At 42.3% G+C, this 71,532-nt stretch overlaps 3 protein-coding genes across 4 annotated transcripts in view; 1 reads left to right on the top strand and 2 right to left on the bottom strand.

Annotated features, from left to right (window-relative positions):
- The window catches only part of CACNB3 (calcium voltage-gated channel auxiliary subunit beta 3), a 50,347-nt gene extending 34,045 nt beyond the window's left edge, over nt 1-16,302 (top strand). For both annotated transcript variants that reach the window (XM_070937862.1, XM_070937861.1), the window contains 4 exons: nt 5,279-5,430; nt 7,138-7,233; nt 10,175-10,333; nt 12,038-16,302. In XM_070937862.1, coding sequence (XP_070793963.1) covers nt 5,279-5,430; nt 7,138-7,233; nt 10,175-10,333; nt 12,038-12,352 — 722 coding nt within the window. In that variant the 3' untranslated portion in view covers nt 12,353-16,302. The remainder of the gene's footprint in view (nt 1-5,278; nt 5,431-7,137; nt 7,234-10,174; nt 10,334-12,037) is intronic.
- Nucleotides 16,303-16,637: 335 nt separating this feature from the next.
- On the bottom strand, nt 16,638-32,270 carry DDX23 (DEAD-box helicase 23). Its single transcript, XM_070937860.1, has 17 exons — nt 32,183-32,270; nt 29,592-29,800; nt 29,039-29,143; nt 27,840-27,936; nt 27,141-27,206; nt 26,700-26,838; nt 26,450-26,583; nt 25,581-25,693; nt 24,376-24,519; nt 23,238-23,463; nt 22,802-22,947; nt 21,748-21,925; nt 21,232-21,474; nt 20,670-20,821; nt 19,023-19,131; nt 18,384-18,558; nt 16,638-17,601 (listed from the first exon to the last, which is right to left on the bottom strand). The coding sequence occupies exons 2-17, from the start codon at nt 29,798-29,800 to the stop codon at nt 17,378-17,380; spliced, it is 2,460 nt and encodes an 819-aa protein (XP_070793961.1). The 5' UTR covers nt 32,183-32,270; the 3' UTR covers nt 16,638-17,377.
- Nucleotides 32,271-40,301: 8,031 nt separating this feature from the next.
- On the bottom strand, nt 40,302-47,136 carry RND1 (Rho family GTPase 1). Its single transcript, XM_070934894.1, has 5 exons — nt 47,002-47,136; nt 46,214-46,301; nt 43,882-43,991; nt 42,337-42,471; nt 40,302-41,154 (listed from the first exon to the last, which is right to left on the bottom strand). Exons 1-5 carry the CDS (start codon nt 47,119-47,121, stop codon nt 40,906-40,908), a joined length of 702 nt encoding a protein of 233 aa, XP_070790995.1. The 5' UTR covers nt 47,122-47,136; the 3' UTR covers nt 40,302-40,905.
- Between the last annotated feature and the right edge of the window lie 24,396 nt (nt 47,137-71,532).

Below are 71,532 nucleotides of genomic sequence, written 5' to 3'. Positions count from 1 at the left end.
CTGACCATAAGACGCATCTAGGTTTAGAGGAGGAAAAAAGAAAAAAATATGAATGTGGAGCGCAGTCTCACTGTGAATATGGAGCGCCGAATAATGAGCCGTAGTGTATGAGGGCAGGAGGCGGAGCCTGAGAGGACCACAGATAGGTGTCCTCTCATGTGCCAGCTCTGCCTATTGACTCCTGCACTGTGGAAAAGAGACACAAGAGGCGGGGTTCAGCACTGTGAAAGGACCCTGCTGCCATGGCCAGACTACTATTCACCATATTCGCTCCATAAGATGCACAGACATTTCCACCCACTTTTTTGGGGGGAGGGAAGTGTGTCTTATAGAGCAAAAAATACAGTAACTCTGAAATACGCACAAAACCAACCTCTGGAAATATCCAATGACATCCCTTAAGCCAGGTGCTGAAAGTTTATGAGTTGTTTCAGCACCTTGCCTTGTTGAGTTGCTTGCTAACACTGGGACAAAATAACCTGCCAATGTATGAATATTCTGCATTCAAAAAGTTTCAGCATGTTTGTTTTGCTGTAAGCTTGCAATCACTGTATTATATGGGCCACCATTTATAGTACTGTAATACTAATATCCAAATTGCAAATTAGTTGCTTATGAAAAATTGGTTGGTTACCTCTTGCTACTTTACCACTTTTGGAAAAATTAATAAATAGAAAGTTTTTAGATGGGTGTAATAGATTCCAAGAATTACTTAAAAGATAAGCCTATTTTTAGAATCAACAAATGATATTGTTTTCAGGCAGTGGTTCTCAAAGTGCAGATCCTTTCAGGGAGTCCACAAAGTTAAATCAATAAATATTTTAAACTTTCTCAATTTTAATTTCTGAAAATTAAATATTGATCAGTAAATATTGATAAATATAACCCACATAAATCAAAGTTCTTTAGGGTCCTCAATAAGTTTTAAGAATGGAAAGGGTTCCTGTGACCAAAATATTTGAGAAACCCTGTTGTAACATTAGCCTTGGTAGATGGCAACATCTGGTTGACCTTTCTTGAGAACTGGTAGCAGAAATTTTGAGTAGTTCGGAGAACCGGCAAATACCACCTCTGGCTGGTCCCAGAGTGGGGTGGGAATGGAGATTTTGCAATATCCTTCCCCTGGAGGGGGATGGGAATGGAGATTTTGCAGTATTCTTCCCCTGGAGGGGGGTGGGAATGGAGATTTTGCAGTATCCTTCCCCTTCCACACCCACCAAGCCACGCCCACCAAGCCACATCGACAGAACCAGTAGTAAAAATATATGGATTTCACCACTGGTTGAGCTTCACCTGACAGCATCTTTTTAATGTAGACTGAAAGCACTTCCTACACAACCACTCTTCCCTGCTGCTGTATTCTGTATCATTGTGTGAACATTCCCTTGCCTGCTTTCTGGGAAAGGGAAATGGCTTTTCCTGTTGACCAATAAAGAAAAGGGGGGGGCGGAAAGAAAGGGACCAATAAAGAAAAGAAGGGGAAAGGACTGCCTTCTACCGCATCGCTCCCAACGACCAGTAAGATCCCACAGAGTTGGTCTCCTCCGGGTCCCGTCAGCTAAGCAATGTCGGCTGGCGGGCCCGTGGGGGAGGGCCTTCTCTGTGGCTGCCCTGGCTCTCTGGAACCAATTACCTCCTGAGGTCCAGAGCGCCCCCACCCTATTGGCCTTCCGGAAAGCGGTGAAGACCTGGCTTTTCCGGCAGGCCTGGGGCCATTGATCTCGCTGCTGCAATCTTGCGAGACCCGGCCATGAATGGAGTGTATGGGTTTTTAATGTTTTTTTTAAAACAACTTTTATTGTATATTGTTCACATTATTTTTTGTTGTAAGCCGCCCAGAGTCCCCAGGGAGTTGGGCGGCATAGAAATGCGACAAATAAATAAATAAAAAATAAAAAATACTGGTATTCCATCCAATGCCCAATCTCCTCAGTTCGTTCCCCCCCTCCCTCCTGTGAGGAGAAAATGCAGGGAAACAACAAAGTCACTTTTCCAAGCATTCTTGAAAGGGGTCAGAAGGAGAAACCACGATTCCTTTCAGATGAATGGAGGCAAATCTCGGGAGACAGAATGAAAAAGGAAGGAACTTTCCTTCAGAGCTCAGGAGAAGATACTGCAAAATGTTTCTCGAAGCATTTCCCCTGGAGAAAGAGGCAAACAAGTTCAGCCTCTGAAGCGCCCCCACCCCCATCCCAGAAGCCCTATGGAGATGCAGTGAGTTGGCACCAGGATCTCCAATTGGCACTTCCTCAGTGTGTGGAAATGGCTCAAGATAAAATTAAACTCATTGATCAGTTGTGAACTATTTTAGGAAAGCATCAATTCTATAACTAAATTCAGCTCTCTGAATAAAATATATGTTTGTTGTAATGTCCTTAATTTCACTTGGGTTAGTTCTCAAGAATCAGAGAGGGCAAAACCTTGTCTGTCACTTGAAATGGCTCTTTCATTCCTTGAGCTTTTCTCTTGAAAGTTAACTCAATTTTCTGCTTAAATCTTCCTTCTGATTGAGAACGAGGAGGCAAGTCAAGACATCATTGTTACCTTTCCTGAAAGTGACTTCTGCTGACTCTTTGCCCAAAAGTTCTTCTGAGGAACCACCTCCAGAAAACTTCTTTCTGGGGTAACTCTTGCAGCTTTTACTCTGGGAGATCACAGTTAGTTTTCAGCCTTTTCCTATACTTTGTTAAATACTATCTCTGCAGACATGCTACTCCATGTGTAAACCCAGAATGGTTTCAAGTTATTCCTTTTAAAACAGGTAGTCCTTGACCTACAACCACAATTGAGCCCAAAAGCTAAGCAAAAGTTTTATTTTCTTGTCCGAGTTGATAAGTGAGTTCTGCGCTGTCAAGTTAGAAATAGGATTGTTGAGTGAATTTGGCTTCCCCATTGACTTTGCTTGTCAGAAGGTTGCAAAAAATGGATATGTGACTTCGGGGACCCTGCAATTGTCATAAATACATGCCAGTTGCCAAGTGTCTAGATTTTGACCATGGGGATGCTGCAATGGTCATTAGTGTGAAAAATGGTCATACGTCACATTTTTCAGCGCCGTTGTAACTTCGAACGGTCACTAAATGAATGGTTGTAAGTCATATAAGTGCTACCTGCACTATACTTGATAGGCTACTTCTCCACGAAGGGACATGAAAACTGGATTTGTTAAACATGAATTATTGAATAAATAAATTATTCAATAAATAAAATACATTCAATGCACTAAGCAATTAACAGTACCCGGATTTAGATACCACATTACGCCTAGCCCAAACAAACTACATTATAACTTAGTCTGATGTGTGAACTCACTCACTCATAGTTTTATAATTTCTGCCTGTTCAGTGAGTGGCCTCTGTCTTGGAACCAGTTCAAGTTGATTGTAAATTCTTAACTGATTTGTTTAACCAGGAATTTTGATTGGGTTTAATTTATAACCTTTAAAGATGCAATTTTGAGTTACTAGGAAGCAGCAGCACCAGTAATGGAATTTGGCAAATGGTCAGCAACAGGCCTGTATCATAAAGTGTCTTATTGGTAATCCTATCTGCCTTTCCCAGATAATATTATCATATTAGTCAAAATAAATTTATGAGCCATGTAATCAGCTTTTACTTCAGAATCGGTAAGTGATTAAAAATTCCTATTATGTGCCTTTAACCTTTCCTTGTGACTCAGAGATATTCATTAGATTCATCTGATATTAGATTTAAATGGGAATTTAAGCTCCTGACAATCCTTACCGTAAAATCAATTTTTCACAAAAGGAGAAAAGAAAAAAAAAAAAAGATGGGAAGGGTGGAACAGAAAAGAAAGCAAACTTGAACACAAATTCTTAGCCATAAGGTTCTTATTCTGACCAGGTGGATCCAAACGGCTTAAGAGCCATGGGCAGGGGTGAGCTTCAAAAACTTTAGCAAGGGGTTCTCTGCCCAGTTGCTGGGTGGGCATGGCCATGGTGGGCGTGGCCTAGTCAGCATCCTGCACCATGGGGGGGAGGCGTTTTTGCCCTCTCTGGACTCTGGAGGCTTTCCTCGAGTCTCCAGGAGGGTGAAAACGGCCTCCCCAGGCTCTAGAGGCCTTCCCAAACTTCCGGTAGGCCCGTTTTTTGCCCTCCCTGAGCCTCCGCGCGCACCCTGCACTTACCTGCATCCAAAACGGGCCGCATGGGAACTCCTGGGAGGGGAGGGGAGGGGTGGGTAGGGCCAGCCAGGAATGGGATTTGGGAGTTCTCCGAACTGCACAGAATCTTAGCTAGAGGTTCTCCCGAACTCCTGCAAACCCCCAGCAGCCCATCCCTGCCCATGGGAGCCAATTTGGTGCACACCAGGGAGGGAGGGGATGGTTAATGAACAAGCAGGGAGCAAAGCCTGATGGGCTGGTTTCCCATTAAAGCCAAGGGAAGAGGCTTCTGCTATATGTTACCTCAGCATGGCAGCTTTTGTGATTGCAAGTGGGTGTCCCTCTTCGGGACTTCTCCTGGGGATGATGGTTTCCCAGTGTGTAGTAAAAGCCTTGTCTTTTACTACAGAAGAGGAAGACGAAGAGGAATATTGGAGGTGAGAAACGCAAGAGATACAAGTAGTCCTCAACTTACAACCATTTGTTTACCGTGGGTTCAACATTAACAACAGCACTCAAAATAGTGACTTATAATCAATCCTTACATTTACGATTATTGCAGCTTCTCCATGATTAAAATTTGGATGCTTGGCAACTGGCATGTATTTACAATGGTTGCGGCAGGGGTGAAATTCAACAGGTTCTGACAGGTTCTGGAGAACTGGTAGCGGAAATTTTGAGTAGTTCAGAAAACCGGCAAATACCACCTCTGGCTGGCCCCAGAGTGGGGTGGGAATGGAGATTTTGCAGTATCCTTCCCCTGCCATGCCCACCAAGCCACGCCCAGAGAACCAATAGGGAAAAATTTTGAATTTCAGCCCTGGGTTGCGGGGTCACATGATCACCATTTGCAACCTTCCCAGCTGGCTTCCGACAAGCAGAGTCAGTGGGAGAAGCCGAATTCATTGAACAACCCTGACATTCACTTAACAACTGCAGTGATTTGCTTAACACCCATGGGGAAAAAATTGCAAAATTGGCAAGACTCACTCATAACAATGGTGTTGCCGAGTAATGGAAATTCAAGCCCCAATTGTAAGTTATAAGTCAAGGATTAACTGTATCTGAGACGTACAGAGGGAAGGAAGCTGAGAAAATGGCATTTCCTCTTGGAGAGAAGGATGTCCAATTCACAGTCCTTCTGTTGCTTTTACAGCTGAAGTCCAGAGCGAGATTGAGCGGATCTTTGAATTGGCCAAGACCTTGCAACTGGTAGTGCTGGATGCAGACACCATCAACCACCCAGCCCAGCTGGCCAAAACCTCTCTGGCTCCCATCGTTGTCTATGTCAAAGTTTCTTCCCCAAAGGTGAGCTGGGAATAAGGGGGTTATGCCCAACCGGCAGCTTTGCTCCCATCCCAGAGGTGCTTTCCTGCTGCCTCCTTGTGGTGTTCCCTGGTGATGCTCCTGAGCTTACAAAACTCTAAGCCTTATTTATCTTTACAACAGGCCTCACAACAGGGAAACAAACAGTTGCCATCCAAATAAAGTTAGCAAGTCAGAACAATCTTTGAATACCACAGAGAGAGTCTCCTCCTCCTTCCTTCTCTGAATTTTGCCTTCCACTTCCATTCTCTGCTTTAAAAAAGACAAGACTCCAGGTGCATGTTCAATAGCAGATGGTGATGGAAAAATACTTAGTGCAGTCTTCAGGATTTTATGCTAAAGCTGCTTGTAACAGGGTGACCCGGATTGCCCTGCCGTTTTCTTTTTAAGGAAATTTGATGGGAAATGGTTGTTTTCCATGACCAGAGAAGAGGCAGAGCAATGCCAGCCTTGATCTCTGAGTGAATAGCCTGATAGCAATAGCAATTAGATTTATATACCGCTTCACAGTGCTTTACAGCCCTCTCTAAGCGGTTTACAGAGTCAGCATATTGCCCTCAACATTCTGGGTCCTCATTTTACCCACCTCGGAAGGATGGAAGGATGAGTCAACCTGGAGCCTGGTGAGATTTGAACTGCCAAATTGCAGGTAGCCGGCAGTCAGCAGAAGTAGCCTGCAGTACTGCACTCTTAACTACTGCACTACTGTAGTTCATAGTCCCAAAGGTGTTTTGTTTTTTTATAGGAAATCCAGTTGCCTTTTGGAAAAAACGCCTTTGGGATTACTAGTCTCTACATTTTGTAAAAAACACCTTTGTCACTATGATGACTTGGATGATTGAGAATCTCCATAGATATAGGGCCTGATAGGAGGGTGGGCTACTCTCATAACTAGTTGGTCTTCAAAGCTACCATATCAGAAGAAGAAGCCACATCATTCAAGAGAACACCCCTCTCTTCCTTAGGAAGTCCATATTCATTTCCAATGAGGCCAATCAACCTTTGGGTGACTATGGGCTATCTGTCGTAATTAGGAGCAGTTGTATCTACAATACACGAGGGAATGATTCAAAGGGGTCTGGACAAGAATTTTGCTTGAGGAACAAACTTTGGAGATGTGTCTTTGTTTTTCAAGTTATTTTAGCCAAATCATATCGGCTGCGTAACTGTTTTCACATGTCTCCTGCCTCAGAATAGCTGAAAACTGTAACACCAATATTGCATATATTTGTAGAGGGATATTTGACCTTCTGTGGACCAAGGAAAAGGGGCTAAGGGCCACATATGAGTTAGGCTGTAGCAGCATAGCTCAGCAGATCTGTAATTTTCTCAGTTGGCCAAGGCTGAGAAAAGGAACTGAATGTTTTTGAATGAATGTTCCTAGCCAGAAAGCCAAATTCATTCCTCGGCCACTGTCTTACTTATGTACAGCAATAGCTCTAGATCAGCTCTTCCCAATGGCTGTAGATCAGCTCCTCCCAACAACCTGCCAGATGTTGGGGTTAAGGAAACCCAAGGTAAGCAAGCCAAGACCGTTCTTGAGAGTTAATTAATCCACTTTCTTAAATTTGGGTAAGGGTGTTCTAGATGTATTCTAATTCTTAACCCAAATCTGTTGCTATAGTAGCTCTAGATTTCATGTGGCTACTTTGAACTCTTTGCCTGTATCTTCTCCTTTTTCTGTCGAAGGTGTTGCAACGCCTTATTAAATCCAGAGGGAAATCACAGGTGAAGCATCTCAACGTGCAAATGATGGCTGCTGACAAGCTTGTCCAGTGTCCTCCGGTGAGTCTTTTATGCGTAATGTTTTTGATTCATCTCCCATCTCCTCCTTGTCCTGGCTCTGCTTGTGTCCACTTTGGTGGCATGAGTAAAATAAATTTCTCTGGCTGCCCTTCTCTACTGATACCCTGCCCCTTTCTTAAAGAGACTGATAAAAAGTTACATTTTAGAATCAGTTTGTTTTTGGAGATACACAAATGGTTTTCCCACAAACCCCAACCAACACTAGTCTGATTTTCTATACAGGTAGCCCTCGACATACAACAGTTCATTTAGTGACCATTCAAAGTTACATCACTGACAAGTGACTTATGACCATTTTTCACACATACGACCATTGCAGTATCCCCATGGTCATATGATCAAAATTCAGACAGTTGGCGACCAAATCATATTTATGATGGTTGCTGTGTCCTGGGCAGGGGTGAAATGTAAAATTCATTACTACCGGTTCTGTGGGCGTGGCTTGGTGGGGGGGGGGGGGTAATGTGACTGGGTGGGCATGACCAACTTTTTTTTTTTTTTAACTTTTCAAAGCATTTTTTCTAATGCTTTGAAAAGCCTCTGCCAATCAGGAAACTCAGCTGGGATCGTCAGAGAGGCTTTTTTAAAAAATATCTCTCTGCCGATCAGGAAACTCAGCTGGGATTGTCAGAGACTTTTCAAAGCATTTTTTTTACCACCTCTTCGGCCAAAAGGTTGCAGAAAAAAATGCTTTGAAAAGCCTCTGACTATCCCAGCTGAGCCGCACGATCATCAGAGGCTTTTTTTTTTACTTTTAAAAGCATTTTTTTCTGGAATGGAGAAGATTGACTATATACAAAACAAATGTGGGACTAAAAAGTTGCAAATAGCTTATGAATGAAATATTTAGATGATTTTTCTTTTTACTTTGATATTTTGGTACCTATGGGGGAGTTAAAGGGGGAGTTAAGAGCTTATAGTTAGTTTGTTTATGTTAGATTATGTTTGTTAAATGCAATACCCTGTATTTTGCTCTGGGAAGTCGGGGGCGGGGGGAGAGGGAGAAGGGAATGGATGGGGGGAGGAGGGGGGGAATAAAAGCATTTTTTCATCGGAAGAGGTTGTAGAAAAAATGCTTTTAAAAGTAAAAAAAAAAAAAAGCCTCTGATGATCCTGCAGCTCAGCTGGGCATGGTGGGGGGGGCAGGGATTTTTGCTACCGGTTCTCCAAACCACCCGCTGGCATCGCTACCGGATCAAGCGATCTGGTCCGAACCGGGAGCATTTCACCCCTGGTCCAGGGGTCATGTGATCCCCTTTTGTGACCTTCTGACAAGCAAAGTCAGTGGGGAAGCCAGATTCATTTAACAACCGTGTGACTAACTTAACGACCGCAGTGATTCCGTGATAACAACTGTGGCAAGAAAGGTCATCAAATGGGGCAAAAACTCACTAAATCAATGTCTCACGTAGCAGCAGAAATTTTGGGCTCAATTGTGATCATAAGTCGAGGATTACCTGTACTTTGCAATGTCTAGCATCCATACAGGGAACATACGCAAGTTCTCAATTGATAGGTTTATTTATTCAGAAATCCAGGCTGTCCATGAAATTTGGGAAACCATTGAAGCATTAAATTTACAATGATAGTTCTGTACCTGTTTTAAGAGAGATGTCATTTTCCAGTACTTAATCATGCTCACTACTGAACACTGAATACTGAATACTGGATGTGGTGGCTCAGTGGCTAAGACGCTGAGCTTGTTGATCGAAAGGTTGGCAGTTCAGCATTTCGAATCCCTAGTGCCGCGTAATGGGGTGAGCTCCCGTTACTTGTCCCAGCTTCTGCCAACCTAGTAGTTTGAAAGCAGGTAAAAAATACAAGTAGAAAAATAGGGACCACCTTTGGTGGGAAGGTAACAGCGTTCCGTGCGCCTTTGGCATTTAGTCATGCCGGCCACATGACCACGGAGACGTCTTCGGACAGCGCTGGCTCTTCAGCTTTGAAACGGAGATGAGCACCACCCTCTAGAGTCGGGAACAATTAGTACATGTGTGTGCGAGCGGAACCTTTATCTTTATCTTACTGAACACTTGTATGATGCCTCAGCAGCTGTTGTCTCTGTTCCAGGCCTCCTTTGCCTGCCCCCTTAAAGATGCGTTGGACCAGAATTCCGATTCTTCCCCTGACATTGTTGTTCAGAGTTTGGGATGATGGGAACAGGAATACACAATGCAGGTTGTCTTCGACTTAGGACAGTAAATGGAGACTGTCTATTATCAATAAAGGAGAATATTTGTAGCTCAGGGTTGAAATGAGGGGTCCTTGATGCTCTCTGAGCTTGTGTGTTTTCTTACAGACTAGCTTGTTTTTTTGCAGTGACTAGCACTGAAGAAGTTCCCTTGTTAGGGTAATGAAACATCTGCAACAAAACAAGCAAACTCAGAGAGCACCAAGGACCCCTCCATGTCTATTATGATTGTAATAATGGTCATAAAGTAGGTTATTATGTGACGTCCTACAACCACTGTTACTTTACAGCGGTCGTGAAGCAAATCACCATATTCGTTAGGTAAATCTGCAGTTGTAAAGCAAAAGCTATAGTTGCTAAACGAATCCATTGTTCGCTCTGACCTGCTTTTGCTGAAAACTAGAAGTAAACGCTGGGTTTTGGCAAAAACCTAAAATTGCAGTCATATGACTACAGGATGCCGCAAACAGCTGTAAATGCAGGCCAATTGCCTGAAATGCGGTCATGTGACCGCAGGGGAGTGCAGCCATGAGAACTTCACCACCGGGTTGTAAGTACCTTTTGCAGGGAGGGGTGTGTATCTGTTGTAACTTTGAACAGTTGCCAAGTGACTGGTCTTAAGTTGAGGGCTAGCTGTACAAAGGCGGCAGCAAGGGCACATTGCCGTGCAGTTTATAGGTCTTACTCCTTCCTCTTCCTTATTATCTTTGCTGTTTGTTTTCCCCCAAGGAACTCTTTGATGTGATCTTAGATGAGAACCAGCTGGAGGATGCTTGTGAACATCTGGCTGAGTATTTGGAGGTATACTGGCGAGCAACCCACCACCCTGCACAAGGCCTTGGGAGCCAAAACCTCCTGACTCCTTCCACTGCCATTTCTGGCCTGCAGGTACGACAAATTGCCTTCTTGCCCCAACTGAAAAGGCTCTCTAGTACAACATCCAGTTTCTAGCAGTGACTGTGACAGATGTTTTGCAGTTCATTGGGGGACTCCAAAGGTAATAGGCTACCTTTGTTATCTCCAACCATTAGGAATTGCTATTATGCTATTATACTACATTCAGTTTTGGTCGTCACAATGTAAAAAAAAGATGTGGAGACTCTAGAAAGAGTGCAGAGAAGAACAAAAAAGGTGATTAGGGGACTGGAGGCTAAAACATATGAAGAATGGTTGCAGGAACTGGATATGTCTAGTTTAATGAAAAGAAGGACTAGGGGAGACATGATAGCAGTGTTCCAAAATCTCAGGGGCTGCCACAAAGAAGAGGGAGTCAAGCTATTCTCCAAAGCACCTGAGGGTAGCAATGGGTGGAAACTAATCAAGAAGAGAAGAAACCTAGAACTAAGGAGAAATTTCCTGACACTTAGAACAAGTAATCCATGGAACAACTTGCCTCCAGAAGTTGTGAATTCTACAACACTGGAAGTTTTTAAGAAGATGTTGGATAACCATTTACCTGAAGTGGTGTAGGGTTTCCTGTCTAAGCAGGGGATTGGACTAGAAGACTTCCAAGGTCCCTTCCAACTCTGTTATTCTATTCTATGTTGCCCCCAAACTAACCCTCAAATGGGGCAGTGAACCTTGGCCCCACCAGATATTGGACTTCAGATGCCATTAGCCATTTCCAGCATTGCCGGTGGTCATTCTTTGTGTCCAAAAATATTTTGACTGGCAGAGGTTTTCCGTTTTTGAGTTATTCTCTTAGAGAATCTTCAACCAGCTGCACCTCATTCCAAAAAGCTAACTTTGGGTGAAGATGAAGAGACCAGTATACAGGGTGTTCTGGACTTATGAGCGCATTTCGGACCAAAACTTCTGTTGCTAAACAAGGCGATTGTTAAATGATCATGTGACCAATTTTGATCATGGAGACACTGTAATGGTTGTAAGTGTGAGGATCAGTTGTAAGTCACTTTTTTAGCCCAATGGTAACTATGTAGTCACTAAATGAATGGTTGTAAATCAAGGACTACCTAAACAACTAAAAAAATCCAACAACATACAGCCTTATTTAACCCATGAAGAAATATAAGCAAATTTATTGTTTCTCCTAGCTGATTGATTTGATTAAAATGTTTGTCGGGAGATTAATTAGTACTGAAGCAAAGAATCAGTCCTAATCCAATTGAAATTTCTTGATCATAAATACTGTAATTGGAAACAGAATGTATGAACCGTAATCCTATCTGGTGCAAATCAATAAATTGCAGGGCACGGGTAGAACTTATTTCTGGTCCATTTCCAAGGTTTCAATATTTTTGGTGAAAGTATAAGTGCAATGAACAGTGCTGTAGATCAGGGGTGTGGAACGATGGCTCCTTTACGACCTGTGGACTTTGACTCCCAGAATTCCTGAGCCAGCATGGAATTCAGGAATTCTGAGTGTCGAAGTCCACAGGTCGTAAAGGGACCATCGTTCCCCACCCCTGCTGTAGATGAATTGGGGATCCTGAATCTACAGTAGTCATATGGAAGCTCTTGGATGGAGCAAATTAAAGGCTGAATTCCAACCCAGCTCTGGCTGTCATGTTGGGAGAGCCCCAGGCAGCGGAAGACTTGCTAACAACTTCCTCCTGCCCTTCCTTCCCGCAGAGCCAGGCCCCGATGGGCGAACAAGAGAGTGAGCGCTCCCCGGTGGAGCACGACAGCTTGATGCAATCTGACGAAGTGAGTGACGCCTCGCGCAAGACATGGACGGCGTCCTCTCAGCGCAGCTCTCGGCACCTGGAGGATGAATACTCCGACGCCTACACTGACCTGTACCAGCCTCACCGCAACCACAACAGTGGCCTCCGCAGCACCAACGGCCATGACTCGCAGGACCGTCTTCTGGAGCGCGACTCTGAGCACAATCACAATGACAGGAACTGGCAACGCAACCGGCCCTGGGCCAAAGATAGTTATTGAAACTTCTTGGCCAGGCCTCCAGGGACACAAGACACGGCTGCTACTGTCTTTGCCATCTCCCAAACTGAGTTAATTGCCTGATCTCAAGCCTTTGTCTCTTTCCCTTTGTAGCTGAGCCCCACAGAGTGCAGGTCCTGCCCCAGTACACAGGTGCTATCTAAGGAAGCCCAGACATAGCCATGGCTGCCTAAAAGAGGTTGGATGATTTGTCTGGCCCTCCTTCACTTTAGATTATGTAGGCCATCTTTGCAGGGTAAACTTCACATCCCAGTTCCGTTTTGGGAGGGGTGGGGAGGCTAGGAGCTGGATTGGGCTTCTGCATCTCAGAGGAAGAAAATTTTTCCAAGAGAGAAGCTGGTTGTAGCTCCATTTTTAACTGAGCAGATCAGAGCTGAAGATTACAAGGGAGAAAGTAAGCCAGGCATGTAGAGACCTTAGGATGAGTTTACTTCTTCCAAGCGGGAGACCCAGAGCCTCACTTTTTGCCTTGCTGTAAGGTTAGACCTGTGTGCACATGTCCCAAGATCTGTCCGGAAATTGAGATTGGTGTAGATAACCAAGATTGCTAATTATAAGAGTGATGCACTCTAGAAATTGATATGAACAGCCAATACTGATTCAATTACAGGGCGTGATCTTCACGGCATTGGCAGCCATTTTGTGCAAATGCTTTGGTGAATCATGTGCAATAAGCAGCAGGTGACACTGAGACACAATATTTCAGCCTGCACAGAAAAAATAATACATCAGGAAAAAAGGTAGAACTAAAATGCTCCCTGACATTGAATGTTCTGCATTCGGGGGATTTAGTTTCATTTAAAGTCGAGATGATGAAAGATCATTCAACTATGGCAGGATGATCTAAGAGATTATCGATAAATTATCTGCTGCTAATTTGGATATAATCCAAATATCATAAGGCCAAAAGATATCTATGTAGCGGTGGCTTTTCTACAAGAATATATAAATGTTCATGACTATCACTGAGAGGGCTACATAGCTTCCATCATCTGTTGCCCTTGCAATTATTGATTAGATGGGTAGGGCCAGATACAAAAGAAAAAAAAATTGCTTCAGATTTACCCAAGATTTTCTTAGTTTTCATATTCTTTTATGTAATTCCCATGACCTTGAAGCGAGTTATTGATTCTAAGGAAGCTGAGATGCAAACTGTACTGTGCACTACTAGCACATGTAAAGCAAAGCCTCAAGGATCATTTGGTAGAGTAGCAGCAGGAGAGAGGTTTAACCCTTTCCATCCTAGCTCCAAAGTATTCTGTGTCCAACATATCCCAGCCAACTGGCTGCCTTTTCTAGATGGAGTTGTAGATTCAAAAGTGGGGGGGGGGAGTCTTCAGCAGAGAAAGTTATTTTGCACAAAAAATAGCCGGTGGAGAAAGGTTTAATTAGGCCTTTCCTGACTCTTGCTGGCCGTCTATTCCAAATCTATTTCATCCCCAATAGAGTGAAAGCCTTGAAACCCTTATTTCCTTGGAACCCCACAACCCCAACGCTCAGTCTTGTTCCTCTTGTCCTGCTAGGTCATCCTCCTGCACAGTCACTTCTGTTAGAGGACTAGTGGGAAGACATTTTTTAAAGCCACAGTATGAGATGCTTGAGTCTGTATCCTCCTCACTTGCTCCAAAATTCCTTGCTAATTGCATGCAACCTTGATCTTCCACATTCCACTTGTGTTGCGGGAAGTGGGAGGAAGATGAAGTGCCGAGTAATCGGTGCGTCCTGCTCTTTCATGGTGACTCCTACCCTCAGCACTTTGGGGCTTCCATCTTGTGGAAGTGGCCCAGGGCTATAGACATCCTACTTCCTGCTTTTTCTAATGCGCAAACCCTGCTCTTCCATTCTCCCTCTTCCATTCTCGGGGCAGTGGGTGGCAGTCCCTTCTTTTCAAAAGCACGTACAGCTACCAGAAATCAGCCTGTAAATATTGCCCACTAGCATTGGGAGTTGTGTTGAGTGTCTGTTGTATCCCTGGATGGTCCAGAGCCGAAGGGGAAATGCTCTTCCCCAATTTTGTGGCTTAGGTGGCTTGAGGACAGGGAAATGTTTCTATCCCTGCGGTAGTGGTTGTTTGATGGGCTGCTGCAACAGCTTTGTTACTCTTCTTTTGTAGAGAGCACTTATTTCCCCCAAAACTTGTAAGCCTGTTTGAAACAACAAGCATTTGCTATTTATAACATGTGGCTGAGTGGTTGTTATTTTGAGTACAGCTGCGAGGACATTGGAATGGAGGGTTTGAAGGACAGAATTCAAGATGGTGTTTTTGGCTGGTGTTCATAACACTCTTCCCTGATGCAACACTAAATCCAGCGTGATTCTTGAGCCAAAGATTGGGATGAAGAGATATCCCATGACCTGACTGTTCAGAATTGATCTATCACAATTTTCAATTGGTTCTAGAGCTACTCTCTTCTGAGGTAGGAGTAAAGCTTAGACTCCTCTAATTTGTAGGACCTTAGGCTACAGTTGCCAGAGTTCCTTGGGGAAAATATATGGCAATTATATGGGATACATAAGCCACACATTAGCAGTATAATTAATTGTCTCAAGAGTTCAGGCACAAGCAGCTTTCATGTTAAAGCGGCAAAGGTTCAAATACAGTAGCCAGAATAAACAAGGCCCTCTTAGTTCAAATGGCATTTGTGCAAAGGAAAGTAAAAAGCAGGGAGGTCAATGAATGGGTTGCAATCAAGTTCTTGATTGATTTACCCATCAATTGCATTCAACCTAGGAAAGGTGCGGATTGAGTGGCATCTAACCTTCCTCAGATAATAACCGAAACACTGAAATTGCCTTTTAATTAAAATGTCAGAAGTCTGCCTATTAACCGATACTCACGTAAATGCACGTTAACACACCATTTAAGTAGCATTTCTGCTTGCTCCCTATCCATCAATTCTGACTTTCAGATATATTAGAACAAACCTAGCCTAGCATCAATCTTTCCCTAGCTGTCCATCAGAGGGCTTCTCATACCCATTCACAAAATGCATTTTGATGATTCTCACTTTGAAAATTATTGTTTTGAGGAGTGGGTACCTATAGAATGGCTCACTGTTTCTGGCTTTCAAGAAATGTTTAAAAAAGGCTATGGTCTGGAAATCTATCTTGTCCCAATACAAGTTAAGTCTGTAAAGCCATACTTTTGCAGAAATTTCAAATTTGGTTAAAATTTGTGTGTGTGTGTATGAATTGCCTTTAAAGTACAAACCTAAACAACAGTATTTAGTAGAACCCATCAGTTGCAACAAGCTCATTTTAGACTGTACTGTTGCTTAACAAATATCTCCTCTTTGCCATCATCCTATTCTAGTTCTAGTCCTGCCATAGCCATGGAAGCCAATTGGGTGATCTTGGGACAGTCATTGTCTCTCAACCCAACCCACCTCACAGGGTTGTTGTTGTGGGGAAAATAGGAGGAAGGTGTGTTGAAGATGTTTGCCGTCTTTGAGTTATTTGTAAAAATAATAAAGATGGGATATAACCAACTAAATCAATAATATTGGGGATGAAAATTGAGAACAATCACGTTCATAAGCATAGACGTTTATGTTATCAGGTTTTGCAATTTTGCATAGTTTGAGATTCGGTGCCAGCTTTTTCCAGACGTTTCTCAAGCTTGTGCTATTGAGTTCATGAACAGCCAGGAATATCACCTTAAGAGCATGAAAGTGTATATAAACAGGGGGCTCTATAGTAGCACTAATATAACTTATGGCACAATTGAAAACCTTCACCCTCAAACTCCTGGTATAGTAGTAACAATACTTTGTTGTAATAATGCAACGTTTTGTAAACAAAAGAGAACCCAACATTTGTCTCAATTGCTGGCTCTTTTTCCTGAGACTTTTGAAACTTTTGCACATGGTTATCACTGTTAATCATTAAATGAGAATTGGTCAAAGGAATTCCCCCTCCCCCGCCCTCCCAAATTCAACTTACAACCTACCTCAGAAGAAAACTATAGCAACTACTGCAGAGGAAATTATTGGCTTTTCAGGAAACAAAGACCTTCCTTTCCTTGATTTCCCCAGATTTCTCAATTTAAGTATTATTTTGCTACAAGCAATGCTGCTGTTTCCCATTCACATATAATGTAAAATAGCACAGCATTAAGCCACCAACTTATTATTTCTAATTGGTAGTCCTTTTAGTAGAACTGTTTCATTCAAAAAGAACAGCAGCAGTATAGCTATGGCAGCAGTATCACAGGTCTTTACAACGTATATTTCTACTTATGAAAAACCAAGAATAAACAGGCAGGACAAAGTTTCATATGGATTTATAGTAATTTTTTTCAGGTCATTGAAAAAAAAAATAGGAGTCTTTCTGTACATTACCTGCCCTTTTTATGTGGACTGGGGGGGGGCAGTTGTAAATAAAACAAAAACACAATTGCATTGAAAGATAACAGTTTAGGATTAGAAATGGGGAGAAGTCCTCATTGGAACAGGAAAAGAGAGTCTGGAGAAGTAGTGATCACAAACAGAATTCCCCTCTTCATTGGGCCATGTCCAAAAAGTCCTCGTCCGATTTATGGAGAAGATGGCAAATGTAAAAATCGATAACTGAATCCTCCCCCCTTCAAATATGTTTGGAAGTATCAATCAGGAAGGCAAGATTGCTAGCCATTCTCAACTGCCACAACAACAAAAAAATACAAATTTTCTTATAAACACCATCTTCAAAAAGAAGAACATTAAAGGATCTGTGGAGATCAAGATTTGCAAGATGACACCCTATCTCTTGGAGAAATGTTCCCATTGTTCACTCTTCAATTCAATGCAGGGTTATCATATATATATATAGAGAGAGGGAAAAGTGTATTTACACTCACAGAAAATGAGAAAATGAAACAGCCACTTCACTATTAAAGACTGGAAGAGCCACTATGCTTTTACCCTGTGTCATTGCCTAGGCCTCAAATGGTGTCAAAGAGTGACCCTTGATTATAATACAAGGGGGTGGGGTGGGAGGGAGAGGGCTCTTTGTAGGCTAACTACACACTCAGGCAAAGATAGTCTCCTCCCGACGCTTCTTAGTGAGGATGGTTCCTGGTTTGTGTTGGGCATCTGGATGGTTGGCCAGTTCTGGGGGGCATGAAGACACCGGACTCTCAAGGATAGCTTGCTTAAGGTCATAGAAGACAGCAGAATCCTCTTTGGTGACAAAAGAAATAGCGACGCCACTTTTCCCAGCTCGTCCTGTTCGACCAATGCGATGGATGTAATCTGCAACAAAGAAGGAATTGAATTAAGGCACAGACACTGCTGGTACATCAGATGCAGTTTGGAGACCTAGCATAGAGTTCCCCAACCTTTCCGGCCTTGCGGACCAGCGGGGGGTGGCAGGTGGATGGTTCTGCTTGAGCGGCCGGCAACTACGTGCGAGCTGCTCCATTTGCTTGAGCGGTGTGTATATGCACCCGCTGCTCATTGCAAATGGAGCATGTGTGCATGCGCTCACCCACTGCTCGCACAAGTGGGGATACGCGTGTGTGCGCTCGCCTGCCATTTCCACAGCCTGGTTGCAAACACGCCGCAGAGGTTGGAGACCCCTGATGTTGTGGACTCTGGAGAACTGTATGGCTATGCCTTAAGAATAGCATAACATTTAAGAAAGCAATAAGCAATGGGTAGAGCATTTCAAGGCTCCGAGTACTTTCCATACATTATTTCAACAATCCTGGGACTAGCCTGTAAAACAAAGTGCCGAGCGGTTCTGCTTTGTAAAAACTGTCTAATAAGAAGGCAACTGGGAGAAGATTTACAGTAAATTACATGTGGCTTTTGTATTTTGCCACGATACACCATCAGCAATGTACTGCTAGGAGAATCCACATCTCTACGAGATTGGGGATATATCTTCTAATATTCCAGTCCCCCTGCCTTACTGGTATTCACACATGCTCACAAACACTAGTTCTTTCAAATTTCATTCAGAGAAAAAAAACTATCGAACATTCCACAGATGGGGGAACTTGAAGGAAAGGAAAAATAAAAGGGTAACTCACCTTCTATGTTTTTAGCCATATCATAATTCACCACCATGGACACATCATGAATGTCAATACCACGACCGGCTACATCTGTGGCCACCAAAATGTCCTTGGCACCAGCTTTCAAATTGGAGAGGGCAAATTCACGTTGCTCTTGACCTTTACCACCATGAAGGGTGCAAGCATTGTACTGCAGAGATAGAGATAAGGAAAGTCAAACTGTTGTAGTGAGGTTGGTGCTGAAGAGAGCAGGAACTAATATTGATTATTTCAAAGGCACAGATATTTTGAAAGGGGACTGCAGCAGAAGTAGTTCTACCAATTTCCATATAATTTTAGAGGTATCTTGCAAGTTACTTTAGGAATAAAAATAATTGGCAGTCAGCAGAGACAGTCCTCTTTTAGTAACAAAGTTCCTAGATGAAAAGCTCCTGCAGACAGAGAGTTGTTTATAAAATTGATGAATACATATTACAAGCTATTTGTTCAACAGTCGACTGCAAGAGAACAGAGGAGAGAGAAGTACACATTGTCCAAAAGATAATGAAAGATTCCGTTCTGGGATGCCTCAAAAGACGGTCCTGGAAACCCTAAGAAACCTTGATCTCAACAAACATTTGCAATTCTGTAACTCTAAATAGGATAGTGACTCACCCCCATTTTCTCCAAAGATTTGGCCAATACATCACAGCCCTTCTTTTGATTGACAAAGATGATAATGGGAGGATCAAAACCTTGCTCCAAAATAGCCAACAGTTTCTTTCTGTGTAAGTAAAAGGGGGAAAATGGTAAGGAATAAACAGGAAATAGGATCTTTCAGTTGAGAGTGGAAGGTATCACATATTAAAATGAAATGTCCTGCTGCATTCTAGCTTTCTGCTCTAGTACTACATGTATATCACAGTACGCTGAAGCCTTTTTCATCCCTGGGCCACCATTTCAGGAATAATTTAATGCCCTGTCATGCAAGAACACCACAGACATAATCCTGCCTTGGAATCTGCCCACATCGTTCATTTCAAATAGCGACACAAAGAGCAGACATGAAGAAAAACTCTAAGGCAACTAATAACAAAATAATCACCTGTTGCTACGTGTTATTTCTTCAAAACATTTTAATTTCTAATGGGGAGATTTTTATCTGAAATACCAGAGCAATGCATGCCATGTAAGCAAAGGATAAGCAGCATAAGACATCTCTCCAATGAACGAGAAAGATGCATTTCTGCCCTGTTAGGGACAGGGCATGGGGATTTTCATTCAAGAAGGTACAGTGCTTATGGACGTCTCCTCTGGACCAGCCCTCAGAGGATGCCAATTAAATTTTAAAAACATTTTAAAGTACACTTGACTAGTAAATGCAGTAAGTGTCCAAACTAATTAGCTTTATATTGAATAAGTATACAAATTGTAAGTGTATGAGTAAATCAAATTATCCATACAGATAATACTCTCTTAACAAACATTTGAATTAAAGATGGCTTCAGAAAGAGTGCCTTAGGGCCTGTAAAGCATTTCTCACTGTTGCAAAATATTGTGCGCGCACACCCCTCACAGTCATGTGATGACGATCTCAATGCTTACCAATCTACTCGCATTTATGATGGGTTGCCAAGCGCCCCATGATAATGTGATCACCATCTGCAATCTTCTCTGCCAGCTTCCCCAGAAACTCAATGGCAAGGAAGGTTGCACACAGAGGGAAGGGGAAACCCTTCTGGGATTGCAGGAACTGAGCTGAAATCCTGAAGATGTCATCTCCGTTCCTGTAGCTCATTGAAGGATTTCCCCACCATGCACACACTGAAATCCTTTGGCGGGCTGCAGAAATGTTTGAGAGCGCAAGGGCTACTTGTTGCTGGGAGGATTTCACCTCCACATGGAGCTGAAACCCTTTGGCAGGCAGCTCTTTTAAACCATCCATTTAATGACCCAGGAAACTGCTTAATGACCAAAACTGGGGAGTGCCAGGGTTGCAGTAATTGAACAAAGCAGTTACGTGGATGTTTCGCTTAACAATCATTTTGCTCAATGACCCGATTGTGGTTGTTAAGCAATGACTACTTGTAATGCAGTTTAAGTTCTTAAAACAGGAAAGCAAATTTAGTTTAATAAAGGGTGGCGGAAATGAATATTGGATATATTTCAATTTTTCCCAAAGTCCTATTTTTTTTTCTTAGGGGAAAAAGAAAAAAGAAACCGAACAAAATTTGGTTGTTTTTACCTTCAAATTTTCTGGAAAATTTATGTCTTTAAACAAAGCTCAAGTTCCCATCCTTCACCTCCCATACTAATATTTACCTCTTCTCTGATTCTGACGTGAGGAAGACCTTTTGCTCCACACGCTCATGTGGCTTGCCAGCTGAGCCAATATAAACCACAGCTGGCCGGCGCAAGTAACTGCGTGCCAGACGTTCCACGGCAGGTGGCATGGTTGCTGTGAACATCACAGTCTATCATGGAAGCAGACACAGAGAGAAAGAAATAATATGCACACAGATTCTTATTTGGCAGTACTTTTCTTCTGCTTATTCCACAGAACAAAACCCTTTTATAAAAAAGCCCACTTTTGAGCTCTTTTTTTTCTATTGAGAAAGCCTTTTTCCTTTATACCAAGACATTTGAATTCTCAAGCGAACAAAGCTTCCTAAGCATCATAAAATGCAATTACAATTTTTTCCCCATAATTGCCATGACCATTCAACTCCCAGCCAGAAGAAAATTCCTTTTAATCATGGGTAACTCTCATTTACATTTGAAAGATGACCATGTGAGATTAAGAGGCAGAATTCTAAACTCAGTTTAAACTGCTTTTTTTTAAAAAAAACCAGAGTTGATAACAAGACATCTAAGTGCCACCAACCTGTCGGTATTTATGCTTGCCCGATTCAAAGTTGGCCAGCATCTTCTCTGGGTCCTCAGCCTCATCGGTATCTGGTTTCTGGTTAGTAACAGGCATGTGCTCCAGAATCTTTTGCACATCAGGTTCAAAACCCATGTCAATCATACGGTCGGCCTCATCCAATACCACATAGGTGCAACGGCTCAGCACCAGGTAGCGATTCTCCAACACATCAATCAATCGGCCAGGTGTGGCAATCACAATCTGGAATTCAGAGGGAAAAAGGTACTTGTGTCTACCCTGACACTGAAGGCCAAAATCAATCCTTCCCTTCCCTCCTCCAGCAAGTTCTGGAAGCAAAATACTTCTCAGAGTTTGGTCTAGTCAGGACATTGAGCCAGGCTCTGTGGAGCGAAGGGAATACTGTATTAAGCTATGCATAGTTGCCATTTATCTTTTATAGGGTACATTTTGCCAATCTACAAGGCAAGCACTTGTGACCAGGAAATGTGATGAATTTTATTATTGCAATCGAACCTCGCAACCCATGCGGAGGCGGAAGCCTTGGTCCTCACGTGAGATGCCACCAATAACAGCCACGGTGCGGATGCCCAGGGGCTTTCCAAACTTAATGGTTTCTTCCTCAATTTGCTGAGCCAACTCACGAGTGGGAGCTAAGATGATAGCATAGGGACCTTGATCTGATTCCTCGATCCTGCAATGGAGAAAAATGGCAAGCTGAATGGTAATGTCCAATGGAACTGTGAAAATGTAAGGTGGTTTTTTTTAACATAATGTCTTTGCAATCTAGATCCATCTGAATCATCTTGAAACATATTAAAAACACATTTGTCATTTTCACTCCTACTTTAACAAAGGATTTCCTTGGGTACTCGATTATCAAATTTAATGGGCTCCCGTTGGACCAGATTATTTCTAATCTATTGTATCTAGCGGCAATTGTTGAATGAAATCGTGCAGTATTTTACACAGATTATTTCAATGTCCAATCAGGGCTTCTTCCAAATGTACGGATGTCTACATATCCAGATGGTGTCCAGTTGGTGAACCATATAAAACAGGAACTCTAATAAGATCACTGCAGTGAAGGGGGAGGAGGGGAAAGTAGGGGATTATTTATGAACCACAATCTGCCTTATATTCAACATGCCTTGTTTGTGAACTTCCCCAAAGTATCTTGCTGATTTCTGTTGGTAACCTTAATGCTGGATTAACCTTTTGACTGACCAAATCTTAACTTCTGTATCAAATTGTGACTGTAGTCCTGTTCGTACACTATAATCTGGGAAGTGTGACTTGATTGTGCAGATTTTGTGTTCATTCCTACACAAAACATTTTTTACAGCACTGAATCCCTTAGTGCAATTCTCTATTTTGCCCCAACACAGAGCTAAAAATTAAAGGAAATGATGGAATTTTCCTAGAATGGCCAATGGAACATTGTTTAATGTCAGTACTTGATATACAGGATAATTATCAACCCCTTAATATTTACTGTTTGCCCAATCTCCAACCTCCTCGAGTGATTTTTTTCTCCTCCTCCTTTAGAAAGATGTCCCAACTCTCTCACCTATCAATCTTAGGCAGGGTGGTGATCCATACCAGAAGTGGAATAAGGAAGGCAGCTGTTTTACCACTACCAGTCTCTGCCACACCAATGATATCACGATTCTGCAAACCAATAGGGATGGCTTGGCGCTGGATAGGAGTAGGTTCCTGGGCGAAACAAGAAAGAGTTGTCAAGATATATTTGACCTTTTTAGAAGAAATCATTCAAGTTCAAGGCACCATCCACAGAATCCAGGAAATGCAATGTTCGATTGTGGCTGCCACCACCACCATCACCAGCCTGCTTCTGAATTAAGTGCCTTGGATTCTGCGGTGGTAAGGCTAAATTATTTGAAACTGACAGTAAATAATACCCTACGTAGATTCTAGTTTTAAATGAACATCACTATAATAAAGCAAAGAACCCCGTCAGCCTGACAAACTGAAAAGCCTCTCACCTTATAGCCACATTTGTCAATAACCTCCAAGATGTGAGGAGGCAATGAGGAGTCTTTCCAGGAACGAATGGGATTTGGAATCTTGCCTCCCTTGGTGGTGATGCTGTAATCTTCACGGAAGATACGCCAGTCCCTGTCCGTCATTTCATCAAGTTTCTTTTGAGACCAGTGCCGGTCGTCCCATCGCTGCTTAGCCTCTTTTTTACGTAGCTTGCGCAAACGTGCCCTGGCAAGCAAGGATGTTGAATCAAGAAATCAGGCAAAATCAGAAGGAAACATTTATCCAACAAAAATACAAATGGAGAAAATTTTCTTTAGTTACCGGTATTCCCAGAACTATAGGATTTTGTTGCCAATACAGCATACAGTACAGAATACAATAGAATAACAGAGTTGGAAGGGACCTTCGAGGTCTTCTAGTCTAACCCTCTGCTCAGGCAGGAAGCCCTATACCATTTCAGACAAATGGTTGTCCAATCTCTTCTTAAAAATTTCCAGTGTTGTAGAATTCACAACTTCTGGAGGCAAGTTGTTCCACGGATTACTTGTTCTAAGTGTCAGGAAATTTCTCCTTAGTTCTAAGTTGCTTCTCTCCTTGATTAGTTTCCACCCATTGCTTCTTGTCCTGCCCTCAGGTGCTTTGGAGAATAGCTTGACTCCCTCTTCTTTGTGGCAGCCCCTGAGATATTGGAACACTGCTATCATGTCTCCCCTAGTCCTTCTTTTCATTAAACTAGACATACCCAGTTCCTGCAACCAACCAATTCCAGCAGTATATGACAAAATTCATAAAATTCCCACTGGCAAGTTTCTCAAAGCTTTTTTTATGAATGGGGGTGTGGTTGGTTTTATTTTTTTGCAAAACTGTGGCAGAAAAAGAAAAGCCGTTTGATCTTCCCAATTCTCTCCCTTAGCCCAAGTTCTACTATTTTTTTTAATATTAAGTAACTTCACCACCATTTATTGCTGCCATAATATTTGGGGAAATGATGGACTATAGTGCATTTACCACCTCCATTTGAACACCAGGATCCAATGAAAGTGCTGAAACATAAGCCAATATCACTCATACAGTGAGGATTCTTGTCTTCATCCTTTCAATTCCCAACATCTTTCACCAACCCAGCACAAAACCTACTCTTCTTGCTCCTTCTCTTCCAGTGTTCGCCGCTTCTCCATCAGGTCTCCATAGAAACGTGACTGTTCCCGCTTCTGCTGTTTCAAGTCAATGCCAGCAATGAAACCACGCCCCAGCAACTGAACCTGGTGTCGCTCCTTGTACCTGTTGAAGAACATATCAACAAGCCATGATGCGTCTTAACATGCAAGCTCTTACTCTTTTAGAAGTTTTCAGAAAGTTCCATCCCTGAGCTACATAAAACATATCAGCAGCTTCAAGGATGAAAAATTGTCTTTTTTGGTGGCCAGTGGCTTCTATGCACATATTGTACAAATGCCAATTTGCCACTTGAATCTCTACAAAGCTATCTCACAATAAATGTAACTTTGCACTGTCTCTTCTGCATACTAAATATTTATCCAGGCCTCATGCATATTACGAGTGCCAACTGGACAGAGCCAGTGAGAGGAGTGGGGTAACATCTTGCACTTCAACCTCCAATTCTTTTGAGCTTGTCAAATCTGACAACATGGCTGATTTTACTGTAGGAGCTCTGCCACCTTTTGTTTACATATATGCTCCTCCTGGCTTTAGTGGGTACCTGGGAAGGACATGTGCATCTGGGCTTGGGAACAACATTAACAATCAAATGCAAGTGGCCTACCGACTCAAGTAGACAAATAATAGCAATAGCACTTAGACTTATATACCGCTTCACAGTGCTCTTACAGCCCTCTCTAAGCGGTTTAGAGTCAGCATATTGGCCCCAACAATCTGGATCCTCATTTTACCGACCTCAGAAGGATGGAAAGCTGAGTCAATTTTGAGCCTGGTGAGAGTCAATCTGCCAAATTGCAGGCAGCCGGCAGTCAGCAGAAGTAGCCTGCAGTACTGCATTCTAACCACTGCACCATTGCAATAAAGCAATTTTCTACTGACTACTTAACTTGCGCAATTTATATCAATGGGAAAGTCTAAATATTTGCAAACCACCTAGTAAATCTAAATCCTTAGGACTTTCTCAACCATCCCTTCCTCACAGAAGTAAGACTGTCCTTGTTCTTTTGCATCACAGTAAAATGCTTTTCCATGTTCCCTTCACTGCATTCTTCCCAGAAGAAAGCAAGCAGGCATAAACACTTCTCCACTCAGAGTTGAGCTGAGGACAATCCGTATTATGAAGCAGCATGCCATGCTGAGGCTCTCCTTGAAGACATACTCACAAAGGATTGTAGTCAATAGAAGTATCTTCTGAAGCATCCCACTCAAAGACAAATTTGCGGTCGTTCAAATGTCGAGTGCGCCTCCTCTTCTTGATCCCACCCAAGTATCGCTCCTGGCAGGGATGAAACATTTTAACATTCCATTTTGATCCTATTTTCTCTATGAACAATATAGCTAACAGGATCAAACAATGTGTTCGTTTCTGTTTCGTATACTGGCAATAGGTAATGGTTGGAAATAAGAGCATAATAAACCTGAACAAGGCCACCTAGTGGCAGAATATTTATGGAGGTTCTCAGTCACTCAGGTCACAGTTGTCCCAAAGATGCTTTTTAAAAGGCAACTGGACTTTCTCTGTTTTTTCCTTGAAGATGTTTTGTTTCTCCAAGAAGCTTCTTCAGTTCTGTCTGAATGGTGGGGAATGGAAAGATTTATATGCAATCCTACCATTCCCCACCATTTAGTCAGAACTGAAGAAGCTTCTTGGATGAGAAGCCAAAGATCAAGAAAAAAACCAAAACCAAAAACATCAAGAAAAAAAACCAAAAATAAGTTCAGTTGTCTTTGAACATCTTTGGGACATCGAGTGGCAGGTGTACAAAATTGAGAATTCCTGATTCCCAATTCAAATCGTTCATCAATAAGCTTCACCATCTGTATATGAGCTTTCCTCATCTAGAGATCATCTCTCAGTTGTGTTTATTTTGGACTCATATACAGTACATATAAGAAGAATGGACTTTAGTAGCCGAGAGTTATGAAACAGTTGGAAAAACTGCCCAGAACCAACTTGAATTTAAAGATGTTCTACTGAACCCCTATTCCCCTTTGAACAATGACTGCAATTGCTCAAGTCGGCAAGCATTACTTTGATGGCATGCAGCTCCTTGGTCTTGTCTTTCTCCTCACGGATTTTTTGCCGTCCTTCCTCATCTTCATTGCCATTGGTCTCTCGTTCCATGCGTTCCCTGCGCTCACGCCGCTCTCTCTCCTGAGGGTCTTCTGCAAGTAGGGCAAATAATAAGATTTTCACAAAATCAATACAGAATCAGAGAAACCAACTCCGAGCATATAATGTGTTGATAGAGTATACAACACCCAAGGGGGAAAAAGTATACCTAGCATTTTTCTTCCCATTTCTTGGAATTGCTTTCTCTTTTTTCTCTCATCTTCCAGGAATCGCTGTCGTTCTTCCACTTCCTGCTGCCGACGCTTTAAGGCCTCAGCCTCTCGTTCTGCCTTGGAAAGGAACTTGGGCTGCAACGAATCACAAGCAGGTGAATACAAAGAAACATCCTTTTGTTGAAGTTGTAAAAAAAAAAAAAAACACCACAAAATGAGGTTGACACACATCTAGACTGCTACAATCTGGTGCTCTAACTTGGTGCTCTTTTGGAACGCAGGACTATAACCCCCACACCACCACCCCCAAATTTTCCCTGATGTAAATATCGCATCAGACTAGTCTGCAATAGGTTGCTGGAATCCAATATGTCTTCCAACAGACCTTCCAAAAGTTAATTAATATCTGGAAACGGAGAGATGCTCCTTGGGCTAACCTTGGCTTCAGCCTCTTCTTCAGCTTTCTTCTTGGCCAGTAGCTCCTCCAGAGAAAGTGGCTGAGCCTGTGAACAATACAGGCACTCATTAAGGTACCAAGAAAGATCACTAAAAAAAGATGCTGCTATTATAAAAAGCTCAGCAGCTCTGGACAGGACAAGAGCAGCCCACAAAATATAAGAAAATAAAAATTTGAAGAATATAGGTAGTCCTCGACTTAAAACAGTTCATTTATTGACCGTTCAAAGTTACAATAGCGCTGAAAAAAGTAACTTGTCACTGTTTTTCACACTTACGACCGTCGCAGCATCTCTATGGCCACACGATCAAAATTCAGACGCTTGGCAACTGGTTCATATTTATGATGGTTGCAGTGACCCAGAGTCCTGCGATCACCTTTACAAGCTTTTGACAAGCAAAGTCATTGGGGAAGCCAGATTCACTTAACAACCGTGTTATTAACAACCGCAGCGATTCACTTAACAACTGTGGCGAGAAAGGTCATAAAATGGGGTATATTGAAAATTCACTTAACAACTGTTTCACTTAGCAACACGAATTTTGGTCTGAATCGCAGTCATAAGTTGTGGACTACCTATATATTCTTTTTAAGCAGATCATCAAAAAAGAATTATTCTTTAACATCAGAGGGCATACTTGACCATTATTCTGAACGTTCAAGAAGTTGCATGCAGTACCTTTTCCTTCTTGGACAATGAATCATCATCGTCATCTTTGCGAGAGTCTCTATCTTTCCTTGATTTGGAATCTTTGTTCCGACCTGGGGAGGTGCTCCTGAAGCAGAGAGAGAAAAGAATCAAAAGGGAAGCAACTGTTGCAGTCAGAATCCATACATTTTCCCTGGTACAGATAAAACAAAAAATATGTGAGCTTCAGGCCTCTCTCCCTCCCCCTTGGGAATAACAACAACAACAACAACAACAACAACAACAATTTTATTTGTCGAATGTCGTTCTGTTTCTGATATCACAGAGCACAGGACTGAAACAACCTCCTGATCCCCTCCAAAGCTAAGATTCTCGACTAATCCGAAACTGCTACAATTCAAAAATCAAATTAGCAATTCCAAGTACAGTGAGAAATTTTCAGAGATATTTTAACAACAATAAACATAAGAAGCCCATCACTTTCTCTCAATATTGGAAACTAATAATTACTGCAGGTTCAAAAACCGACTTTTGAAGGCATTTGCTATATCTTGAAAATCAGGTGTAATAGAACAATCAGGATCATTCCCATTTGATGTGCAATTTCCAAATATTCCAAATACTCATCTACCAGAAAATACCCAAAATGAAAATATGTTTAGCCCTTTCCCAAAGCTGCAGTTGAAAGGTTTACTGCAGGATTTATTATCTTTCTTGGAGGGTTTAGAGACTTGAAAATCATCCCCATATCATCACAAAATTGGAAAGAATTTGACACCATGTCAGTAAAGGGAGGCACATGGCAAACAAAATTAGGGGACCACACTATTAAAATATACTCCACAGATTTCCTAAGTGTATTTTGACTTCACTTTAAATGCAAACCTTGGGCCAAGACAAGAAATACGCATTTCAGTGCCACTATGCAAAATATAAGTACTGGAGACATTGGTCCACTGAATCAACAGCCGATTTCTGAATAGTGAGGAGCCAGAAAGACAATTTACACAACGAATTTTCTACAACTAGAAAATTCATAGCTGGAATACAATTTCAGCAAGTGGTGTCTCTTAAATCTTGAGCAAAATGTGTTTGATTTCTTAATTCTTGTAAGTCAGTGTAAGTTATCTCTAGGCCTCTAGATATTGTTGCATTACACTAAGGATCCCTCTAGAATTACTGCAACATCTTTGAAGCAGCTTCTTTCTTTCTCTCAAAGCAATGTTTACCTGGATCGTTTTCGGTCTCTTCGATGCCCATCTTTATCACGATCTCGATCCTTCTTATTGCGATCTCGTTCTTTATCTCTTTCCCTCTCTTTATATCGCCGCTCTCTACAAACATATGATTTGCAAGAAGAGTGCTTAACACATATAGCTCCAGAAGTTTACTGTCATTTGCTTAAATTCTGGAGAGTTTATTTACCATTCAAACACATCAAATTCAGAAAGCAAATTTCTCTATGATCTTCTCATACCCACCAAACCAGCTTCTGCTGAAATACACTTGTTGAATTTGCACAGGAGGAGACAGAAAAGCAGAGCACAGAAATTGTCAACAAATCTACAGTAATACATGTACACACAAGATGCCAATTTCTATGCCGATGTGATAGAACTTAATTTGACAATGAACATAAAAATCAAACTCTTATTTGGCAATCAAATTAAAGTAATCCCAACTACTTCATTTCCTGTTGTTATCATCATTCAAAATGGATCAAGTCAAATTATCCCAATTATGCATAAAAAAGCCACCTCTCAATATGATGATGCACATTACCTCTCAGTTGATTTGGACCTAGATCGGGATCTTGATCGACTACCTCTCCTCCTGTCACGAGAGCGGTGTCGTTTTCTGTCTTTAGCAATAGGAGAGGGTTTTCTATCACGCTCCCGGTCACGTTCTCGTTCTGCTGACCGTGAGCGTCTCCGCTCTTCTTTGACAGGGGAAGAATCTCGCTCTCTCTTTTCAATGGTTTCCCCAGCCATCTAGATTAGGAGGATTATATTAATATGTGGAAGAAAAGGAAAACAGTGAGAAGAGAGAATGCAATAGTCCATTCTTGCATGTAATTGTATCACATCTTCATGCCTGTAATCCTAAAGAAGAATCCATGATATCTTCTTTATAAGATGTAAGCATGACAGGGAACATAGAAAGCTACAGGTAGTCCTTGATTTACAAGAGTTCATTTAGTGACCGTTCAAGTTACAACGGATTCCAGGGACAGAAGTTAGGACAAAGATGCACAACATGTGAAACCCAAGATGTTGCTCAATATCTCTTAATATCTCTCACAATAGGACAAATTGGCTGAGAAGTTACTTTTCAGCAACATCTGGACAGCTGCATGCTGTATACACCTATGGTATGGATATTTTACAAATGTTCTTTTCAATATGGTTATCATGCCTTTTAAGATGTTCATAGACTTGTCACGTATCTCAATTTTAGTCCTACTGTGCTTGAAAAAAACAGAAATATTTTTCTGCTAAAACTAAATAAATCACTATGACATTATTTTAAATTAATTATCCTCTAAAGTTTCAGATCCATATATACACTGATAATGGTACTTTCTGTTACAAATATTGTATTTTTCTTTATGAATGTGGGGAATGATATGAGCATAAAGTCTACATATAGGTTCTTGAGTACATTTCAGTATTTCATATAATGAGAAACCATGATTGTCAGTCAGTTAATTCCAGTATTATGCACATTCTGTATCCACAGTGCAAAACATGAAAATCTGGTTCTCAATCCACATACATACATATTCCAGGAAAATTACACTAACGTTTCTTGAAATAATGTGATAATACATCATGGATGCCACTGTGAATTTTTGGGGGGAAAAGCCAAGCAAAATGAGCAAAATTGAAAAGTAAAAAGTAAGTTCTCAAAGGAATTCTGTGCAAGAAAAAATAGGCAGTGTACAAAACAATAAAAAACAGTAATTGCAGTTGTTTATTGGTCTCTATGGTAAACCGAAACATATTTTCCTCGTACAACCAATTAGGGCACTAAGGGTTCATTTTTCTCTCATAAACTGAATAGAAATCAGAAATCTTAAATCTCAATATCATTTTAGGATTTTCCCAATATCTCTCTCTAAAAAAATAAGAAACAAATATTGGAGGAGAGGAGATAAATTTTAGTCTGACGAGAAACTGTTTTTGTTCCTAGAAATCTGTCCTCCCAATTCATGTATGTTCCTAGAAATCTGTCCTCCCATACATACATACATACATACATATATGTATACAAGATTTCTGAAAAGGTGGCTCAGTGGCTAAGACGCTGAGCTTGTCGATCGAAAGGTCGGCAGTTCAACGGTTCAAATCCCTAGTGCCGCGTAACAGGGTGCTTGTCCCAGCTTCTGCCAACCTAGAAGTTTGAAAGCATGTAAAAAATGCAAGCAGAAAAATAGGGACCACCTTTGGTGGGAAGGTAACAACGTTCCGTGCGCCTTTGGCGTTTAGTCATGCCAGCCACATGACCACGGAGACGTCTTCAGACAGCGCTGGCTCTTCGGCTTTGAAACAGAGATGAGCACCGCCCCCTAGAGTTGGGAACGACTAGCACATATGTGCGAGGGGAACCTTTACGATTTCTGATTTTTATCCGATTTATGTATATGTATGTATGTATATGTATGTATGTATGTATGTATGTATGTATGTATGTATATGTATATACATACACACACACATTCATATAGTTTTTTAGAGTGAGATAGTGGGAAAATCCTAAAATGATACTGAGATTTAAGATTTCTGATTTCTATCTCACACACACACACACACACACACACACACACACACACACAGAGGAATATAATACACACAGACACAGACACACACACACACACACAGATATATCTATATCTAATGACAGCCTCTTCTAAAATATTTACAGAGTGAGGTAAATGCTACAAAATACATCCATCCAATAGGCTAAATTCGGTTAGCATTAACCTGTTTAGTTTTGTGTGAGTGGATGGATTACCCTGTTGTATAAGTCGAGCCCATTTTGTTAGCTTATAGTTCCATGTACTCCGCGCATATAGAAACATTCAATAAAATTCAATAAGCATCTTATTAAGCTGAAAACGTGAAAGGAACCAATGAAAATGCAAATATATATATTTTGCGCTTCCTCCTCTTGTAGAAAAGACTGTAAACAAAAAGAGGGAGGCTAATCAGCACTCACTTCCCTATAGGACTGCTAGCGGCCATCGAGAACAAACTAATCCCCTCCCACACCGCCAATTCTTTCCTTTCCCGATCTTTAAAAACCCTCCTCTTGCTTGTAGCCTCTAACAGCAAAAGATTCCTGGGGGGAGAAAAAAGAAAAATCTATTTCACCTGTAACGTTTCTCGACGTCGGTAAATACAACGTTTCTATAGCCCCGCCATTTTAGCCAACCTCATTCCCGTCCCCATAGCCCCTTGCCAGGCAGCATGATGGGAAAGCGAGTCCATCCAGCCTAATGATCTCCCTTCAGGCACTGGGTTAAAACTACAACTCCTAAGAGGCCTCGCGAGAAAGGTTAACGTTCCAGCATGCACCACACCAAATCCAGCGTTTGAGATTTGGAGAACTACAGTTCCCAGAAGGCCTTTGTATGAGAACGGAGGAAGAGGAGTGCCCCTAGGGCAATACGTTATTCTGCGCAGACGCCTGAGCGTTTGCTCGCACGGGTTTTTTTTTTTTTTGGCTTCATGCAGGAGGTGGCTTTTCCGCATGGGAACAGATGATGCTGATGACAATTGACTGGCCGGATGTAGGGCAGTATAAATTTGGGCGACCGCTGCAATGCGTTATAGAGGGTTCCCCCTCTTCTTAGTGAATCTCCAGATTTTTGCAGACCAACTTTAGTAATCCTAGCTGAACAGGTCACCAAAAAGGAAACAGCTCCATTAGCATGGATATGTCCATTTACGTTACATTTGTACATTTTCTGTCCCTTGGGGAACGATAGTAAAGGCTGAGAACGCCACTAAACACATAAAATGAAAAACCGTTTAAGCCATGTAGAAGTTTGATCCCTATTCACTTTGTTTATCAATCCATTCAGCTTTTCTTTGGCTAACAAAGTAGCATCTAGTTATCTCACAGCCTTGATGTTTCAACTTCCTTTTTGATTCTAACTCATGCTATCTTCCTGCCATTCCTTATATTGGTTGTATACATAGAATAACCACCCTATGGTCCCTGTCCTAATGTTTCCTCTATTTGTATCTATTTTATGTATTCAATTCATGCTTATACTTATATATATTACCTAATACGTTCTTCATAAAATAAAATAAATGGAAACAATAGGTCCCCTTATCTTACTGTATTTCCGGTTCTGAATCCTTTTATTTATCCAAACTCATTTTTTAAAAGAAACCTCCATTTCAAAAGTTCTTCAAATGAATAATCTGGTTTAGGCACCCCCATTAGTTTTACAGTAATATATTCAAATTGTGGTGTGATGACCTGCACAAAAGCCAATAAAGCAAAGAAAACCATGTATAAGATATTATCAATCTTATATTTGCTGTTTGTTCATGTGCCCTTTTGCCTTTTCTAAAAGATGTCTGTTCATTTCAAATTTCCCTTTCTATTTTTCTTTGAAACTCTTAAAGAAACTAAGGAATTACTGCAATGGTTTGATGAGCAATTTCTTACTTGTTTGGTGATATAGTGATGGATCTAACCCAATAACTCACGAGACAGAGTAATGTCTTCTAGGAATTCTTTTATTGCAGGCCTGGATAGTTCCTAGGCCCATTCATCTAACAGCAACTGACCTTTTGTCCTTCTCTTGCAGATACACATCTGGAACTGCTGGATGGTGAGACCTCTTATATCCAGGGGGAGGAGTTAGAGGTAAGGTGGGATTGTGGGAATGATGGGATATGTGGGTATGTTAACCCTTGCAGGACTGTGAAGGGTTGTGGTATGAATGGGTTAGACATTTAACTTGACATTTGGTTCTTGGATATTTCATCTATATCTAGTGATTTATTTGGTAGCTATAAACTACCTGTTATAACTATCTAGTGGAATCTTCTGCTGAGCATGTTCTTTCTCTGCAAATGAACTTTTGTTGTAAATACTATGTGAACTCTTTTTTCCTTCTCATTTAGGAAAAACCTCTGGGTATCTAACAATATATTTGCTCTAAAATAACAGGCACAATTACTGCATTTTATTCTCTATGCTGTTTCTCTCCTTCCACAGTCCTTGTGTATTTGTTCTTACCAAATGTGTTCTAGACCTAGTGGCAGGGTGGAAAAGAAATTTATTAGATTAACAGAATTATCTTCACATAATATTGAATTTGATCCTTTTTTTTCCGAGAGAAAATTTCTAACGGCTTCCTTGACATTGGCATTTCCTGATATTTGTCTTCATGGTTCCTAATGCAATGTATGAATTCCAGTTTGACAGTGTGTGATTGATCAGAAATTCTGAAAACTTTAATCCCTACATTTAGGAGCTACACACAATATACCATAAATGCATATATAGATAGTCCTTGACTTACTCATTTAATGATGATCCAAAGTTTCAATGGCCTTGGAAAAAATGATTTATGACCTCTCCTTTGCACTTATGACCATTACACCACACTTGAAGTCATATAATCACAATTTGGGTGCTTGGTAACTGGCTTGTATTTACAACCATTTTCAGCATCCCATGGTCATGTGATCATGATTTGCAACTTTCTCAGCTGGCTTCTGACAAGTTGCATCAATTGGAGAAGCTGGATTCACTTAATGTCCACATGATTTGCTTAATAGCCACATGATTTGCTTAATATCCATGGTAAAAATGATTGTAAAATCAGGTCCAGTTGACTTCACTGATTTACTGAACTGCATTGCTTAGCAACCAAAATTCCAATCCCAATTGTAGTTGCAAATTGAGGATTACCTGTAGTCATCTAATGCTATGTAATTAGGTCTGCCTAACAGCAAATTCCCAAAATCTCATCAAGGGAAGTCCCATTAATTACTGTCTGAAACATGAAGGCTACATCTTCTGTACATTAACTAGTACTTTGCTCCTAAATATTGTTTGGGTTTGTGGAAAGACAACTTTGATCTTTTAAGAAATTACAACTGGTATTAAACTACTCTGAATCTCTGCTTGACCTAAGAAACATGAGTTGCACACTGCAAGCCATAATGTGCTTTGCCTCTTGCCACATGTTTTGCATCTTTGTGGTATCCCTGGCAATGGCTATTCCCTTACAAGTGCAGGGTTGCAATACTGCACAGGTGTTTTGCAGAATTACCTAGTGACTCAATTTTCATGGGAGAAAGTGAAGAAGTGAATTTTATTTAATAAAAAATTAAGTTATAAAAATCAAGTATTATCCTCCATCCCTTTGTTTAAATCCATGGCCCTTTTAAAGGATGTCAAGAATGGATCTCACTGCCTTCCCCAGTGAGTGCTGGAGGAAGTAAAACCCTTATTTTGTTCTCCATAACTCCAGTCAAAATGCAAAGCATCAAGCTCATACATTTACATTGCCGCATTCAGTTTATTTGTTGTACCAGCTACAAAATTGTTTGAGATGCCTGTTGTTTTTCTGCATGCAAAATGGAGAAAAAGATTTCATCAGAGGATAACAGTACTAGTTTTAAAAAGAAGAGGCTTGTTATTATATTAAAGCAAAAATTGGATGTAATTGAACATGAATGTGGTCCTAGCAATGCTACAATAGGACTCAACGTTGAAATAGCTGAATCTATAGTGGAATTTGTTTTTACTTTGCTTTCTAAAACTACTCTGTGATTTTGTTAACCATACATTAAATTAAAAGTATATATTTTTTATCCTTTATGGTAATATACCTATAAAATTGTTTTTTTTAAAAAAATCAGTATTACTATTGCGCTGTAATCAAATACCATATTTTCCATAAAAATATCACTTCAGATATTTCACAAACTGAAATAATGCGACCATTTTGTGGGATTCATTAACTGCACTGAGACCTACCTATATTTTTAAAGGTTGAATGGAACACTGAATGCAATAGTTTTTGGATTGATAGACAGTCTGAGAGCCATCTGGTATTTTGTGATTGACAGGAGTTATCAGCTTTTTATATGCCTTCTTTACTTAGCTACATTATTTGCTTTTGTTTTCAGTTCCAGCAAAACATGCCAGAACATCCATTGTCTGGAAATTAGGATCTCTCTACTTTTACTGGCCACCTGGTCTGGAACAAGAAACTTTGCTACATGAAGCAAAGGTCAAGGAAATGGTCTTTTTCTAACTCATGTTGAATAGCTGGTATCAAGACAGCATCCTCCATTATGTTTTATAGGAACAAACTAACTTAGGGGATGAAAAGCAGGTCATATAAATCAGATGTCACTTTCTTGCCGCTCCCTATGTTCAAATATCCATCTGATCTAATAATGAATCTAGCACAGTTCATAACATGGGACTGTCTGCCCCATTTAATTCAGGGTAGTTACACCCATGGAAACTGCTATGATCAGTCTTCTTTCCCACAATCCACTCATGTACACTCATTTTGTAAATTTCCATACGGAAGTTTCATAGACCGGATGTGATTGCAGGCACCTATTTGCTCAGGGTATAAAGTCCAAAACACTTTGTGTTACTGTCTAGCTACGGTGTAGTATAGGACAAGCCAGCAAAAGTGTAGATGATTAGGACTTTGAATTTGAGGCAAGATGAGGCATTGACATTTTGTCATCTTTGACTTCCTCTACAGGTAAGAATATGCTCCATTCCTACCCAAGATAATACTTATAATTTTATCATTTATAGAATTTTAGATCCCCCCTCCTTTCCAATGGAAATAAGATAGATGAGTGTGAAGAATCGTTATCCAAGCTTGTGGGTTGATTTCTGAATGTTTCATTACTAGGCTAGATAACATCTTCAACGAGATTTTAGAGGATGTCAGTGTTAAATGTTCTTCTGTTGGATTCACTGAACTTCATTGGTTTAGCAACCAAAATTCCAATCCCAATTGTGGTTGTAAACCACAACCTAAACTCCACTGAAGATGTTATCTAGTCTGGTAAGTAAACGTTCGGAAACCATCCACAATCTTAAGAGAATGAACCTTCAACCTCATCCTACACCCAAGCTACAGATATTCGCCACTATTGGAAATAGAATTGTATCAGCTTCCTGGAAAACGTCTCAAAGCTTTCACAAAATGAGGATGTATATTAAATACAGTATATCCTGATTTCAAATAAAATATATTTTTATTTACCAAGCACAACTTTGTGACAACAAGAAGATAATTAAAATGTAATTCGGATGTGGTGCTGTGTGTCCCAACAGCAGATTAACTGTGCTGTAGAAAGAAAGATTATTCAGCTAGTAATTAGGATGGAAGGCCTGGAGAAAAAATGTAATAAATGTGACTACATTTTATTATTGTCTACAAGAAGGCTAAAGCAAACCCACCATTTTATTACGCAAGGTGAAATTCAGGTTCTGGTAGGCATCCTGTCTACTTTTGCTGGACCTACAGTTACAATATGGCACAACCATTCTGTAACAAAGGTCACAAAAATATAGGTGCAATAAAACAGCTGCCTTCAAAGGCTAACTAGTCCAACATTATCTTCAAGTCGGTGGGCTAATTTGAGGGAAGATGACTATTGGTGATTTGGACTGTGGGAGTATCATTAAACTCACTAAGGGTTCTGCGATCTAATGGTTTTTCTAGATGTGCTAGGACTGCAGAATTACCTTTGGTCTTACTAGTTTAAAATTCTGGTTATAGACTTAACATCTCCAAGGCAACTCAACTGGTTGGAAAAACCGGGAACAGGTTCTCAGGTTTAGAGTACTTCAATGAGTCAGTTTTTTTATATTACATTTTGCAAACAAAGTCAACATAATAAGAGAAGCAGAATTCAAGGCTTGGTCTTTCAGTTGCATAGCTTTTAGCAATATTGAATAGATTTTAATTATCAAGCAGACTCTTTAGCTGGACCAGCCTTCCCCAGCTTGGGCACCCTTTAGTTGAATGGATTTTGAGTTCTATTGTTTCCAGCCAACCCAGGGATTGCTGAGAATTCTGAAATCTGAGGTTCAGACATCTAGAAGGTAGTAGATGGAGGAAGACTAATGTATATAAAGATCACTAGAAAACATGCACCTTTTAGTATTATTGTTGCCTGGAACTGCCATATCCCAAGCATACAAGCAATGCTCAAAAGGTAACCTTTTTTTATAGAGATCTGAGATTCCCATGTGTAACTGCAGCTTAACTTGTCTGCCTGTACCAGTTTATATTAGCTAGGAAAGGCATCTTATAATGAATGAGAATGCTCTTGCCACCAACATTCAACTATATTTTTGACCTCTTCTGGACTTGTCCAGGTCTGAGAGCTAAACAGGATTAGAATTCGAGAATTACAGGTTGGCTCAGTGCCTTTCAATCTTGGCAATTTTAAGGTCTGTAGACCTCCACTCCTCAAACCCCCCAGAAGCTTGCTGACTCGAAAATTCTGGGGACTGAATTCCACACTCCATAAAGTTGTCATGGTTGAGAAACACTGGGCTATAATAAAAAATGTAAGAAGTATCCTGGAAGGCATTGGCAATCCTCTACCATGTAATTGTCAAGGGAACTACATGGCCACGTCATAAATTGACCTGATTCAGCAAGTTTACATAAGCTTTATATATGCATTCAAGTTAGGAGGAGCCGCCTTCAGCCTAGCAATAAAATCTTCTGCCAAGCTTGACCTCTTTCTTCTGCTCAATAATAGCAAAGCACCTGTCATACTGTCAGGTGCACTTTCTATTTGAGCAATGCATCACTGAAATTGGTGAACAGATTTGGCCAACAGGCTTTGCACCTATTGCAATGAAGAAATGTGTAACATCTTTGTGAAAAGGACCTCATCAAATGTAAAGTTAAATAAACCAGCAACATTACTCTTGTGCGACGCATTCAAATGTACCCTTTCCAGTCTGCGGCTATGTTGCAAAACATTCCTATTGGGTCATGAAGCTTAACCATTGGCAGATGAGCATCAGGCATCAACAATTGCTTGAAGCAAAAGTATTTATAAGAATCCATTAGGGGAAAAAAGGACCTGGTCCCATATCCAAATAAGCAACCATTTATAGATCATTTCGCCAAGGAAGACTACAGGTAGTCCTCAACTTACAACAGTTCATTTAGTGACCGTTCAAAGTTCAACAGCACTGAAAAAAGTGATGGCCATTTTTCACATTTAACAATCATTGCAGCATCCCCATGATCATGTGATCAAAACTCAGACCTTTGGCAATTGACTCATATTTATGATGGCTGCCGTGTCCTGAAGACATGTGATAACCTTTTGCAACCTTCTGACAAGCCAAGCCAATGGGGAGGCCAGATTCACTTAACCACCGGGTTACTAATTTAATAATTGCAGTGATTCACTTAACAACTGTGGCAAGATCATAAAATGGGGCAAAACTCAACATAAATTTTGGGTTTAATTGTCATAAGTTGAGGACTACCCGTACTTGTCATACAAGAGAATAAGCCCTCTTCCTTGATAAACATTCACTAACACAGGATTATCTCTGGGAAATGCAGGGGAGAGTGCTAGATATGCTTTGAACTCAACAAAATAAAATCTAAATAAATATACAATTAGTAGATAGGCTGCTGTGACAGAAGCAGCAATGTGTTTTTTTCCAGAACCAAAGGATTTCTCCTACTCTGCTGATTGTATCAATCCGGCATTTTAAAGTCTTCAAATTCCATGACGCCCTTAGCATTCACAGGATAATTGCAACCAGAAACATAGTTTAGATGCTACTGGATAGAGGCTCAGTTTGTCCATTAAAACCAGGCCACAATTAGCCCACATGAGCTATTGGGGCAATTTACGATCACTATACAGAAAGGAGATGTGGTTTAAATTAAAGATCTCTATTTAAAGTCAGGGGCCTCCAGCATAGCAGCATTTGCAGAATAGATTTCCAAATTAAAAATACAGCAAAATCCTGGCCTGGGAATACAAATCTGAAATAAAATGTTTATGTTTCAGGAACTAAAACAAAGTAGCCTCCCAAAAGCTATTGATTGCAACTGCCAGCATCCTTCCCTGTTGGCCAAAGAGACTAGGATTGGTGGGAGTTGGAATTTAAAAGCTGTATGTATTGCCTATCACCGATCCAGCTGATTTCCTATACTATGATTGACTAAAGCTGCGTCAGGTAGCTCCCAAAGTTCCTTGCTAGAGTCATTTGGAAGATTACTTTAAGACTTTGACCCACAGCTAGAACAATAGGAACCAACCCCAAAGACAGGGGGGCGGGGTATGAGGAAAAGGAATCAAATTCGAAGTTTTGTAAAATCATTGGGACAGCAGAAGAGAGGTGATGGCAAAGAAGAAAGCCCTTTGAATAAGACGGTTAATCTGTATTATATTTTCATTAATAAATAAGTTCTCTTTTAATAACACTGAACATTTCACAGATCTCCCCCCCCCTCAATATTTCCTTTCTTTCCACACATATACACAAGATCAATAGGTCATTCTCTCTTCCCACCCCCCAGCTTTATCTCCACAAGGAAGGATGTCTGGGCACCTGTATCCTAGATATAGAGGGGTACATGTGTCAGCGCAGAGGGAGAAAGGAGAGATGCTTGCACTCAGTCCGCATCCAACAGGCAATTGACAAGCAGCAGATGGATGTGATGACCTAGGGCCAAAGGAAGATATTAACTGTGCAAGTGGCAAGGCGGGATATTGGTGGTGATTTTTTTCCTCCCAGTTCCTTCAAATATGCGCAATAGTCACCAGAGCTGCTACTGTCCAAGATGTGGCTGTGCCAAGCCCCAAGACTTACAGAGCAGGCAAGTCTTGCACCCATCTTCATTCGAGCCGTCCAGCCATGTTTTGCCGTTTCCCTCTCCTCCCTCGATAGCAGGAAGAGAGGGAAACTGGATCCTTCTGAACTTTCCAGCTCTGGCTCGGAGGAGCCAAGCCATTCCATGAATCCCACCCTGGAGGGGCCACCTGGAGACCCAGAGTCCACAGCGGTTCCATCACCCCCCTCTGCAGCCAGCTCTTCACATGACAGAACAACTTTTTGCTTTCTCCTTCTTAAAAGTAGAAGAAATGAGCTCTGATCGGCTGGGAAGGCGGAGAAGTCTCTTGGGAAAACTTCGGGTGGGGCTCTTGGGGGGCCCTGGGAGGCCAGGCTTGGTGAGACAGAGGGACGCCACTGTCCGGAAGATGCTGTGGACGCTCTTCTCTGATGTGAAGGCGGAGCATTCCAGGTAACTTTCTGCTCCCAGCTGCTTGGCTACAGAACAACCCTGGAAAGGAAAGTAGGCGTTAGGACTTCTTTTAGGGCTTTTGCCAGATGAACACCAGACTCAGGGTAGGGTCTTCAGGGGCCGTAGAGGAATAAGGGATCCCCATGAGGACTTGACTATTACCCTCATCCTTCAGGAGCTGACCAAGTAAAATGACCTTTCACTTTCTATGAAAGAGCACTTTTCTCACTCAGTCGGGGATCTTTTCAAGTTCCTTTCACATAGGAGAGAACAGTAGCCACCAACACTGATGCAATACAGCTTAGAATAGAAATCAGTCATCTAGTGTCCTCCAGAATTTTAGACTAGAGTTCTCATAATAGCAATAGACTTGTATATACCGCTTCATAGAGCTTTACAGCCCTCTCTAAGCGATTTACAGCAGTGCCCCCTCCCCCAACCATTTGGGCACCAGGGACTGGTTCCGTGGAGAGAGGTTTTTCCCCTGGACCGGAGGGGGAGTAGTTTCGCATGCTGCCTGCATCCCGCAGATGGGACTTTGCTTGTTTATGCGCTCCAGTTTCTGACATGCCATGGCCCAGTCCACAGACCAGAAGTTGGAAACCCCTGGTTTACAGAGTCAGCATATTCCCCCCAACAATCTGGGTCCTCATTTTACCGACCTTGGAAGGATGGAAAGCTGAGTCAACTTAGAGCCAGCCAATGAGCAGATTTAGCCTGCAATACTGCATTCTAACCACCACGGCTCTTCGTTTTCACTTTTCCTTGATTAATCTTAGTAGAACTACCAGTCCAAACCATTTAGAGTATACCAGGTTTCTGCCTGTGGCCTAGCATCATCATCCCTGGATTAACTTTATGGATTTAGGTTTATCTGGCCACCCATCTCAAGTACATGGCTTTGATAACAGGATGTTTTTGCAGGAATTGGCTGTGATCCAGCAGAGATTTTATATTCTTATAGAAATAATGCTTCATTGTAGGCATTTCCAATAACACAGCAATATTTGACGGTGAAAGATGACAAGCTCATTAGCATATGCAAGTCTTAAGTCTAGCATTCCCGATACTATTTTAGTCATCTTGGGAAAAGGAAAAAAAAAAAGGGAAACTAGAACAAGTTTGAAAATGAGGAAGCCTGATACTCCAGGAAGGGTCCGGGTTGAAAGAAAGAATTGCAATAGATATCCAGACCAGCACCAACATCCTGCATTGCCTCACCTGTTCGTAAGAGACGGGGGCTTGCTTTTGGTGAGACAACTCCATCAGGGTGCTGAAGTCAGTACGCAGGTCTATCTTGCATCCTATCAGCAGCACACGGGTATTGTGACAATAGTCCAAGATTTCAGTCTTCCACTGGAAAGAAAAAGCACAGTGAAAGAAACATTCAAGTCATTTAATACAAGTCTGAAAAGCACATCTTGGTAGAGAAACTGCCCTGCTCTGCCACTGCAATGCCCTGCTATCCAGGCCCAGTTTTTTAAAAAATACATCACAAAGCAAAGTAATTAAACAATTGGTGCCACTATTTCCCTTTTTTGCCACAATGAATGCAGGGTTTTAAAAATATCAAATGTCCCGATGTGAAATATGAAGGTCCTTTCAAATGTACACAGAAGAAATCACTAGTTTCCTTGATCTCAACAGTTCTAATTCTGAGCCAAGTTGCACTGAATACAAACCCATTCTTCTAAAATTAGGGAAATTGATTATTTAAAGAGGAAAATATGTTCTTATTTGGATATCACTTCTGGAATTTGTGCTTGTGAAGAAAAAAAATGAAACTTTGATCTTGGTTTTGTTGATTAGAAAGATTTGGTGTTATAGAAATGGCTAGTTATATATTAATGTGTAAAAGCAAAAAGTTGAGGTTGGAGTGTTTTTCTTGTACTGTGCTAGGAAGAGTTGGAAGTCAATGCCCCCTTTTCTTTCTTTTTCTCTTCCTCTTTGTATCTCACACCCCCTTTTCCCCCATTCCCTTTCCCTCCCTTAATTTCCTATTTTCTTTTTTTTTTTTTGCATTTTATATAATAAAATAAAAATGATAAAATTAGGGAAAGAGACGTATGGGTTGACATTTTTCACAAATGCAGTATATGGTTGAAAGTACCTAGGAAGGAAACCTCTGGACTCTGAAACTTAGTTGTGATCTTGATTACGGTGGTGCACATTAAAAAAAAAAGTGTAGAATTTCCTTCTCACAAAATACAACAAGAAGTTCTTCCTACAATCCTTTCAGAGGCCTAATGTGATTTGATTGCTTATTTATTCCCTATGACTATCATTAAGTATTTTAAGTGTTGTACTTTATGATTCTTGACAAATGTATCTTTTCTTTCATGTACTCCGAGAGCGTATGCACCAAGACAAATTCCTTGTGTGTCCAATCACACTTGGCCAATCAAGAATTCTATTCTATAAAAGTTCCAGAATATTCAAAATGCTTGCTACAACAATGAAATTCATTTTGTGGCAAAAAAGCAAAATGATGTCATACAAAGTGAGTAATTATATGAACTATATTTAAATGTACTGTATGCAAATTACGTTTAAAGTAGGGTTTTAAAACTGCAGCTATTTCTTTGTTCCATCCTACTTTTAGCGATGTTAGCTTCTCTCTCCTCAGCCCCCCAAAGTCACTAATATTTCTTTATAAGGAGAGTCCTCTTTTTCCCTTTAAAGAGTAACATCCTCAAAGCTTTAGATCAAGTCAAGTCCCAGTAGGCAGGACAACGGGATCCTCTGGGCAGGTCACACCTTCCTTACCTTCTTCATTGCACTATCCATGGTCTCGGGGCGACTGACATCAAAACAGAGCAGGACAGCATCTGAGTCACTGTAGCATAGGGGACGCACGTTGTCATAATATGGGGATCCTACGAGAAGCAGTGAGAAAAGCTATGAAGCGACTCAACACATCCTCTCTTCCCCTTTGCCAATATCGTTGAGGGGGAAAAAAAAGTTGCTTGCTCTAATGCCAGATGATAGAACTGCCCACTGCTAGGATTAGATGCACTTCCAGGTTTTGTGCTTTTAACACCCAACACCCCCCCCCCCAGGAATAACATTATTTATTTATTTATTTTATTTTATTCAATTTGTATACCGCCCTTCTCCTAATGGACTCAGGGCGGTGCACAGCCAAAACTAAAACACAAAGCAATACAAAATTTAAAATTTTTAAAAGAATTTCATAACTTTGGCCCCAAAATTTAAAACATTCAAACTAAAACCCATTGATAATTTAAAAAACTAAAAAAGCTAGAAAAGGGGGGGGGGTTCACGCCAGCCCTGCTTGATGGAAAAGAAAAGTTTTTAGGGCATGGCGAAAGACCCGGAGATCCGATATCCTTCGTATCTCTGGGGGCAAATCGTTCCAGAGGGCAGGAGCTGCCACAGAGAAGGCCCTCCTCCTGGGGGTCGCCAGCCGACATTGCCTGAGGAGTCCCTCTCTGTGGGAGCGTACTGGTCGGTGGGAGGCTATTGGCAGCAGAAGGCGGTCCCGCAAATACCCAGGTCCTATCCAACATGAAAAAGTAACAGGAATCAGAAATCTGCAGGGCTTTGCTTACTCACTCCCATCCTTAATATCCTCAGGAAATAGTTCAACTGTGGTTTTACATAACAAAGGCCATTTCCTCTTTCACACCTGACATGTAAGCAATACTGAATATGAAAAAGGGGTACAGGCTTTTCCATTTAGAGATTTATGAGGGTATGCAGCTTAGAGGGAAGAATGGAGTTGCCTAGTAACATTTTTCATTAAACATGGAGAAAAATGAGTTGTGTGGGTTCTACGCATGCCATACATGCAGGAACAGAGAATGGACTATGGCAATGTACTGTTGGTTGGCTGCAAAGTGAGGGAGAGATGAATAATATACACAGGCTATTCTCTCTCCCCCCCCTAAGAACCGCAGCATCCAAAATGTTTCTGCAGCCCAGACACTTCGTGCCTAGAATAGCAATCAGCCCCTGGTTCCCTGCACCAGCACAATCACCATGGCAACAAGGGGATCCAAATAGCCAGGGTCCCCCACTTACAGTCCCCTTCAAAAGAGGGGATGATGCCCATCCCTAGTTGCTAGGAGAACTCTCTACTTGGCACCTCCTCCATCACACATACAATACTTTCAAGAGCCCCCTTATTGTAAAGGGCTGCTTTCCCTTCTTGATTTCTCTTGCAGAATGCACTGAACCCCTTTGCGCCGGGATTCTTCCTCAATGTGTGTGAAAAATGGGCAAATCACAGACACACACACACCCCACATTCCAGGAGAGAAAAAAATGAAGGGATGGAGGAAATATATGGGAGGCGGCTCAACAGCCTTCATAGGATTTATCAGAAGGACTGGGGAAAAAACAGGTGCGAGCAGCATGAGGGGTGGGACTGCTGCAGTTTTACTTAAAGCCTGGGATACCAGAGCATCTTATTTAAGGAGCTAGAGAAAGTCTCTAGCCCAGGTTTGAAATCTCAAAATACATAGATGTTTAGAGTCACTTCCCTTTAATGATTCTGAGGTGGTATTTGGTCAAGATGCAAGCCCTAACATCTTATTCTTACCAATCCTTCTAGTTCCCCCATCATACCCACACCCCAAAATAAATCCTTGAGATATCCTTTTGCATATAAATAAATGCAAAAATGTCTCCTTCCAGTCCAAGACTGCAACACTACCATACACAAACGCATTACCCTTTCTTTGTGCTAAAGCTTTGAAATACACATAGACTTGCCTCAAAAACTACCTCTAAGCCAGGCCATGTATTGTTCCTTCCTAGGTTATGACAAAAAAAGCACCTTCGTGCATTTCTACCGGCAGTGTAGTCTTTGCGACCTCAAAACTAAACAGACTAAAAAGTCTTCTGCCTCCCCCTAACCTCCATTAGAAAGAGACAGGATCTCCTTCTCATTTCATACACCAGGCACTAATCTGTAGCAAAGGATTTTCAGGATTGCTCTCCCTTAGCCAGCTAATAGGTCCTACACAAGGCTAGCCCTTCAACTCAGACCACTCCATTGCAGCATAAGGAGAGGATGTGGGTCGGTCCAGAGCAGCAGCAGCAGGCAAGCACAGAAGGAAAGAGGTGCCCTTACCAGATGTGTCCCACAGACTGAGCTCCACCCGTTGCTCCTCCGTTTCCAGGCATGCTGTGTAGTTCTCAAAAACAGTGGGCACGTAGGTCTAGGATAAAGGGAAGGTAGAGAAGTGTCACCCGGTGAACACGGCAAGTCTTTATGTTGCATGTGTTGCTTACAAGAAGGGGGCTTTTCCAGCCCCAAAAGGTAATGTACACGAGCAGAAATGGAGATTGGGGGTGGAGGGAGGGGGTCAATTCCTGCGCAGGACTTGCACACAGCCCCAAATCGTAATTACCATCAAGCAAGCAGTAGAGATGACCAGTGAATACATCTGCAACCCAAGCCGCTTGCAGGAGAGGGAGGGAGGGAAGGAAGGAAATACCGACAGGCTGCAAACCGATGAAACGGCAGCAGCCCGCAACCGCCCCCCACCCACCCCCCGACGCAACCAACACAGATCCTTCGCGCGCAAAGTACTCCAGGAAAGCTACGAGGGGCGCAGAGGCGGAAACCGATGCTTTGCAAGAGGACCAGGGCTTAGATAAGACAGAGCCGAGCCCCCCCAAAAAAGGGCCGGGAGCCACGTGATTGCCATTCCAGCGAAGTGGATCTCCCGGCTGGAGGGAAAGCCGCATGGGCAGGAAGGAAGCCCATCCGAGGTATCCCGCATGAGGGACGCATCCAATTCCCCGCGAAACGCCAAGAGAGGCAAAAGAGAGCGCGGATACCCAAAGCCGCCGGGAAGCTTTTCGCCCTTCCCGCAATCGCAAAGAGGATGCCCCCCTCTCGGCTGTTCCTCTTACCTCCGGGTAGCAGTCTTTGGCCAGCACCTGAAGCATGGCCGTCTTGCCGCAATGTACATCCCCCACCAGAACCAACTTGCACCGGGCCACTACTGGCTGAGGAGTCCTTCTCTCCCTCATGGCGCTGGTAAATGAAGCGGGCGGCGGCGGCGGCAACAGCTACAACACCAGCGTCGGCGACTTGCAGCAAAATCCCAGCAGTCCCACCCGCCGGCTAAATTAATACAGCGGGCGGGGCAGAGAGTCCTTATAGGGAATGTGGGGAGCCAATGAAACGTAGAGTTGGCTACCTATCAGCCAATCAGAAAAAGCTGGCCCATTGACCAGCACTTGGGAGGGGGAAGCTGAGTCAGAGGGTTTTCCTCCCCTCACACACACACACACCTCCGTTGTTACCTGGTCGGGTCATTTTTCGCCACGGGAGTCAATCATCAGCCAAGAGACGATTTATCACCCACGCTGATAAGGGTTTCCCCGTATTTGTTTTTCCAGAGTACGCAGAATTAGAGTCGTCCCTCCGTCCGTGATAAAATAGGTCGATTCTTTCAATAAAGCAATGAGTGACTAAGACTTCTTCCCGCACCCTCCTCCGCCGGCCGCGGCAGGAGGAGGAAGGTGCATTGACAAACCTTTCAGAAACTCCTGGACGGATAACAGGCTCTTCGACGTACTCATGAGCCTGCCCTCGGGTTTTCGCGTGATCCATTACTAAAGAGCAGTGGGTGTGTATGTGTGTGTTTTCTGCCAGGCCAAACGCAGCCATTCGGATGGTCTGCAGCTCGTGGCCCCCCCAAGTAAGGTAAGGCGTGGGAGAAGGACTACCTGCCCTGTTCTTGGGGTCTCGGAGGCTGCCCTAGGGCCGCTGACAGGATTATTAAGTGTTGGAACAAGACTAATATGGGGCCCCTCACCTACACATGGACACATAAGTCAATAATGTCATAATTGTACATATATTAATTACATTCAAACATACTTGCAAATATATTAAAAAGAGGACAGGTACTTCTGTAAGAGATAATAAAAAACAATAATACACAGTATATAAACAATAATGAAACTATATACATAATTGAATTTAATACTTGATTGATTACAAGCTCATAACATTATTATGCCCCCCCCCCCCACACACAGGGGCTTTTGACTAGTCAAGACTTTCCCACTCTGCCAAAGTGACTCCCATCTCCCAATTTATTTTCAAATTAGGCCAGATCTGGCAGCAGATCTCCCAAGTTATTAGGACTGGGAAGGATGACAAGGTAATTTTGCTGGGGGGTGGGAGTGGGGGCAGAAGAGCAGCTCTTTAAGCACCAGGTCTCCAATCCAGAGATCTTCCACAATTGGAGAACGATTGGGGGAAGGGAAGTGGGAGAGAAGCCGCTTGTTAGTGCCACCTTCCAGGGTGCAACTGCTTCCTGTTTGGGTGAGGCCATTTTTGACATGCAGAGAGGAGAGCGGAATATCTGTGTCACCGTCCAGGGTGCAACTGCTTCCTGTTCCAAAGGTTTGGGTGAGGCCATTTTTTGACATGTGACCAGTGAGGAGAGCTGAATATCTGTTTCGCTATGTGTTCAATGTTCTTCAACCCAACTGACACCCAAAATGCATGCTTTTTCTCCATTCTTCCCCTCTCTTGCACATGCTGGCAAGAGAAGTGGGGAAGTCAGGTCTCCTCTCTCCTTGCAGTTGTTCCCATGGCTAACAGGGAAGAGAGATGCACTAAAGGAAAGATCCTTTGGTGCCAGCTCTCTGATCCCATAGAGCAGCGGTCACCAACTGGTGATCTGTGGACCATTGGTGGTACGCGAGAAAATTTTGGTGGTCCGCAGAAAAATTATTTGCATTTTTTTATATTGCACTAAATCAGGGGTCCTCAAACTACGGCCCCTGGGCTGGATATGTGCAATGAACGTTTGTGTTGCTGCAGAGAGTCTCCCCCTTCAGGGTCTTTTTGTGCGGGTTGGGGGAGCAGAAATTCCGACTTGGGGTCTGCTTCAGCCTCCTGGTGCAGGGCTTTGGGCAAAGGCTGGTGGAAAGTGCCACTGGTGGCAAGGAGCTGGAGGGCCTTGTTCCAGTGGGACTGCATCATGGTCTGGAACTGACTGACCATCTCAGCCTGCTGAGCCTCCAGACACTGGTACCTGGCCTTGCACTTCCGCAGGTCTTCTCTCTGCTTGGAAAGCCTATGCTCGTAGTCCTCAGTGAGGTGCTTCTGCTGAGCCTACTTCTTGGTCAGATCCAATTTGAACTGAGCCAGCTGTTATGCCAATTCTTTCTCGTGGTGGCTGCTTAGCTCCAGCAACTGCTTCCTGTTGGGGCCCTAAGGAACCCGGGTGGGGAGGCGAGGAGTGGCTGGGAGGGGAGGGGGGAGTAGAGGCTGGCAAGGCACCCCTTGACGTGAGTGACATCGAGTTGGCCAAGCCCACCCAGTCACATAACCACCTAGCCATGCCCACCCAGCTGGCCACTAGTGTTGTGACCAAGGCCCAAGTAGTGATTACCAAACACAATTCAGTCTTCAACAAACTTATTTTATTAAAACAGCTGAGAATTAATTCATTCTCAGCTTAGTCCAAAACAAAATTCTTAATAACCAGTCCGTCGGCCTTATCACCAACCTTTGATGTCTTTGGCAACCTGCCAAAGGCTTTTCTTGGCAAACCCCCCACAAAGTTCAAGAGACGCTGACAAGAAGCAGGGGAATCAATGTTCCTTTTCTACAAACAACCCAACGGCTCGTTTCTTCTCTTTTAAGCCTTACGGGAGTGGCCAATCATCTTCTGGCCTTATTCCCAAGTTGTCCTTTTTTGTTCAGCTGCTCTTGCCTTCTGGCAGCTCTTTGCATGCGGGCACTAGGAACAGGCTCCTCCTCTGTCTCTCTGCTGTCTGCCTCTGGAGGCTCTGGAGTCAGTATATCGCTACCAGATGGCCCTGGTCCCATCTCTGCCTCCGACGCAGAGCCCTCATCCAGGCCTTCCCCTGACTCCAGGACTGGCCCATTGTCAGTCCCCAGCCTCCTCACTGTTTGACTCCGCTGCCAGGTCCGCAGGCTGCTGGCGGACCACAACAACTAGGCAGATCGTTTTAGTGGTCCGTGGGATTTAAAATTATGAATTTAGTGGTCCCTGAGGTCCGAAAGGTTGGGGACCCCTGCCATAGAGCAGTGCTTTTCAAATGGGGAATTTTGGGACTTGAAGTTCATACAGCTTAAAGTGGCCAAGTTTGAAAAACAGTGCCATAGACATAGAGTGGTGCTAAGGAGAGTTAGAGAACTGACAGCTGAAGATCCATGCTGGCAGAGAAGGCTTTCTTCATCCCACTTCTCTTCTCAGGTTCATACAAACAGAACCCTTTGTTCTGCTTCAGGGGTGTTAAACTCGCAGCCTGAGGGCCGGATGCATCATGCGCTGGCCATGTCCAGTTTAGCGAAGGGGGGGAAAAGTTGCAATATGTCATGTGACAATGCTGTGACGATGCGAGTTTGATACCCCTGTTCTACTTCATTGCTAAAATAGAAGAAGAGTTAGCAGTCAACCCAGAAGAGCTTGCATTCCTTCCAGCTTCCATACTGGAGAATAGTACTTCGATGCTATTGTGCAAAAGAGTCCTAACTTTGTTGGGCCAGTGACTGAGTATTGTTTTTCTTTCAGGGGTCCTACGTTAGAGGAAATGTGGAGGCATCTATATACAGTTTTCACCTACAAAACCAGGCTGCATCAATGGTGAAATCCCCGCCCCCCCGGTTCTATCCGGTTCGCCAAACCAGTAGCACCAGCGGCGTGAGGCTCCATCCACCTGCCGGGATGTCATTACCAGGGGTGAAATCCAGCAGGTTCTAACAGGTTCTGGAGAACCGGTAGCGGAAATTTTGAGTAGTTCGGAGAACTGGCAAATACCACCTCTGGCTGGCCCCAGAGTGGGGTGGAAATGGAGATTTTGCAATATCCTTCCCCTGCCATGCCCACCAAGCCATGCCCACAGAACCGGTAGGGAAAAATTTTGGATTTCAACCTGGTCATTACATCCTGTTTTTTACCATCTGTGCATGCGCAGAAGGTTCTGCATATGTGCAGAAGAGGTGCACATGCGCATAGCGCCTCCACGCTCCCGTTCCTGAACCGGTAGCGAAAGTAAGTGGATTTCACCGCTAGCCTGCATGAGTATGTGTGCAGTCATGTGATTCAAGTCTGCGATGGAATCTGCTTGTGTAAAATGTCAGGTGTTCATAAATTCAGAAAGGGGCACGTAAACTTTTCAGCACTGATATTTGAAATATAACCCTGAGAGCAGGTTGTATTAAATGTTTCGAGAGCTGAGATTGAAAAGAAGATTTATAAGTATTAATTTTTAAAAATAATACAGGTTATCCTCATTTAGTGGCTACAATTGGGACATTTAAGTGAAACAATGGCTGTGGCTTGTGATCCTACTTCAGCTTTCCTTTGCTTTAGAGACCTGCTGAGATTGTAAAAATTAGGATTGGTCATAAAAATTACTTTTTCATCGCTGTCATAATTTTGAACAGTTTGCTAAATGAGGCATTCACTAAAAGAGACAGTTGTTAAATGAGGCACTTGCTAAATGGGGACTACCTGTAATTACCCCAAGTCCCACTAATAACGTATTATGTACTCAAGTCAGCAGTGGCTCTTCCAGTTTACAGTCAGAGGTCTCTTGTCTTGGGGCTTTCCTTAGGCCTGAGTTAAGTGCTCCTTCTCCCCAGTCCACAGGGAACTATCCTAGCTTGTAACATGCCATCCTCATCACATGCCTCTTCTGCCTGCGTTCTCAATCACGGTGGTTCCCTGACTTCTGGAATGGATGACGAAGTCTAACAGGTATTCCACACCTTGAGGCTAGTCTTAGATGGTGTCAGAAAAACACTATTTCAGCACTGGAACAGCCAAGAATTATCTAAGCTTATCTAACTCTGGGGATGGGGTTAGGGCAGTGGTGGGTTGCCCCCGGTTCGGACCGGTTTGCAAGAACTGGTAGTAAAACCGGCGGGAGGCTCCGCCCACTGACCTGGACATCATCGGGAAGCTTCTGTGGATGTGCAGAAGTGTACAAGCAAGCGAAGCGAGCGCCTGTGCACAGCCCCATTGCGAACCGGTAGTAAAGGTAAGTAGAACCCACCCCTGGGTTAGGGTTAGGGTTAGGGTTAGGGTTAGGGTTAGGGTTAGGTTTAGGGTTAGAAGAGGGGAAGGGAGTATTGTGAGGGTGATTCAAAAAAACAAGATTACAGGCCATATTTTACTGTACTTTGGCACTAATTCAGCTGTAGAATTTCAGATCCTTTTTTATTACTCAACTGAGATAACTGAGATCCAATTGGCCTGCAGATCACGTGTTTTAGCACCAAACTGTAGTCTTTTCTCATGTAGTGGAGATCAAATGACATTTTTGCTTTTGTTTGTTGAGAAACAAGTTTCTCAAGTTTGACAATGTATGTTTCTCAATGGCATATTCACAGTTCTCTTGTTTTACTTTCATAATACTCACATAAGGAAAATTATTGGCTGAGAGTTGTTGGTTACCTGAAATACATTATTGAGCATGGAATTTAATTCAGACCTCTTAAATCTAAATGCAGCAAGTCAGTTCACTGCAACAAGCAAGCCAAAATCTGAGCAAGCCGTGAAAAAGGTGCTTGGATCAAATTCTACTTGTTAGAAACCAAGATATACTTGCTTGGTTGTTAAAGCTGAATCATAGGCGTAGGTCATGTTGCACAGTGCTGACCTAATCCAGTGATAAACCAGCAGATGTATTATGGCCAGGCAGAATTGTTTGAGAATAATATCCCACTTCCAGAGAATTGTATCCACACACACAGTGGGTGTGTTCCTGTCATGCACACCAGTGGTGGGATTCAATTTTTTTTACTACCGGTTCTGTGGGTATGGCTTGGTGGGCGTGGCATGGTGGGCGTGGCAGGGGAAGGATACTGTAAAATCTCCATTCTCTCCCCACTCCATGGGGAGGTTACTGCAAAATCCCCATTTCCTCCTGATCAGCTGGGACTTGGGAGGCAGAGAATAGATGGGGGCGGGCCCAGTCAGAGGTGGTTTTACCGGTTCTCCAAACTACTCAAAATTTCTGCTACCGGTTCTCCAGAACTGGTCAGAACCTGCTGAATACCACCTCTGATGCACACCCTGTCAACAATAAGGGCTATGGGTAAAAGCTGTGCATTTACTAAAGCTAAGAACCACGGCTCTCCTTCAGTTCTCAAAATTGGATAGCAAGTAAGTGTGTATCCTGTTTCATTATGGACCATGTAACAGCCTGGCCTGCCTCCTCATCTATGATAATGCTACTAATGTGTGGAGAACATGAGTTCTTCCACAAATCTGCCATAACCTTCTATATTAGGATGTAGCTGAAGGTCAAATATGTATAAGAGGCTACACATGGCTTTGTTACCTAGTTGTAAGCAAAGAATAGGCGGTGCAAGGTCCTCCATTACTCAACATTCTTGGAGGAAGCAAGGGTGAAGTAGTAGGCAGTAGCAATAATAAATAACATGGTTCAATATTACCTTGGTTTCTGGACCCTATGACCTTCTGCTAATGCTGAAATTTGAGTAGACAATCCTCACACTACTTCAAATATAATTTGGAGGTAGGGATTGATGAGAGTTATGCTATGAATGTGTTTGGGAACAAATTTTGGTGTATACTGCCAGCAAGTCCATGAGAGAATTAATTCATGGCGGCTGTCATATAACTCAACTAGCATTTATCTTTCCTTGAGAAGAAATCTGTCATGACGTGAACTCCACTTTCTAAGCTATTCTAAATTGTTCCAATAACTGGATAAGGGTTGTCAGTGGGGACATCGTATGCTGGTATATTTTTTTGCTGACTGTAAGATAATAGATGCTATTTCAGCTCAGGAATGGGGAAAAGTCTTCTGCTTCAAATCACTGCAGTCTTCTGACTTCCTTCCTAGATGCTGTGTAAGAAAGCCTAACAGCTTGTGATGTCGATTGGTATTATCAAAATAATAGGGAAAAGAATACTTGAATACCAGTTCAATGCGGGTAGCAGTTTCAGCCTGACTCATTCATGGACTGGGGATGAGATAAAGAGAACTTCATGGGGAATGGCAGAGGAAAGATGTGGTTTCAGCCCAGGGGTGAAATCCTGCAGGTTCTGACAGGTTCTGGAGAACCGGTAACGGAAATTTTGAGTAGTTTGGAGAACCGGCAAATACCACCTCTGGCTGGCCCCAGAGTGGGGTGGGAATGGAGATTTTGCAATATCCTTCCCCCAGGAGTGGGGAGGGAATGGGGCTTTTGCAGTATCCTTCCCCTGGAGTGGGGTGGGAATGGAGATTTTGCAGTATCCTTCGCCTGGAGTGGGGTGGGAATGGGGATTTTGTGGTATCCTTCCCTTGCCATGCCCACCAAGCCACACCATGCCCACCAAGCCACGCCCACAGAACCGGTAGTAAAAAAAAATTGAATTTCACCACTGTTACAGTGTGGTGTGCCATAGTTGTATGTAAAAGAGGGAAAGGCATAAAGGTTGATGTTGGAGGATGGAATTTGGTGAGTGTAAGTAGGAATCTACTGGCCAACCTCTGCTTTAAAAATATAGAAGTAGTCCTTGATTTATGACCACAATTGAACCCCAAATTTCTGTTGTTAAATGAGACATTTGTTAAGAAATTTGTTGTTCCTTTTACAACCTTTCTTGTTGTAAACAAGAATCATTGCAGTCGTTAAGTTAGAAACATGGTTAAGTGAATTTGGCTTCCCCATTGACTTTCCTTGTCAGAAGGTCGCAGAAGGGGATCACGTAATCCCAGGATGCTATTGTTGAGTCCGGTGGGTAGAAAGGCAAGAGGCTTGGTTGTATGCTAAACACCAACTTTATTTAAAAATCCATTGTGCTTTGCACGCGTGGGTTCGAATCCCATCCTCGTCGCCACTTGTTGAGTCCGGTGGGTAGAAAGGCGAGAGGCTTGGTTGTATGCTAAACACCAACTTTATTTAAACGTAACAGAACTAACAGGAACGTGTAACTCAAGCAACAACAACTCGCCTGACAGCTCCTTAAATAGTTAGCTGTCAGATTGCACGAACCAATCCCAGGCAGCCATTCTCCCGCTCCCGCAGCTGCTCGCGCCCTAGCCAATCCTTGACGCCTGGCAACAGAGCCGGTTGCGCAGGCGTCATGTCCACGAGTATCCAACACCTATGACCGTCATAAATATGAGTCAATTGCCAAGTGTCTGAATTTTGATCACATGGCCATGGGGATATTGCAATGGTCGTAAGTGTGAAAACAGTCATATCATTTTTTTCAGTGCCGTTGTAACTTTCAACGGTCACTAAAAGAACTTTTGTTAAGTCGAGGACCACCTGTACAAAAGAAATAAGGCAAAGAGGGATAATTATAATGGCTACTAAGCCCTGGCTGCCAGTTGCTTAACATTAGTTTTGATTTAAAGTTATAGCTTGCTTTTTCTGTTCTCCAAGCAAACAAAGTTAAGAGATGAATAAAATATAGTAGGGTGGAAGTTTTAAAACACGATCAGGAAGGGTTTCAAATCTTCATTCAAATATGACCCAGCCACCAAAATTTGGAGGAAACCTCAAATCTTTAATGGAATATAATAACAAGACAGATTTGGGAGGGGCAGAATATGGTGGAAGGACTCTTCCTGATGCAGACTTTGCCCTCTTTCCAGCTAAAAGCAAGACAGATCCTGGCAACCTCTTTTTCTCCCCCTGCCATTTCTTCATTTCATCCCCAACCCATATCTGAGGCAATTTATAATTCTTCTGGTGTTAAAGCTGCCTTTTCCTCCTTCAGCAGGCAACAAGCTGGGCTGGCCTGAGTTAAATTTTAAATTGATTTTAAATTGGGTTATCTTAATTTCGGCCAAAATATTTAATTATTTTAATACTGTTCTTAAATTTTGTATGCTTTGTTTTTATCTTGGCTGTGCACCGCCCTGAGTCCTATTTGGAGAAGGGCGGTATAGAAATTTAATTAATAATAAATAAATAATAAACAACCCATCTAGTTTTAACAATTTAATTTAATATAATTTAATATTTAAATTTATATACCGCCCTTCTCCCAAAGGACTCAGGGCGGTGAACAGCCATAGATAAAAAACATAGAATACAAAATTTAAAAACAAGTTTAAAATATATTAAGCAATTTGGCCCGACAGTTAAAATCCCCCGTTTAAAACTCAAATTAAAATTACACCATTGGAGAGTTAGGCCAGCTCGGCTTGATGAAATAAAAAAGTTTTGAGGGCCCGACGGAAAGTACGTAGATCCGGAATCGTCCGTATCTCCGGGGGGAGCTCGTTCCAGAGGTCAGGTGCTCCCACAGAGAAAGCTCTCCCCCTGGGGGCCGCCAGTCGACATTGTTTGACCGATGGCACCCTTCTCTGTGGGAGCGTACTGGCCGGTCTCGTAAGTATCCTGGTCATGGAGCGCTCTAAAGGTGGTCACCAACACCTTGAATTGCACCCGGAGGACCACCGGGAGCCAGTGCAGCTCACTCAGGAGAGGTGTTACATGGGAGCGCCATGACGCTCCCATAATCACCCACGCGGCCGCATTCTGGACCAGTTGGAGCCTCCGGGTGCTCTTCAAGGGTGTGATCCAATGTGTTTCACTGACCATTCTGTCATTGTGCAAGAGACGAATGGTGTTTGGGGTGAGGGAGATCAACCTAGCATGTATTGTATTGGCACATTAAGGTGATGCAGTTACATCTCCTCATACCTGACCAATGTTCTTAAGGGCCAGCCACAGCCTCTTACTTTTGAATGGGGGGGCGAGTAGTTGAGACCAGTGTGTTCTCACGTTGTTTGCTGCTGACCTTATTGGGTCTACCCTCAAAACCAATATGGGCAGGATAGGAATTGGCATTGGGACAATAATTTTATGATGATATAGCTTTCTGTCAGGGCAAAGAATGATGGGGACCACGTTAACTTGGCAGGGGTAAAGGCTCTTGCTGTGGAGTTCAAGGGCAAGAGAATTAATCCCGATCAGCAAGCATGACAGGAAATTCCCTGTAGTTCTTCTGAAATTATTTGGGAAATTCCCAAAATAGCTTGTAATGGAAAGTAACTTGGAATCAGTAGACTTGTTTTTGCATGCATGCTTAGATCAAGGAAGTGTGAAATCTTCTGCTTTCTATTTTAAGGGTTGATTCACAGCCTGCCCGTAATTAGCCATTTCAGACAATTCACGTCAGTTTGTAGACTTGCTGCAAGTACGGTATATCTGAGAATTGTGAGATGGGAAGTAAAAAATCTTATCCTAAAGTATGCATGGACAGTTGAGCGTGTCAAAAATTTATACTTTGTGGCAGAAGGAAGAAAAAATTAGGCACTGAACTATGAAGATACCTTAAAGGTATGAAGATACTTTTAAGAGCCATGGTGGCACAGTGGTTAGAATGTAGTACTGCAGGTTACTTCTGCTGACTGCCAGCTACCTGCAATTTGGCAGTTCGAATCTCACCACGCTCACCATGTTGACTCAGCCTTCCATCCTTCTGAGTTCGGTAGAATGAGGACCCAGATTGTTGGGGGCAATATGCTGATTCTGTAAACCACTTAGAGAGGGCTGTAAAGCACTGTGAAGTGGTATATAAGTCTAAGTGCTATTGGTACTGTTATTAAATGCCATAGATTATTATAAAGTGCACTTACTTCCTGTTTTTAAACATATTGGCTCCATATTGAAAGCCAAGAAATGAAACTTGGAATCCTAGTAGTCTTCTTCTTGTAAATGGGACCAGCTCTTTTCCAGGTTGAACACATCCACAGTAACAGGCACTGACTTCAGAAGTGGGGCAACGATTAGAGGTTTTTGGACTTGATTGTTTCCTCAGGTATATCTAGAGTAGGCATGAATAGGCTTTTTATTTTTATTGGATAGCTGTGTATACTTTTTAACTTTTCTATCTTTAATCTATGACTATATTTTAATAAACTAAGGGTGCAGATTGGTGATTACAAGTAGTCCTTGACTTACGACCACAATTGAACCCAAAATTTCTGTTGCTAAGTGAGACATTTGTTAAGCAAGTTTTACTCAATTTTCTTGCCACAGTTATTAAGTTAGTATCATGGCTTCCCCATTGACTTTGCTTGTCAGAAGGTTGCAAAAGGTGATTACATGACCCTGGGGATGCTGCAATCCTGCAACCGTTATATTTATAACAGTTTAACTCATATTTATGAGTCAGTTGCCAAGTATCTAAATATTGATCACATGACCATGGGAATGCTGCAACTGTCATAAGTGTAAAAAACGGTCATGTTATTTTTTCAGTGCTGTTGCAACTTCGAAAGGTCACTAAATAAACTTGTAAATCAAGGACTACCTGAAATGTCCTGCCTCTACTTAGGTATATGTAATGCTTGCAACACACTTTAAAAGGGGAATAGGGCTTTGATCACCTGACACCCCTGCCATTTTATAACCAGTGATTGTCACTTCAGATGCCCCTGCCTTGGGCCTCCCTCAATTGGTTCAATATATCTGTATTTTTTGTTTAGAATGCTGATTTTTGGCAGCAGGAATATAAACTTTTAAGTGCATATTTCTTTTAATGATTGAACTCCTCCTTAAAATATTTGCATAAATAACAAATAGGGAATGTCAACACAACATTTTATTCAAACTGTAGGCCATTTCATCATTGATGGCTAAGTTGCAGGCATTAATTTTTGCTGTATACATTGGATTTATGCTGTAATTGAACAGAGTAGATTGCTCTTTAGGGGCTTATCCAGCTAGCCCAGCTATAGTCCTTTTTGAGAAATTCTATTTGTCTTAACCTATTGTTCATTTTATTAACAGTCAGGTGATGTTCAGTTATCAATTATTTGTTTAGTAATAGTGTCCATAGGCTGCTCCAATCTGTATAGATGTTAGGTACTCTGTTTCCCCCCCCAAATAAGATATCCTCTGATAATAAGCCCAATTGGGTTTTTGAGCGCATGGCAGTAAGACCAAACGCTTATTTCAGGGTTCAAAAAAATAAAAGACAGGGTCTTATTTTCAGAGAAACATGGTAAGTTTCAAGCACAATAAATTAAAAACCATAAAAATGAACTAAATATGATGGTTGCCCAGATACAACTAGGGGCCAAAAGCACACTGAAATAATACTCATTTATTTGCTTTTAGAGAGAGTTTGGGTCATTCATACATAAGTCAAGAGAAATAATTTTTGGTAGAGCAGAGACTACCCCTGAAAAGTCCTTTCACCTGCTCCACCACCCATGTGGCTCAGCAGGAGGTGGGACTGAAAATGTTGCATTGGACAGGTGGATTCTATTGTGGAGATGGTTGCCTTGTGTATCTCAGTGCTGCACTAGTTCTTTATTGTGTTATTTGTATCTATAATGTTGTTTTTATCTCTTTATCTTTATCCATCCATCATGTATGTATGTATGTATGTATGTATGTATGTATGTATGTATGTATCCATTCATCCATCCATCCATCCATCCATCTATTATCTCTCCTCTCTCTCTGCTTGTGTCTGCACTTCTGCAAATCCTTTTCAGAAATATCTTGCTTCCTTGTTGTTATATCTGACCCTGAGTGTAGGTTTTTTAAAAATTCATCTATCATTCAGTGACAAGAAAAAAATTCAGTATTTTTGGTTACTGACTATCAGTGGTTACTCCCATTCTAGAAAAACAACGACCTTGAAATCCAGTAGAATTAGTAATTCTTATCCACCCTCTCTTCTTTCTTTCTTTCCTTCCTATTTATCTTACTGGCCCAAATTCAAGTTCTTCACAAGAGTTAAGATAAGAACATCATTGCTTCCAGTAATATTATTATATCCACTTTTTTTAAAGAAAAGAGCAACTACAATATGGCTCCTAGATGTGGTTTTCAATATAGGATTTCCTGCCAATTGCTTGCCAAAAATGATCACTGCAGCTCCCATTGGTCTCATATGTTTCAATACCAAGATGCAATAGTGGATTTCTCCTATTAACCCTCTAACTTTGACCCAAACATGTCCCACTATTTTTAAATGCAATATTTTTATAATGTTGCTTCTTCATCATCCTCAGCCCACAAGGGAGGCATCTTATTGTCAGGGTTCCAAGTAATACCCCCAACAAAAAAAGAATCCGAGGCTAGAAGTTCCTCAAAGTTTCACTTTATTAGAGATGTCATATTGGCACATCTAGGAAAATCCAAATCTGAAAGCTTCCAGGTTTTCCCCATCCGAAGGAAAGTCAAAGTCCCTTCCCCTGCACCCACATGTCCATCACACGGTCCAATCAATCCACCGTCCCAACTGGAGATGCCTCCTAGTTACATCACTTCAGGTACAGGCTGAACATCCTTGACTCCCAGAGAAAAGAATGTTGTTATGGCTAGATATCTCTATAACTCCATGCAATCCCCCCTCCCAATTTCCCACAGCACTAAGTGTGGCAGCCCTGAAGATCCAAAGAAAAAGATGGCCTCCAGAGCTGACCCTTATAGTCTTTTGCTTGTTCCATGTTTAATATAGTGCTTTCTCTTGCCTGCCTAGACAGCTTTTGTTATAGACCCAATCAAGTACACTTTATTGACAATGTGGTTGCTGAATAGATCACTATCATGATCTGCCCTGCAGCTATTGGACACCTCCTCCTCTACAGTTGATGGATTAAAAAAAAAATTTTTTTTTTGAGAGTGCTAATCTTATGTTGTTGAGAAGGGAGATTTAAAGTGGAAGCCAAATTCGGCCAGTTGTGGGTTGTTGGTTTTGGTCACCAATGAGAGCATTATAGGCTCTTTACTGCCTCTGTTTTATGTGGCCATAACTTTTAGGGTTAACATTTTGTTAGCTCTTAAGCTGTTTTGCTTATTCCACAGGGTATTTCTAGGTGCTATTGGTCATGGCCACTCCCTGCCAGCTCTGATAATTCTTGGCAGGCATGGTAGAGGATGAAACTTGCTTGTTATCAAACAGCCGCTCCCTCTTTATCCGGTACCACTCTTCCGTGCCTGTTGACCTGCCTAACTGGTCAGAGTTACAACGGAAGGGTAAGGAATGAAGCAAGGAGAGTTTTTTTGTGAAAGTCATCAAGGCCACAAATACTTTCATTAAGACTTTGGAAAGGAAGAAGTGTGGAAGCTGAACTTGACTGAGTCATGCGGTGCAATACAGGTTACTAGAGGAAAGGCTAACCGGTTGGAAAAGAAGGGAGTTAGCCATCTATGGCAAAACATATTTCTAGATGCACTTGTCCTTCACATGGTGAAAAAGAACAGAGGTTCAGAGAGACCACTGAATTGAAAAAAGTTGGATTTTGATTACTTAAATTTTCTGTACTTTATCCCTAAGCCTCCCTCCCATAATCTGGAGCAGAGGTGGGTTTCAGCAGGTTCTGACCAGTTTTGGAGAACCAGTAGTGGAAATTTTGAGTAGTTCTGAGAACTGGTAGTAAAAATTCTGATTGGTCCTGCCCCCATCTATTCTCTGCCTCCCAAGTCCCATCTGATCAGGAGGAAATGGGGATTTTGCAGTAACCTTCCCCTGGATTGGGGAGGGAATGGAGATTTTACAGTATCCTTCCACTGGAGTGGGGAGGGAATGGAGATTTTACAGTATCCTTCCCCTGCGACACCCACCAAGCCACACCCACCAAGCCATGCCACGCCCACCAAGTCACACCCACAGAACCGGTAGTAAAAAATTTTGAAACCCACCACTGATCTGGAGATTTTACTACTGTATATAGGTAGAATTTGCTTAATAACTGATTGCTTAGTGACTGTTTGAAGTTATGATAGGCCTCTCCAGAGCTACCGCTACTTACAACCTGTTTTGAAAGTTCTGACGACCACGCCTCTTGATGGTTATATGATTGAATTTTGGGTGCTTGGCAACCAGCTTGCATTTTACAGTTGTTTGCAGTGTCCCGTTGTTGCATAACCATGATTTTCAGCATTTTTTGCAGGTTTCTGGCATTTGCCTCCAGTTTTTGCAAAAAGTGACCATTGGGGAAAACAGGCTTGCTTAATGACCAGTGTGTTTACTTAACGACCACCACAAAAAAGATCATAAATTTGAGTGCAGTCATGTGATGAGCCATAACCACTGCCATGACTTACCACCGTAAAAGCCAGTTTGGTCTGATGGTTAAGGCACCACGCTAGAAAGCGGAAGATCACGAGTTCAAGTCCCAACCTACCGCCTGGGTGACTTCAGGCCAGTCACTCTTTCTCAGCCCAACCCAGCTCACAGGGCTGTTGGTTGTTGCTGTTGGGAAAATAGGAGGAAGGTGTGTTGGATATGTTCACTGCCTTATTTGTAAACATAATAAAGGTGGGGTATAAATAAATAATAAACAAATAAATTAATTAAAAAATTCCTGTCTCAATTAAAGTTGTAAGTCAAAAACTATCTGTATAGTTTGGCAAATTAAAGGAGGTGCTATTAATCAGCGGGTCTATGCATTCGACATTAGCATGAAGTTCAGAATGGTTCCTTCCTCCTGCCAATATTTACGTACCTTTCTTGGTAGTTCACTGGTAGCAACTGGCATGAAGGAAAAATAGCCACAGAAGAGGAAACAGAATGCCTTGTCATGCTATCAAGGTATGCTACATAATAGCCATCAATAGTGGATGAAGAGCAGCACAAAGATTGCTTTAAAAAAACCCAATATATAGCCCAGCCAGCTGAAGGAACCTTGTGAGGCGCTGGAGAAAGTGGGAGGGATCTTCCTAAAATTTCATATATCCTCTGCATCTTCTGAGCTACCTTTCAAAAGAACACTAGTTCAGAAATACTTGAACTAGTAGGCCACGGATGCACAGAGGAGCCACTGTGTGAAACAGAGGAATGTCCCTGATACTCCTTACAATCTCTCTTTCATTCTTTTGACTGACTAGCTGAATACCCGTGCTCTGCTATGAAACTATGTGATCGGGTTTGATAAATTGACACTTACAGCTTGAAAATTAATGAGTACTTATGATCGGCCTCTCCTCTCCTCTTCTCTCCCTCAGCCTTGTCCCACAGAAGCCTCCTCGATCCTATCCCCTTCTCTCCCTCAGGCTTGCCCCACAGAAGCCTCCCCTATCCTATCCCCTTCTCTCCCTCAGGCTTGCCGCACAGAGGCCTCTCCTATCCCCTTCTCTCCCCCAGGCTTGCCCCACAGAAGCCTCCCTGATCCTATCCCCTTCTCTTCCTCAGGCTTGCCCCACAGAAGCCTCCCCTATCCTATCCCCTGCTTGCTGCTGTGAAAGTAAAACTGAAACTGAAACTCCTCTCCTCTGCTTGTGTTTTGCATTTGGAACAGATTTCTTTTCAGGTGGGGAGGGGGAGTAGAACTCCTTAGCATCAGAGCCTGTTAATCATAATATAGGAAATACTAATGCTGTGATGGTCATTTCAAAAAATCCTTTCTTAGTGAGCACCTAGAAGCCAAGAGGAACATATGTGGCAAATTTCAAGTTTGTAGGCTGTACGGTTCTGGAGATTTTGTGATGATGTGTGAGTGGTGTTTTGCTTTTATATATATACTGTAGATGGGAGACAGGTGGCATGTTGATTTAATAAATTACTATCATCGTTATTTGGTGATTGCGCTCGTGCGCGATGCGAACCGGTGGTAAAACTGATTAGAACCCACCACTACTTCATTGATCTTGATATGGAAGCACAGTCAATTTATGCTGGTGTAGTTTTCTAGAGGAAATCATGCTCATGCAGTCATGAAGAAGACCTTCTGTGTATGTGGTATGAGCAGGGGATGGAATGCAAGAAAAACTGATGCAGTTTTCATTTCAAGGAAAGAGGAAATCTTGCTTCTTGCTGTTGCTCTATCCACTAGGATGAGACCTCTTCTTCCCTGAAAACAACCATTTGTAACTTTTTGTTATTCAGTCGCTAAGTCACATCTGACTTTTTACAACCCCATGAACCATAGCATGTCAGTCCCCTCCCCCCTTCCAGTGTCTCCTGAAATCCACCCAAACCCATGGCCACCACGTCGATGACACTATCTAACCATCTCATTCTTTGCTGTCCCCTTCTCCTTTTGCCTTCAATCTTTCCCAACATCAGCATCTTTTTCAGTGAGTCCTGTCTTCTCATTTGGTAGCCAAAGTACAGGTAGTCCTTGACTTATGACCACAATCGAGCCCAACATTTCTGTAGTTAAGTGAGACACGTTTTAAGTGAGTTTTGCCCCATTTTGCGACCTTTCTTGCATCAGTTGTTAAGTAATAAGTTAGTAACCTGGTTGTTAAGTGAATCTGGCTTCCCCATTGATTTTGCTTGTCAGAAGGTCACAAAAGGCAATCACATGACCTTGGACACTGCAATTATTTTGATCACATGATCATGGGGATGCTGCAAAGGTCATAACTGTGAACAAATGTCATAAGGTTTTCAGTGCCGTTGTAACTTTGAACAGTCACTAAACGAATTGTAAATTGAGAACTACCTGTATTTGAGTTTCAGGAGAGAAGGACGATGGCTTCCTCCTCCCAGTACATATGCAATGAGGACAAACTCCTCTGTGAGCTAGAGAAGGAAGAAGTAAATTAAAGGGCCATCTGACATCTCTTTAAATTTTATTGTTTCCATGTCAATGGCCCCTTACTCTGATTGACCTAATAATGTGAGCATCTCTGAGAGCTTCTGATACTTTAAATAAATACCATAAAATAAATTTCAGGTGCGAAAGCAGAACTAACCTTGATACATATGAAATTAGGGGATATATTTTCAAGATGATGTAACTTCCAAGCAGCCTCAATTTCTGGCATGTTTAGTGAAGCATTTAAGCTGCTTTGGTTTCTTCAGAATGTCACAGATGTTGCAATGCATATATTAAACATTAGCTACTCTGAGAGAAAATTCCCTGGCAGACAAACAAAAGGTAAAAATACTCTCAAATTCACCTTAACTCTGGATGAATGCCTTGTATTCTTGTGGTTTTCTTGGCATGATATGCCCTTGGCGTCTTCTGAAATACTGTTTTCTATTTCCTCATTTAACCAGCTTCTCTGGAATTTCCAGGTGGGACCCCATCCAAATATTAACCAAGCCCAATTCTCCTTAGCTTCTGAGATCAGTGGAGTGATTAAAACACTCAAACAGCAAGAGTACAAATATAGCAATAAACAGCATGGGGAATATGGAAAAAAAAGTATGAATTCCATTATCCCTACAGAAAGTAGACATTAAGAAAACAAATTCTTATAACAATTTGCAGAATAAGTGCCTCCCCTTAGGAAAAGCTTTCCAGAGCTAGAGGCCCACAACTGAGATGGCCTCTTTCTTGTGGCCACCCACCTTCATTTGGTAGAAATATCTGAAGGACATCTTCACATGTTGTCAAAGAAGGAAGAAGGAGCTGGTTATTTCAGGATTCTCTTATTACTGTTCTACAGCACTGTGCTACAAATCTTGTAAACAGTGGTGGGATTCAAATTTTTTAATACTGGTTCTGTGGGCGTGGTGTGGCTTGGTGGGCATGGCTTGGTGGGCATGGTAGGGGAAGGATATTGTAAAATCTCCATTCCCACCCCAATCCAGGGGAAGGTTACTGCAAAATCCCCATTTTCTCCCGATCAGCTGGGACTCGGGAGGCAGAGAATAGATGGGGGCGGGGCCAGTCAGAGGTGGTATTTACCGGTTCTCCAAACTACTCAAAATTTCTGCTACCGGTTCTCCAGAACTGGTCAGAACCTGCTGAAACCCACCTCTGCTTATAAGACTCCAGAAGTTACTAAATCCTAACTCTCAGAAGACCATGCTACCATGGCCAGTGATGAGGAAAGCAGGGTCTTGATAATCTACCACACCTATCTCTTGTTAACCATAGCATATTCCAGTTTCTATACAGAGAAACTGCAGGAAGATTCTGTGTGAATCTTCAGGGATCTGACAGTGATGAGTTAAAATTGTTGAAAATAAGTCACATGGGATGGGTAAACAAATCCAAGGTGAGATTGTTTACTTGGGATAATAATCCCAATGTTACAACATTCTATGTTATAATACCTTCCTCTGTTTATTCTTTCTCTTCATTCTCCCCCCTCCTCTCAATAAATAATGCAGACCAACCCATAAACAACAGGGAAAATGTATTATTTAATCCCCTTTGACTGCTGTTGCATCAGGGGAAAACATGGTTCTTAATTTAGCTAAGCTTTGGGCAGATTTACTTTCTGAATATACATTGTGAGCCCATTTTAGTGAATACACACTTATGTGTCCTTACATACCCCTGTTTCAATATAATATAACATAGATCTGTGATGGTGAACCTATGGCACGCGTGCCACAGGTGGCATGTGTAGCCATATCAGCGGGCACGCAAGCTCATCTCTGGCACGCATGCATGCACTGGCCAGCTGATTTTCGGGCCTTCTGGGCCCACCAGAAGTAGGGAAACAGGCTGTTTCCTGCCTCCGGAGGTCCTCAGGGGTTGGTGGGAAAGGCCTGTTTTTTGCTGTCCCCAGCCTTCAGAGCCTCTCTAGGAGTCTGGGGATTGCGGAAAACGGCTTCCCCACCATCCCAGAGGCCCTGTGGAGGCCAGAAACGGCCTGTTTGCCAACTTCCGGTGGGACTGGAAGTTGGTTAACGGGCCATTCTCTGCCTCCAGAGGGCCTCTGGGGGGGGGAAGGCTGTTTTCACCCTCCCCAGACTCCTAGAGAGGCTCTGGAGGCTCGGGATAGCAAAAAACGGGCCTTCCGGTCCCACCGGAAGTTGGCAAACGGGCTGTGTCTGGCCTCCGGAGGGTCTCCGGGGCGGTGGGGAAGGCCATTTTCACCTTCCTCAGAGTCCTAGAAAGGCTCTGGTGCCAGGTGAGAGAGAAAAACAGGCCTACTGGGCCATCACATGCCAGGAGCGGGGTGAGGGGTGGGAGCAGGGGCCAACGCGCGCATGCATGGGGGCGGGGAGCATAGAATTATAGGTGTGGGCACACACGCGTGTGACCCCCCCCAGTTCCCCCAGCACACGATGGTAAAAAGGTTAGCCATCACTGACATAGATGAATCCCTAAAATATACCCTAATGATTTTCAGCATATTGCATAAAGTCCAGTTTAAATCATGATTGCAAAATAATTTTTCTATTAGCTAAGTTTAAAAAACCCAGTGATGTAGAGGAGTTTTGAAAATTGCTTTGAAACTTTTGCTTTGAACTTTTTTTGTATGTTTGCTTTTGTTCCACTAGACCAGCTTATATGTTAAGTTGATTGAGCTACTTGGATTTTGTTGTGTTTTGTTTGGCAAACTAGAATACGGAGGAAGTAGTGGGGGGAGACAGACCTATGTAGAATGACATGAATGTAGTGATGAATAGGAGAAAAATCTGTACCGCAGAGTTTCATTTTCTACCAATGTTTTCCTGGCTTTGGGATCATATGTGGAAATTCTGATGATATCAGTGTAAGTGAACAACAGTAAAAAGCACCTTTGATGCCTGGAAATTGTGAAATGGAATGCTTGAACCCAAAGTCAGTTAGAAAGAGGAAAAAGTTTAGCTGGATCTATTTTCCTTAGTAATCCCATATAGCTGGGTCTAGAAAGTCATGTATGGAACGAATTTAGTGGCTAACCAGTAAAATTATTCAGGAAATCCTGGTTCCAATCTCATTTCAGCCAAGAAGTATGTCTCAGATCCATGTGTCATTTAAAATAACATTGAATCAATATTGTATGAAGTACTCAACAATTGCCAAAGATGAGCATTGCAATAATTACCCAGGTATGTATGTATGTATTTATTTATTTATTTATAATATGCATATATCCCACACAGTAGTGGGATTCAAATGCAGTCGCTACTGGTTCGCTCGTGGGCGTGTGGTGCTCATGTAATGCTTTTGCGCATGCGCAGAAGCTTCTGCACATGTGCAGAGACGTCCAGGTGGGTGGGCGGAGCCTCCCGCCACTGCCTCTACTGGTTTGCCCGATCCGGGGCGAACCAATAGCAACCCACCACTGATCCCACAGCTTCTTTATGGGCTAGAGAACAATCTTCCCTAAATAGCCTGAGAGATTTGGAGGGTGAAAAAGGAACGGAAGGGACAATAAACATAAGTAATAAGTCTAATAAATGACAAATCAGCCCAGGTGACAAGAAAGCTGGGAAAAAGTGTTTCAAATTATTCAGAGACTCTGACCTGTTGAATGAATTCACTGAAAATGAGATGGGAAATTCCTCTGGCAGTTTCCAAGGCTCTGTATTTTTCCCAAAATTAATATTAAAGATATTTTACTTGAGTCTTTGTAGAAGGAGAACCATGTTAATCTATGGTAGTAAAAAAAATGAGAAGATGGTACTTTTTTCACTAATACATTTTATTAAAAGGCATCATGAGCTGCAGCCTACTTTAGCAGATGCATAGAGTGGCTAAATTGATATAGATTTAAATAAGGGAGGGGGAAGACAAGTGTGGTTGTGCAGATGTAGGTTACCTCACCACAGTTTAAACCCTAATGCATTAAAAAGTGCATGCCTTTTAATTAAAGTTCATAATCAGAAAAGGTGTCATCAGACTCCTTCTGATCTTTTACTGAAGTCTTTGTATGTCAGCCCCTCAAGATAGCCCCTGGGTCAAGAAACAGACACCGGAGGGATTCTAAGACTGCTGTTTTTATTATTGTCAGTATACAGAATCTGAAAAGCTTATCCAAAACCTTTACTGCTCCTTTTTAAGAACAAGATCAAGACAGGGTTTCATTCAGGTGAGAATGGGTTTCATTCAGTGACATTGTGAGCAATCTCACTGTCCGTCCTTCAATATTCATCCCTAACAACAAGTCACCTCATCCTTGGTGGCCTCAGGCTCCAGCTGTTGCTTCTGAATTCCATGGCAGTTTGTTATAAATTGTTCTCATTTGTTATTTAATCAAAACGAGGCAGCCAAATTATTGTACTGTATATAACAAGGATCTGGGTAGGCCTGGTGGATGGGTGTGCCATTCTCTTTCAAAGCTCTGCGAGCTGGATTTCAACTTAGGCATTAGCTGTGAGTTCAGGGGAGAGAAGACAGGATATCTATTGTAATGTGTGGGTCTGTCCTTAGAGCTGTGCCCCATAGATAACTGGAAGGGAGACCCTCTGGATCAAGTTGTGCTCTAGGAAGACTCAGGATTGCTCCTGCTCTACTGCATTCTCTGTTGCCCACCATCATCCCTACCCCATTTGCTAGACTTCATTGCCAGGTAATCAGCAATTTCAACCTGCCTCTGGAGATATTTATTCTGGGGCAACTCAGAAGTTCAGAGCTGCTTTGGAAACCATGGACCTGTCCAAAGTTATTGAAGGTTCAACGCATACCAGTGGCCACACCTATTTGTCTCCGGGCAGTTGAAACAGATCTGGCAGTAAAGAACATTACTGTTGGTCCTTGTCAAGGTCAGATCACTTTCTGATTGCTTTTTGACTTGCTGGTGCAGCTACCCCAGGCACTGCAGAGAGGTAGGATCTGCTGAATTGGTCTATTCAATCAACTAATGGACTCCGTAGGGCTTCAGAGAGGGCTTGGGATTTTCCTTGAAAATTTGGTAGGCAGTTTGGTCAAGGAATTAATTGATATCTTGGAATGGGTAGGTGATATAGGGGTCTTGGATTGAATTTCTCCTATGTGGCCTCTCAACTCTGTCAATCCCAGAGTGCTCCTTGATTCTTCAAGGAACTCTGGGAGAAGAACTGCCAGAAGAGATGCCTAGAGCATCACTGAAGAAAAATGAAGAGTGACATCCAACCAAACATGAATAAAAGACCACACTGTAGATCACATCTTGGCGACAAAAATAGCAAAATGTATTTATTTCTCTTATTGGGTATGCCAATAACTATCTGGCAGCCCTGATCAAGGATGATTTATTCCTTGCTGGAGAAGAACAATCCTTAGGACCATCAGATGCTGTGAGAAATCCAGCAGATAAGGCCGCTATCTGGAAGATAAAGTCTCTCTAATCTATTTGCAATTGGACTCTTGACTGGGCATGTCTGGATGAGCAGCCTGAGACATGGTCTTGTGATGGAGTGATTGAGCCTATGACTCCCAAGCCAGTAAACAGAGTCCTTCAGATTATGAACCTGGCCATTATTAAATCCATGTCCTTCTTGGCTTGTTAAGTCTCCTTGAGAAGTGTTGTGTGCCTGCGTCCATCTTGTGATGTCACTTCTTTGAGGCAGGGGTTGGTTTTACTGGCCTTAAAAGGAGGTGGGGAGGGGTGCATCCCTTCTCAAGGAGCTATTGCTGGACCCAACCATTCTGGACAGCTTTAATCTCTGGTGTTCCTTTTTAAAGAGAAGGTGGTTTATTCTTGACCCATTTTGGTTATGTTTCAGACTAGGACATAGTATGAAGATAACACTGATCACCTTTGTTGATGACTTCTGGTGGAGCTAGCACAGGGCTGGCATGTCCATACTGGTTCTCCGTGATTTCTCAGCAGTTTTTGATACCATTACACTGGTACCCTTCTGAGATTATTATGGGGATTGGGAGTGGGAGGGTGGTACACCGTATTGCACTGGTTCTCCTTTCCATGTGGCTTGGTTCCTGTCAGTGTTGAAAGAAGGGAGAGTTCCTATAAACAACCCCCCCCCCTTTGTAGAGTACTTAGAGTTTAACACTCTCATGCTTTCTATTTACATTTACATGAAATCACTGGGTGAGAACTTGCATCAGTCTGGAGTCTGGTAGCGTCTGTCTGCTAATGATATCGAATAATACATCTCATCCCTGGGCTACCCAAGCAATGCTGTCAGTGCCTTTGTGTGCTCTTACGACAACACTGTCTTGCAAGCTGAACTGGTTGCCAGTCTGCTTCAATTCAAGGTGTTAGTTATCATTTATAAAGCTATTAAAGGCCTAGGTCCTGGTCATTTCAGGGTTCATGTAACTATGATAATTCGTGCCCTTCCTATGCAATATGGCAGGATGGGCCTTTTGTGGGTTCCTTCACTTAAACAATGTGGGTCTGTCAGCTCTAGAAAACAGACCTTTTCTGTTGCAATGCCTGCTCTCTGTGTAGTGTTGCACGCTGCTCGGAATTGTATGGCGTTATTGGCCTTCTAATCCCAAATTAAATAAAACAAAAAGGCAGTTCTGTTCTCTTTCTAGTGCTTTCTACTTTCTCAGGGCCAAGTAATCATTCCATTCCTCTTCCCCACTTCCTTTTCAAGGCCAGTGTTAAATTCCCCTGACCTCAGCTACCGGTAGCTATGTAAGCCTTCCAATTACAGGTAGTCTTCAACGTACAACAGTTCATTTAGTGACCATTCAAAGTTACAACAGCACTGAAAAATGTGACCTATGACCGTTTTTCATAGTTACGACCTTTGCAGCATCCCCATGATCATGTGATCAAAATTAAGATGCTTGGCAACTGACTCATATTTATGTCTGTTGCAGTGTCCTAGGGTCATGTGATCCCCTTTTGCTCTTCCCTTCTGACAAGGAAAGTCAATGGGGAAGCCAGATTCACTTAACAACCGCATTATTAACTTATGAATTGCAATGACTCACTTA

This window comes from Pituophis catenifer, unplaced genomic scaffold, assembly GCF_029215685.1.
Source record: "Pituophis catenifer annectens isolate HBS135680 unplaced genomic scaffold, rPitCat1.0.hap2 SCAF_2, whole genome shotgun sequence".
NCBI lineage: Eukaryota > Metazoa > Chordata > Lepidosauria > Squamata > Colubridae > Pituophis > Pituophis catenifer.
Note: the sequence above shows the minus strand (reverse complement) of the source record. Positions and strands in the feature narration are given on the sequence as shown.

Bases quoted from the DNA above. Each gene is read 5' to 3' on its own strand.
- DDX23 (XM_070937860.1), bottom strand. From the start codon at position 29,800: ATGGCTGGGGAAACCATTGAAAAGAGAGAGCGAGATTCTTCCCCTGTC. The intron at 26,839-27,140 runs GTTAGCCCAAGG...GATTCGTTGCAG, and splicing joins AAGAAGAGGCTGAAGCCAAG to CCCAAGTTCCTTTCCAAGGC. The intron at 21,475-21,747 runs GTTCGATTGCAA...TCTGAATTCCAG, and splicing joins GCCTCCGCATGGGTTGCGAG to ATTGTGATTGCCACACCTGG.
- RND1 (XM_070934894.1), bottom strand. From the start codon at position 47,121: ATGAGGGAGAGAAGGACTCCTCAGCCAGTAGTGGCCCGGTGCAAGTTG. The intron at 46,302-47,001 runs GTAAGAGGAACA...CCTTTATCCTAG, and splicing joins CCAAAGACTGCTACCCGGAG to ACCTACGTGCCCACTGTTTT. The intron at 41,155-42,336 runs GTGAGGCAATGC...TTTCCTTTCCAG, and splicing joins CCCCCGTCTCTTACGAACAG to GGTTGTTCTGTAGCCAAGCA.